Source organism: Peromyscus maniculatus, chromosome 6 (assembly GCF_049852395.1).
Source record: "Peromyscus maniculatus bairdii isolate BWxNUB_F1_BW_parent chromosome 6, HU_Pman_BW_mat_3.1, whole genome shotgun sequence".
Lineage (NCBI taxonomy): Eukaryota > Metazoa > Chordata > Mammalia > Rodentia > Cricetidae > Peromyscus > Peromyscus maniculatus.
Genome location: NC_134857.1, coordinates 63,375,982 through 63,447,752, shown reverse-complemented (window position 1 = coordinate 63,447,752; position 71,771 = coordinate 63,375,982). Strand labels below are relative to the sequence as shown.

General features: G+C 42.2%; 3 protein-coding genes across 3 annotated transcripts; 1 reads left to right on the top strand and 2 right to left on the bottom strand.

Moving 5' to 3' along the window:
- Positions 1-21,339: 21,339 nt before the first annotated feature.
- Plrg1 (pleiotropic regulator 1) lies at positions 21,340-36,263 on the bottom strand. The gene is made up of 15 exons (XM_006985314.4): positions 36,123-36,263; positions 34,644-34,750; positions 33,130-33,272; positions 32,520-32,573; positions 31,947-32,037; positions 31,269-31,356; positions 28,234-28,335; positions 27,265-27,357; positions 25,854-26,003; positions 25,565-25,666; positions 24,745-24,847; positions 23,870-23,978; positions 22,929-23,068; positions 22,253-22,446; positions 21,340-21,532 (listed from the first exon to the last, which is right to left on the bottom strand). Exons 1-15 carry the CDS (start codon positions 36,129-36,131, stop codon positions 21,473-21,475), a joined length of 1,545 nt encoding a protein of 514 aa, XP_006985376.1. The 5' UTR covers positions 36,132-36,263; the 3' UTR covers positions 21,340-21,472.
- Positions 36,264-43,149: 6,886 nt separating this feature from the next.
- On the top strand, positions 43,150-50,753 carry Fgb (fibrinogen beta chain). Its single transcript, XM_006985313.3, has 8 exons — positions 43,150-43,314; positions 46,165-46,356; positions 46,845-47,028; positions 47,914-48,141; positions 48,655-48,768; positions 49,109-49,234; positions 49,493-49,778; positions 50,372-50,753. Exons 1-8 carry the CDS (start codon positions 43,222-43,224, stop codon positions 50,601-50,603), a joined length of 1,455 nt encoding a protein of 484 aa, XP_006985375.1. The 5' UTR covers positions 43,150-43,221; the 3' UTR covers positions 50,604-50,753.
- Positions 50,754-59,438: 8,685 nt separating this feature from the next.
- Positions 59,439-66,254, bottom strand: Fga (fibrinogen alpha chain). The gene is made up of 6 exons (XM_006985312.4): positions 66,098-66,254; positions 64,277-64,402; positions 63,659-63,842; positions 62,639-62,784; positions 60,963-62,112; positions 59,439-60,214 (listed from the first exon to the last, which is right to left on the bottom strand). Exons 1-6 carry the CDS (start codon positions 66,149-66,151, stop codon positions 59,505-59,507), a joined length of 2,370 nt encoding a protein of 789 aa, XP_006985374.1. The 5' UTR covers positions 66,152-66,254; the 3' UTR covers positions 59,439-59,504.
- Between the last annotated feature and the right edge of the window lie 5,517 nt (positions 66,255-71,771).

The window sequence follows — 71,771 nt, the reverse complement described above, 5'->3', positions numbered from 1 at the left end:
ACACTCACATGCACAAGAAACATGTACACACACACAGACAGAGACAGAGAGAGACACACAGAGAGCGCGCCTGTGGTCTGGTCTCAGGCACTCCCAGCAGGGCTGAGCCAGGAGACTTCGTCCTCTTTCCCCATTCTTTACCCCCAGTGATGGTACTTGCCACAGCTTGAGTGTCTTTCCATCCTGTGACCCCCGAGTGCCCAGTACACACAAATCCAGCATAGGGAAGAGACTGCAGGGTGATGACCCTGTTGTTCCAAATCCTGGTGCTCTCGGTATGGCAGCTGGCGTGTGACAGTAGTCCTGGGGAGATGGGGACAAACACCCACTCACTCCAGATAGGAAAGAGGCATCAGTAGGAAAACGTGATTTAGAAACTCCCCTTCATAGATGTACTAGTCGGGGTTCTCCAGAGTTACAGGACTTATAGACTAAATATATATGAATATATGAATATATATATGGGAATTTATTGGCATGACTTACAGGCTGCAGTCCAACAACGGCTACCTGTGAATGGAAAGTTTAAGCATCTAGCAGTTGCTCAGTCCCACAAGGCTGAGTATCTTAGCTGGGCTTCTGAACATGCTGGAATAGGGAAGAAGTGGGTTCCGATGCCACTGAAGGAACAGATGTGCTGACACGGTGAGGGCGAGCAGGTGGAGAAGAAGGAAGCCTTCCTTCTTCCATTGCCCTTATATAGGCTTCCAGCAGAAGGTGTGGCCCAGATTAAAGGTCTGCCTTCCCACCTTAAGATCTGGAATTAAAGGGTGTATCTTCCAGCCTCAAGATCCAGATCACAGGTGTGCCCCTCATTCCTGGATTGTAGTTCATTCCAGATAGAGCCAAGTTGACAACCAGGAATAGCCATCACCATGGTAGAGAGCTCAGCACTCCTCAGTGCTGCTCTGGAGAGCACCACAGAACAGACCTGGGCTGAGAAAATCAGCGAGGGAGCACCCAGAAGGTGACATGTGTGACTGAGGAACGGATTTTTAATTTCATTTAATTTTAATTTGGTCTTATGTGGCAGTACGATATAATTTTTTTAAATGTGCCCTAGCATTCTTCTGCTTTCCAGACATATAACTCCTAAAACCCTTGGGACTTGGGGGGGGATGAAGCGATTTGTATGTTAATGAGCTGACTCCGTGGGTGACTCCTGGATAGCCTAAAGATGGAAGCTTGTTGCCTGGGAAACCAATCACAGAATTTGAGGATTGGCACTTCCAACTCCATACCTCTGCCCTACCTCGGGAAGCAAAGACGTGCCTGAGGTTGACTTTGATGCAATCAGCATTTCATGAAACCTCCATAAAAACTCTAAAGGCCACAATTCAGAGACTTCCAGGCTGATGGAGTTGTGCAGATTTAGGAGGGCACAGGATGAGCCTAGTGAGGTCCTAGAAGACTTACACCCCTTCTCATCCTTTCCTCACACCATGGCTACCAGGGTTTGTCCCCATTGTAATAAGCTGACATTATGGTCAGTAGACCATTTTCCAGAGTTCTGCTTGATGCTCTGGTAAAGGAGCAAACAGGAAAGGAGTGTGGGGCCCTCCTCTGTGCAGCCATGTCCGACAGAAACTGTGGCTAACCTGAGACCTTCTCTCAGTTAGCATCTGAAGCATCTGAGGTGGTCTGAGGGACCGGGCACATAACCCGTGAGATAGGAGACTGTTGCCAGGCAAATAATGGCAGGGTTGAGTTGAGTTGTAATCCCCTCTGTCAATGTCTGCACTGTTCGTGTGTGTGTGTGTGTGTGTGTGTGTGTGGTGGGATCTACACTTTTTGGTGACATCAGAACACATGAGCAGAAAAAAAAAAAAAAGAATGTTGCAAGATTTTGTTGTTGTTTTCCTGAAAACCATTTAGGGCAGCCTGGGTGCAGAGGAATTCCAAGCTTTGCTTGTGTTAATGTTGGGGTTTTAGAAAGGGCGAGTTCCAGGGGAATGAAAACAGAGGTGCCAGGGCATAGGCAGAGGAGACAGTCCCAGCATGTGCCCTGGTTGCTGACCCTGTTTGGAACCTCCGAGGTCCCAGAGGCCGGCCAGCCAGCACTGGGAGAATGGAACTGGGCTAGGACACCTCTCCTCCCTCCCTTCCAGGCCCTGGAGAATTCTGTTCTACCCTTTGTGTAACTGGCCTTCCTCCCTTCCTCCAGCCAGCTTTCTGATCTGGCGAAGTGTTGGTTGCTAGGAGACTGAATTGCCTTTTCAAGTAGAGTACTTTAGACAGAAACAATTCGTGTGATTTTCTTCCTTAGTAAAACGAAAATTGGTGAAATGTTTGCAGCGCGCTGTTTTGTATGTCACGCTTTTGTACTTCTCTGTGTATTTGTTTTCGCAATCATAGATCCTTTCATTTGCTTTTCCCACTGCTTCACACTGCAGAGAAGACAACAAAAACTGACTGCTCTTTCGGTTGTCTTGAAGAAAGAAAAGCATTCCCAGGCTTGTTCCCAGGCATGGTGAGGTGATATTTTGCCTGCTCTGCTCCCAAGGGAGCCAAGAGTGAGAAGCAAAAATGCCATTTCAATGGAATTGGAAAATCACAAAGTGACACCCATTAAAACGTATTAGTTTTGCGTGCTGTGGCTTGTTGCTTTATGCAACTGTTTCTTACATTGATTTTCTCAAGTTTATAAAATCGTGCAGTCTGAACAGATCATTTAATGAGTGAAGAAGCCACACTCAGACAAAGAATAAGTTGCTGACTTCTAAACACAGGTTCTCTTACACCCCAGGAGAGCAGGCAGCATAAACAGGACCCCTTTAAATGTTTAAGCAGGCTCTCCTAAGGAGAAGTGGGAAGGTCAAGTGCAAATAAAGGAAGCTGTGTCGAAATGAGATCTCCCTTGTAGTCATTAAATGCCATGTCTTGCATATAGTAAATGTTCATTAAAAACAAATATTAATAATGATGTTGACAGTAGCTTTGCCAATAAGTTTCTTTTCTTCCAAATCCCATAACTTTGGCTTTAAAGTCAAGTTGCAAGTTGTTGGTTTTTTTTATACTCCTAGAATGTTACATTGTTTCTGAAGGTTGGCAGTGTTGACAGTCCAAAGCTCCAGGACTTACTTCCTTTAAACATTTGAGCAGTAGGAGAGTCTCCAAAAGAGGAGGGGACATTTCCTCCTCTCCCACTTCCCCACTATCTCAGAAATCTGTCTCCTTTGTATTCCATTTCTTATAACATCTTTGTTTCATCTGAGAACTAAGCTAAGTGCTTGGGGTGGGGGAGCAGAGAAGAGGCCCTGGTTCGGGCTTGCATGGGAACGATGAAAGGGATCCGTTCAAAGGCATCCGCGCCACCAGTCTTCTGCTTGAAAGTGGCCACAAGTCCCATTTAGACTCTCTCATCCTCCTCTAATTAGACTTGCTGTTCCTTAAGCTGCTGCATTCAAAAGAGCACGCTGCTTTGTTTTTGCTGTCGTTTAATGCTCTTCTCTTTTAATTAACGGCAAGAATTCAATTCTCCGGCTCCGTGGCAGGGTGCCTGTGATTCTGGAAGCTGTAGCTACAGACGGAGATCTGGAAAGCTCAAGGGAAAATTATTTTGAGATCATCAAGATGGAGAGTACATTAGGAGTAAGCAGTAGTCTTAGGGCCCAAGTTACATTGCTCTATACAATAGCTCAAAAAAAAAAAAAAAAATACTGTGTGCATGCAGGTGCCCAGAAGCCCCAGACTTCTCCTCGAGCTAGAGTTAGAGGCAGTGGTGAGTCACCTGACTTGGATGCCTGGAACAGAAATCGGGTCCTCTCCAAGAGCAGCAGCAGCAAGTACTCGTCACCACTGAGCCGTCCGTCCCTCCAGCCCCTCCACAACCTCCTAAGGAAGTCTCATTTCCACCAGTGAATGCTCACCAAGGAAGTCTCATTTCCACCAGTGAATGCTCAAGCTCATTGAAGAGGAATTGCACTCTAAATGGGATTGGTCTCCACTTAACCATTTGTAGAACTGGCCTCAGTCTGATCCTCTCAGCCAGGGGATGTTTGTGCTCATCTCAGCCTCTGCTCTCCTCTGCCCATCCTGCAGGAATCATAGCCCTCCCCATGCTTGTCCAGGGAGATAGGTTAGGTGGAGCTCTGCCTGATCCTCACTGCTCTGCCCCTTTCTCTCTTTACTCACCTCCTGTAACCCTGGAAGGAACAGCCTAGAGCTAAGCCCTCGATTCCTGGGAACTGTCAATGTTTACAGAGGGAAGTCAGGCTTCCAGGAGAGTTGTTTGTTTGGTTTATTTTCTTCTGCATAAAGGAAGATTGAAAAAGGATGGAGAAAGAGTAGTCAGGCTGGTCCAGGACTCTCACCCAAGTGTCAGAATGTGCTTTACAAAGTCTTCCCTCCTGGGTTCCAGGTTATCAGGCCAGTATGCCTTGATTCACCACACAGTGTCTAGTCAATGAATAATTGCTGTCTAGTGATTTGTGAATCCTGGACTGCCAAGGTGATAAGAATCCAGAGTGTTGTTCGAACAAATGAGTTTTCCTGGAAAAGTCTCTTTAGCCTACAGAATTCTTAAATCAGTCTGGCTCATATCATAGATGAGTCTCTCTCTCTCTCTCTCTCTCTCTCTCTCTCTCTCTCTCTCTCTCTCTCTCTCTCTCTCTCTCTCTCTCTCGGACAACACTGACCAAGCTGGCAGTGAAAGAAGCAAAGGAGGAGAACCACTCAGGGATGCTGCCGGAATCCAGCATCTTCTGCCTCTGACATCCTGGCTCTTTTGTTCTCAACATCAGCACCAAAACCTAATTCATAACCAAACCCTTCCAGGAATCCAAAGGATAAAACCAAGACAACTGAGGTTTAATGAATAATCAGACAAAGTAGTTAAGCATGGATGAAGGAGAAACTAATAATGTTCACACAGCTCCAAGAGTAACTAAACGGCTAAATAACTCGGGTTATATTTAGACAAGAATCTTATAAAGAATACTTCATGTTGTCAGCTGCTATCAGAAATCCCTTATAATAGAAAAAAAAATACTTAGTGTGATGGAATGCCTGCATCTCTTTTGAATGTCTAATATTTTGAAAGGAAAAGGAGTCTTTATAAATTTCAACTCTTGCTAAAGGGTATTGTCCCAGAAGGAAGCTGTCATTACAAAGTCAGCTTCTAAATGCTGGACATACTAATCTGTTCTTCTGGATGCACTCTGATGTTCATTATTAGCATGCCTGCTAGGTCTCTATGACTAGATAATCATGCTACTAAATTAAAATAGTTGTGTGCTTATGTATATGCAGTATTCACATGCATGTCCACATACACGCCCCTGCTGACACTATATGATTATATAGCAAAGAACCCATGAATGCTTTAATTCCCCTGAGGCCAACCCACATAACAATTTCAGTTTGTTTTCACGATAACAGGAAGGGTGAAATTAAGACTGACTCAAGAGTGCTAGTGATCTACACAGGTGCTCTTCCTGGCCATCCCTGGCTTCATGCTTAAGCTCTTTAATTTTAATAGTTTGCTCAGGTCTGAGCCCCACTTACAGAATGTATGTCTCATTCACACCATTTTCTTCTTGGCTTGTCTACACACCTGGAAAGGTTTTTTTAAGTCTTTGTTTGCATTCAGAATTCTTTTGGAGGCCTCGGGAAATAATGGATAATTGATGGAAGAACAGAACAAAACATTCTTTCACAACACTGAGGACAATCAAGATCAATAGAAATGAATGTGTTCCCTAAGCCTCAGCTGTCTTTGGGATCAAGATTTCATGACATCTCTCTGTGTGCGTAGAAATTAAAACTCAAAAGCTAAATATTACCTCTTGGGATTTAAAAATGTACAATTGTTAAACTACCTACCAATGCATATGTCTACTCTCAGGTAAAGTTTGTTATCACTTGATGAGCTAACCTTGGCAGAATAACATCAAATATTGTTTTAATGGACATTAGTGATGTCTCCAGAGTGAAGGTGTCTGAGAAGAACCAAAACTTGGGACAATGAAGAAAAATGCTCGTAAGAAACTAAAATGGAAGGGTCTTTTGCTTGGATTTAGCGCACATTCTTTCTGAGAAACTGATAAATTTCATGATAGTGTGGTTGCTAGGATACTCCTGAAAATCTATTAAAGTAAGCCCTTTCCTTTAAAGGTTTAGACAGGGTCTCCATTATTTCAAAATAGCTTTGAAAATCATGATATGTGTTCAAGTGGGCTTCATCTAAGTGAATAAAACAGGTGAATGAATGGCCCTTATAAGGAAAGAAAAGCTTACCAAAGCCCTAAAAGTTAATCCAATTCTCTCATAATGAAATATCTTAAGGTAGATTTGTGAATGAGATTCAGATTCTCGGCTCCCAAAAGTAAAAGTGTGAATTAAAGCTAAAATAGATTCTGCAGGGCCAGGGAGATGGCTCAGTGGGCAAAGGTCCTTGCCGCCAAAGCTGAAGACCTGAGGTCAATGCCTGAGACATACCTGATGGAAGGAGAAAACCGACTCCCTGAAGGTGTCCGCTGACTGCCACACTGCTGCCATGTTTGCACGTGTGTGGTGGGGCACATGTCCATGCACGAACCGTATGTAAAATGTAATTTTAAAGGGCTTTGTAGGAAGCCAGAAAGGGAATTTAGATGTCCCATGGGAGGTCTCAATTGCTAAAGACAAAGGTTTCATGGGATCATCACCACCCTGCAAGGAAGAAATTCTTAGTGGGATCCTGGCTGTCTGGACTAAACCAACTCTAGCAAGATGGGAAGTCTTCATGGACCATGAGTGTTTTCCACAGCTGGGCTCATAATTTACCACAACCCAAGAAGAAGAGAGGAAGACATTGATTCCCAGGTCTTTCCCCTGCTTGCTGATTGTTCAAACATAAATTGTGCCTGTCTAACATTTAAATTTTGTTTCCTGACAAATAGCCACTTGAGGAAGAAGAGAAAGGCAGGGAGGGACCAGAGGCACAAGAAGAAAGTGGAAAGAAGCCCTTGCCGGCCAGACCCTCCTTTGGGATGAACTGATTGAGCCAAAGGAAGTTAGAGTTCCATACTGCATCTGAGTCTATGATGAGGAAAGGAAATGTGGATGTTGCACAGGTGAGAGCTGGTGGAGTGTTATGGCCCAGAAACCTGAGCCACCTGGATCTGCTACAAAGCTATGTACCCACTGGACCAGGAGTATGTCAAGACATCCTGCTCTATAGCTCTCCCCAGAACTAGAACTAACAGATGCCTGTTTTGTCCAGCAAGACTACCAAGTCCCGTCCTATTTGCCTCAAGAAATCTACATTTATTTTATTTATTTTACTTATTGAGCGAAGGTCTCATGTATCCCAGACAGACTGGTTTCAAATTTGCTGTGTAGTCAAAACTAACCTTGAGCTTTCCATCCTTCTGTCTCTGCAGCTGGGATTATAGGTATTCATCACCACATTCAGATTATTCAGTGCTCAGGATCAAATGCAGGACTTAATGCCTGCTGGGTAAGGACCCTACCAACCCTGCTACATCCCCAGCCTACAGAGCCTGCTTTTGTCCTCCTGGAGCAGAGACTGCTGCTGTGATCGACAGAACAAGATAGCCCCACGGTCACGTGACAGTACCCCAGTGTCGAAGTAGAACAAGGTAGAAGAACAAATCAATTATTAGATAATGATTTATTGGTTTATTTAGCGATTTAAAGCACTGCTCATTCTCCCTATTTGCCAAGTGTGACTTTCGCTTGCTACCTGGAACAGAATGAGCCAGAGGAATGGCTGAAACAATGAGTCTTTGCCCTTAACAAGCCGCTGACTGCCACGCAGACATCTGTAAAATCTGCTTGTGTGCCTGCCCCACCTTGTGGTTTTAGAGTATAAAATGAGAATTGGAACTGGACCCGGGATGGAAGACTTTTAGGAGCTATCCTGGCTTTGGTCCACCAGTGACATCTCTTTTCTTGCACTCTCAGTGGTGAGAGAATGCTTATGCCAACAAAACTCCCACGACGACATCTAGAAAAAATGGTCATAGTAATGTCACTGTTAACATCCCCCACCCATTATAAGGAGATAAGGGACAGTTCTTAAATCTGCCCCTAAGGTTCCGGCCATGCACTTCCTCCTGTCCCCAGCTGCATGGGGGTCCTGTAGGGGTGCTAGGATATGTAGGGGGTGGGAAGTAGACTAGAGGTAGGACTTCAACAGGCTTTGTGAGTCAACCCCGATTCTGTGGTGGAACATTTAGCTACACAGCTGTTTCGGTGTCATGAAGGATCCTTATAAGTAACGCACACAAAGACAGAGTCAGTCATTGCTTTATCTGGGGAGAATACACATTTCTTTTCATCTTCCCGGGAGAAGGGCCTCAATAAATGTCTTCTATCCTAGGGCTCAAGCTTGGGGTCAGGAGATGAAGCAATGGCTGAAGGTATGTGTGTTTGTCTTTGCACCGTCAATCTTACTGCATTGGTCATATTTCTGTTACTATAACAAATACCCGTCAGTTTACAGGAGGAAAAGCTTGTTTGGGGTGCCAGTTACAGAGGTTTCGGTTGGTATCACCACTTTGGGGCCTACAGCAGACGGTAAATCGTGATGGGAATCCAGGGTGAATGGAGCATATTCATTTCATAATAATCGAGAAGGGAAACGAGACAGGTGAGCAGAGAGAGTCCAAGTTTCCTCTTCCCTTTCTTTTCCCACACTCTACTTCATAGAGGACACCTCCTCCAGCACATGGGCCTCTGGGGGACACTTAGGATCTATACTACAGTGTTTATAGTGAAATGCTTAATATGTTAGTGGTAAAAAATGTAGACTCATAGATTGATTGATTGCTTGATCTGGACTTTTGAGACTGGAACTCAGTACACAAACCAGGATGGCCTTGAACTTGTTTGTAGCAGTTCCCCTGTTTTTATCTCCCAACTGCTTGGATACCAGGAATGTACCCACCATGTCTGTCCAATCCGCAAGAGTTAAACTAATCTGTGAAGTTACATTCAGTTATTGTCCTTTTAAATCATGTCTCATTTGAAGGGTATTTTAACAGAGAGTTCTTAAAGGAATATCTTACACTGTTTGTCCCTCAATCCAGGTAAATGATAGGGAAATACTTTCCTTCCTTTCTTCATGCGGATTTGTCAATGATGGCATTTTATTGTAAAAATGGATTACATCTTGGTAATAAATAATTTTAAAACAATTTAAATGTGAAAGTGCTTCTGTGTCTTGATTATTCATAGGTAGGAAGTTGTGGATTTCACAACCAAATGACAATATATGCACCCAAGGTCAAGTTTATAACTCAACATAAATGTACAATTGTGATCAAGTCTTCAGATATTTTTCCATGGGCATGGGCTTTTTACCAGTGTATCTTATATTACATACTAGATCAAATAAATTCTCACCAACAAGAGTGGACTGATTCATAGAAAGGTCTGTCTACATTTGCATATTATAATAAAAGTTTGATTAAATAAGCCAGCAAAACCAATAATATTACAAAGCAATAAAACTTAAAACTAGTTCTTTGTCACATTTGAAAATCAAGGTTATTTTTACAAACTATGATTCTTCTACACAATAGTAGCAGTGATAATGTATGTTAGATCGTAGCCCAAACCTGTTTCCCATAAATGATTCTTCAAAATTTAGCTCCAAATACTGTGGCCAGCCAGCTTATGAGTCCTCAATATGGTTCTCCCCCAAAAGCTGCATCAGAGTGCCTAGAGACATCCCAATTTGACCCTAAAACAAAAAGAGCTGCTTTAACAAAAGCCTGGAGATATGTTATTCTCTTAGCATCTAGAACCACTATGGGCCCTACAGAATGGGGAGCAGGAACAAACTCCATGCGTATTTTTAGGCAATTATAAAAGACAAAAACACTGGTGGAAAAACCCAGGCTAAATATGGATGGCACCATTTCAGGGTCTGGGAGAAAGGCAGCTGAGGGAGAACATCCTGCCTATGGATGCTAAATGTAGTAGAGTAAGCTGTCACTGCCCTGTTGCATGGGGGGTGGAGACACTGGGATCTGAACCCTCCCATCATCAGCTGGTGAAGACCAATGACCCGTAAGTGACAAGTATGTTTATCCCCGGGCACTCCCCCAATTCAAGATCTGGTTACAGCAAACAGCTCTGTGTTCAAACTATTAAGATATTTTTACTACTGACACTCAGGCTCTCTTCACTTTTAAAATTCATTAATTTGAGTAAAGAAGTCAGCAAGGGTAGAAGGCAAATTCATTTGGTATTATTTCCCCCCTTCAGAGCTGAATTCTTCAGTATACAGACACTATAAAAATCATACTCTTGGGGGACGGGAGGCTGGAGAGATGGCTCAGTGGTTAAGAACACATACTGCTCTTCCAGAGGACCCGGTTCAATTCCCAGCCCCCACATGGCCACTCACAACTGTCTATAATTCCAGTTGCAAGGGATCTAACACCCTCACACAGATATATATGCAGACAAAACACCAATGCACATGAAATAAAAATAATTTTAAAAAAAGAAATCATACTCTCAATTTTCTGTCATTATGGGAGCTTCAAGCCATAAGCTATAACCACAAAGGGCAGTAGAGGTTGCTGTGGATCAGATAAGATCAGGCAAAGGTCACTGGGAAACTGGGAGACAAGCTGCTGGGAGTTGCTGTCACCTTCGAATTCAGCTTGATCTTATCACGTGTCTTTGGAGTTTGCTGCTAACTGTTGATTACATTTGAAATTCATCAAAGTATAAAGTAACCTATTAAAATTACTGCCATTACCCCCTATGCTGTAGCATTTAATGATCTCCTCAATAATTTGCCTTCATTATAATTTTTTAGACCCAAATCAGAACCCTGGGAAGTGATTCTCCCAATTTCTCAGTGATTGGAATTTCTAATTTTAATGCTCTGGCAGAGATTATTAAGCACCTACTATGTGTCAAACATGGTTCTGTGTACAGAATGTACTCATGAATGGCATAGCCCAGCTTCTGTGCAGAACATATTTATTGGGGGTTAATTTTGATGGGCTTTAGAACAGCCGCTAAAACACATCTCTAGACACGTTATGAAGGCGTTTCCAGAAAGGTCAAGTGTTTATAGGAAAACTACTCTGAACGTGGGTGGCACCATGCCGTGGGCTGGTGTCACAGACTAAATACAGAGGAGAATGGAATCTGAGCCACCGTATGCATCTCTCTCTCTCTGCTGCTTGACTGTGGATGCATTGTGAAGAGCCGCCTCATGCTCCTCACATGTCTCCATGTCTTTCCTACCCTGATGGATTGGATCCCTCTAACCTTCCTCCCTTAGGTTGATTCCTGTTAGATATCTGATCACAGCAACAAGGAAAAAAAGTAACTAATACATCAGGGAAATCAACAATGGAAAATCAATCTGTAAAATAAAAGTGACAGGTAAGGACAGGAAGTATGTCTCAGAGTGCTTTCCTAGCATGCATGAAGCTCTGGATCAGCCCTAAGGTCTCATAAAACAGGACACCTGTAATGCTAGCACTTGGGAAGTAGAGGCAAGAGGACTGTAAGTTCCAGGTCATCTTTAACTATGTAACAAGTTAGCTGGGCTTTCCTCCCTCCCTCCCTCCCTCCCTCCCTCCCTCCCTCCCTCCCTCCCTCTCTCTCTCTCTCTCTCTCTCTCTCTCTCTCTCTCTCTCTCTCTCACACACACACACACACACACACACACACACACACACACACACACAGTGATCCATGAGAAAAAAGTCAAGCAGAGCTAAGGAATAGTTAGGGTGAAGGGAGCAAGCAGGCAAATGCATCTTGGCCTGTGTACTGCTATTTTGACTTTAGACTCCATTTTACTTGTAGGGTGAAATAAAGTTCAGGTTCCCAAGCCCTAGGGGAGCTGAGAACTTTCCAATGTCTGAGCAACCTCCTCCCTAAGCCATAGAAATAGTCATTATTCATCTTTCGTTCTTTAGAAACATCATGGTTGCTCTTAACCACTGAAAGAACAAATGAATCTAATTGGTTGGACTGAAAGACTTACACTGTATATCGATTGACAATAATGGAACACACAGGAAGTCCCTAATCTCTAAATCCTGATTGATGAAAATTGTAACTGTGACTTGGCAACAAATGTTTGTGAATATTATGCTTACAAACCCCACTTCTGCCCCTGCTTGGGGCTATCAGGAGAAACAGGGCTCCCAGGGCCTTGTCCTGTAGCCCTGCTCGATCAGTGACCCGTGCATGTGGTGAATTATTAAAATCTTTGGAACCCATAAGTGTTGTCTCTCTCCTTCCTCGTGGTGGATAAGGAGCTGGGTGTCACCCTGGGGTCTTAAGTGTTTGGAACGGGAAGATTCTGATTTTAAATCGGGTGAAGAGTGTGGTTTCTGTCATTCCTTCATCTAAGAAAGAGGAATTTGGAGTTCCAATTTTTACTAAATTAAGCCCAAATAGGCAGTTCTTACCAATATTTTTATTTGATGCATTAAAATCATTAGATAATCAAGTTCCAGTATATCTTGCAAAACAGATTTATTCATAAATATTACAGAATTGTAAAGGAACCTAAATGTGCTGCTTGATCACACTTCATGAAATAATCTAAGGTCAACTGTCCTGAGGGACAATTGATAAACAAAATGTGTATATTAAAAGCCTATGGGGCTTAGTGCATATACACTGTGAAAATATCAATCTAATTACTATTTCTACCACCTGGGAAAAAATGTTGTTCTTTTAATGTCTACTTTATGTATATGGGTATTTTTTGGCCTGCATATGTCCACACACCAAGTGCATGTAGTGCCCACAGAGGCCAGAAGAGGGCATCATATCCCCTGGAACTGGAATTACAAAAGGTTGTGAGTTGCCATGTGGGTGCAGGGAATTGAACCCAGCTCCTCTGGGAAAAAGAACCGATGGTCTTAATCGCTGAGCCATCTCTCCAGCTTTATCGTCACTATTTGTACGGTGAGACTTCCTAAGGTCTGTTCTCTTGGGCGACTTCTAGTGCACAGTACATTATTAGCTGCATTCACGGTGTGAGCACTCACCACTCCACAACTTTCTCATCTTACAGCTGCAAGTTCACACCTTGGGCCAGCACCTCCCCAGTTCCCTCTCAGAGGCCTTTCCAAGGACTTCTGGACACTCGTGTACATGCCTATTGCCTGAACTGAAAGAGGTAATTTCATACTTGGCAACAAACTGCACACCCAGAAATTGCTCAGCGTTTGACATTTCTACAAACAGACCCGAGAACATAAAGGAAAGAACAAAGTCGAGGGAGAAGGAGAAAGCTTGGCATTCTGTTAGATGGAACGCATCCATACATTTGAAAACAATTATTGAAGGTCCAACGGATTTTTTGTGAAGACCGGAAGTTGAGATTGCTTCCCAGGGAGTGGAAGGATGTTTTCGTGGTTAAGGGCTCAGACAGCTCTTGCAGAGAACCGTAGTTTGGTCCTGAATACTCTTATCTAGCAGCTCACAGCCAACTGTAGCTCCAGCCCCAGGGGGATCTGACACCTCTGGTCTCCTCTGGAACTTGCACTCACACAAACCCACACACAGATGTACACACATAGCATATCATTAAAAAAAAAAAAAAGTTACTTCCCAGAGTAACTAACCACATGGGCTGAAAATGACATTGTAGAAGGAAAGGGAAAGGCTGAACTCCCACTGTCCCTTCTCTTTCAGTTTGTCCCGGCCACCGGTGACCCAGCACCTCCATGTCAGTCAGCTGAACAGTTTATCCAGAAATGTAATGTGGGTTGGGAGAGCAGCGGCAGCTGTAAAGTACTTGCTTAGCATCCCGAACGTTTGGGAGTAGAAACAATTGAGTCAGTTTGGTACATTTCCCACTGTTCTGCTAAGCGCAAAAATGCATAGGCACATATGTAATACATATGGAATACAAATGTAAGTTTGGTGAGTTTGCATATGAATTAAGTGCTTATATTTGCATTTAAATGAACACTGCATGATGTAAAGATAAACGTCAAGATTCATGCTAATATGTTTTTATTTTTATTTAGAATGTTATGTAGCACACCAAAAAAAAAAAGCATCAGAAAAAAAGGGGGAGGGGGAGGAAGCTTTATATTGTAGTACCTACTGTTAATGGCACCTTCTGTCTGATTTGTAAACAGCAGGCCTTGAATTTTCATTTTGCTCTTGGGCATGTAAATTATGTAGCTGATTTTAGTTTTAAGTATTATGTGCTAATATATGTAAAATCATTTGGAATAATGCCAGGCATAGAGCAAGTGTTTTATGAACACTGGTTTGCTTTTTTTTTTTAACCATTATTATCATTACTAATGTATTTAGAAAGGCAAAAATACATCTGCACATTGCTTCTGAAGACATTAGCTACAACAAAATGCTAAAAAAGTGGTTTATATGAATATTTCCTACTTATGTGTAGTTCATGAATGGTATGTGAATACAATATGCCCTTTATGTAACCCCAAGATCTGCTCATTTCCTAGAAAATATATTATTTATTTGACAACTTTGCTTCTTAATTTCTGGAAAATTGAGGGGAAACAATAGCTGTCATTTACAACTCAGAAATGTTAGAATAGCTCAAGTCTATTGCTAATGGGTATTTGACTTGCTTAACAAATTAGGAGTTGAAAATAGAGTCTTTCCTCTAAATGCATCAAAAACCATCTAGCAAATGTTTATTATGTGGTTTATGTTAATGTATAAAAGTCTATTCACTCAAAATCCACCAAATAATGGGTGGAGAGGCACATGGCACACAAGGGCACAGTGTTAGCAGTAAAAAGGAGTGTTCTGTGAAGCATGCATCAAAGTGGATGAACCTTGAAAATGTCATCCAAGCAGAAGAAGCCAGGGATGAAAGACTATATTCAAGAGCCCAATCCAGACCAACATCTCTATGGGTGACAAACACAGATGAGTGATTGACCAAGGCAGAGAGCAATAGGGGCAAGAGAAGGATTGTGGAATGTTCCTTTACACTGTGAATATATGTCATGGTGATTGGCTTAATAAAGAAGGTGACTGGCCAATAGCTGGACAGGTACAGGTTAGGTGGGACTTACAGACAAAAAGAGAGCTCAAAGAAGAGGAGGAATCTAAGAATTGTGAGGAGACTTGGAGAGAAGAAGATGAACTTGACATACCGGGAAAAGGTACCAAGCCATGTGGCAGAGTGTAAATAAGAAATATGGGTTAATTTAAAATGTAAGAATTAACTAGTAACAAGCCTGAGCTATTGTCCAAGCATTTATAATTAATAATAAGTCTCAGTGTGGTTATTTGGGAGTGGCTGACAAGACACAGAGAAACTCCACCTACAAGGGGTAGTTAATAATTGTGGAATTTCTTTGAAAGGTGCTAGTCATGCTTGACAGGCTGGGGAGATGGCTCAGCAGGTAAAGGTGCTTGCCTAACAAGCCTGGTGATTAAAATTCCTGTCTGATAATCTGTGGAGGTGGAAGGAGAGAACCACAAAGCTGTCCTCTGGCCTTCCCATGTGCACTGTGGCACTAGTGCACACACATACACAACGAAAATAGTGAGTAAATATTTTTCAGATGTCCCACAACTGCTTTGGTAATGATAGCTTAACTTTGAGAGTTTACCAAAATCTGCTGAATTGTGTATTTGAAGTGAGTGAACTGAACTCTAGGTGAATAATAGCTCAACAATGCTGTGTTTTTAAATGTTTTATTTGAGCATTTCATACATGGCTATAATGAATTTTGGTTGTTTTCTCTTCTCATTGCCTCTCGTATCACCCCTCCCCCTCTTACCAAAGCCCACTTCTTCCCAGGTCCTCTTTCCTGCCTTGGTGGATGTGACCCTCTGAGTTTAATTAAGGTCACCTGCATGAGCATGAATGTGAAGTTATTCTCTAGAACATAGATAACTAATTAGTGTATCACTCCTTCCCCCAGTTAGTGTTAAATGTCAGTCATGGTGTAGGATCTCATTAGACCTTTTAGACCTTCCCCCATTCTTAGAGAAATGTTGTTGTGGGACCCAATTTCATATAGGTCATGATTAGTATGTTATTGTCAAACCATGGGATAACCTCAAAATAGATTTTAAAAATTTAAGAAAATCCCCAAGTAAGCTTTCCTGTTTTCTGAACTGTTTTTAAATGTCCTCAAATTGTTGGATATTTTCTTAACAGATTTTCATGTTGTCAGACATTAAGGATGTCCCATGTAATCCCTTGCGTGAAATAGGATTTTTGCCTCTCAATTCATTTACAGAATAGAGCATGTTTCAAAGGGATTACAATATGAAATCAGTGTAAATTCAAGAAAGGTCTGGTACAGTCTGGCTGTATACCGCACATGAAGAGGGGTGGGGCTGTGCAGGTTGACTCTACAGTTATACTGTATGCTATTGCCTTTAGGAAATAATACAAAGATCAAGGCTCTTGGTGTTTGTAACAACGCATGAACAAAGGGAAATAGTGTATTTCTTCAGTGAAAACAAGTGATATCCTAAGAGAGAGAAGGGGAAGATCCTAAGTATACTGGCTAAGAATACAAGGCATTTAAATCTCTAAATGCATTTCTATAAGTTGTGACAAACTCACACTCACATGGCACAGCAAAAGTGGGAGAGAGAGAGAGAGAGAGAGAGAGAGAGAGGGAGGGAGGGAGGGAGGGAGGGAGGGAGGGAGGGAGGGAGGGAGGGAGGGAGAGAGAGGCACAAAACCACAAGGCTTTATTCACAAAATAGAACATTTTCCCTCAAAGTTTTGGAGTGTGACATTAGTATATTGACAAACAGAACACAGAATTGTGACACAGCTTGTTTAGGAGAGAACCCCCCCCCCCCCAGGCTCTGGGTGAGAGGACTAGAAAAGAGATGAATGTTGGCCACCAGGGGTTTGACCAGTCTGAAGACTGCAGCAGTGATAGAATCTCCTGCCGTGGCCTATACACTGTTCCGAGGCCGAGACTCTCTGCTCCACACTGCCACCTATGTGCTATGAACAGGCTGCCTCCAATTCCAGCTTCACCAAGGATGGTTGAGCCCCTTATGTGAAACAAGGCAGAGTTTGCATAGAGCCTGTGGGTGTCTTCCCATGTACTTCGAGTGATCTATCTCTACATGACTTACAGTGCCCAATGCCATGTGAATGCTATATAAGCAGTTGTTATGATGTATTATTTAGAGAACAATGGCAAAAAGAAAGCCTGCACATACTTGATACAGATGCAGTTTCTAATCTCTGATTGCTTGAACATACGATTATGTAACTGGGGGCACAGAAAGGCAACTATATATACTTCTGAGACATCTCATCCATTAATCTGGCCTCAGATATGTATCTGCTGAAGCCTCATTCTCTCCTCCATTGCGGTGACCCTGGATGACTTCCACCTGCCAGACCCTTATTCAGAAAAATGAAGAACCAACCCCCTAGCTCAGCACACAGGGCCCTTCTCCAACAGGGCACCATCTGCCATGCTGACTCCCTCTGCGGCCCACACTCACAGCTCATTTTTTCTATTTAGTGGTAGCCCTGGCTAGTCTCAGAACCTGCTACATCCTCTCACCTTCTGAGAATGTCCTTCCTCCTGCTCTTCCTCTTTCACTAAGCTTAGTAAGTCAGGGAACCCCAAGAAGGTCCTTGACAGCTGGTCAGAATGCCAGAACCTTCTTCTACACTCCCATAGAACAAGGATAGGGCACTGATGTGGGACTCACTTCTTGTTTTACGACACATCACATTGCTGTTACCACCACTAATTTCGTTTGGTGTTTGCCTACCCTAAAAGAAGCACTCAACATATTAATGCCAAAAAAAAAGATGATCTAAATCAATTCAGACTCATTTTAGGCTATAATTCTACATAAAAGAATGCTGGCATTTAGCATGTGTCTGTCCCAAACTTGGCCTTTTATCCTTTTATGCTCTGCTCTGTGATGTGGAGCTGACTGTCAATTCAACAAAAGACAGACCCTTCCCAGGACCGTGGCTTCCAGTTAGGTTCATCTCTGTCTGTCTCTGTCTCTCCTATAAATAAAGTTTCCTCTTTCCTGTTTAGAGGTGAACCTTGGTGGCAGTTCCCATTCCAAGTACAGTTCAGATGAAGCAAATGAAATGCAGAACATGTCTCCATGCTAGTTCTCTAGAGAAACAGACAGTGAAGTCAACACATACCACGAAGAGGATTTACTAGACTGGCTTACACAATGGGGGCTGGGTGGTCCAATAACAGCTGTGTGCCAGCAATTTGTCAGTTCCTCACCCCTATTCTGCCTTCCAGCTTGGGGCAAGCCTTTTCTGAACACTTTTTTTAAGTTTTATGATCATATATAACAGACAGCTATTTATGAAAACTTTTGCCACCTAATACAGGACAGCACAAGGCCCACTTCTAAAAATATTCCTTCAGTTGATACCTGGGCTCAACACACCACTTGAAACTTTTTTGGGTGGCATGTACATTCTTGTACAAATGTCATTTAGAAACTGTGTTGACTAGTTTTATGTCAACTTGACACAAGCTAGAATTATCTGAAAGAAGGGAACTACAATTGAGAAAATGCCTATGTTAAGATCTGGTTGTAGGGTATATTTGTTAATTAGTGATCAGTGGGGTAGAGCCCAGCCTATTGTGTGGGGCCTTCCCTGGGCAGGTGGTCCTGGTTTTCTATAAAAAAGCAACCTGACCAAGCCAGTAAGCAGCTCCCCTTCATGGCCTCTGCATCAGCTCCTGTGTAGCATGAATCTTAAAAAGTCTTATTAATAAAAACAAACCTGTAGCCAGGTATTGGGGTTAAAGCTGTAAGACCAGAGAAGCAGAACAAAACCACAGCCACCTCACCTCGCCAGTTCCTCAGCTGATCCCGTTTCCTCAGACTGGATGCCTCTGAGTTCTCATCCAAAAAGATCTCAGCTGAACTTTTGCTCAAAAGCCCAAAAGCTTAACCAGCTCCAGTTCCTCATTCTCACACCTTAAATACCTTTCGGCTTTCTGCCAGCAGTTCCTGGGATTAAAGGCGTGAGAAACCATGCCTATTTCCAGTGTGGCCTTGAACTCACAGAGATCCAGGCAGATCTCTGCCTCTGGAATGCTAGGATTAAAGGCTTGTGTACCACTATTTTCTGGCCTCTATATCTAGCGGCTGTTCTGTTCTCTGACCCCAGATAAGTTTATTAGGGTGCACAATATTTCGGGGAATACAATACCACCACACTCCTGCCTCCAGATCACTGCCCTGTTTGAGTTCCTGTGGTGACTTCCTTCCATGATATGGAAATGGAAACCAAATAAATTCTTTCCTCTCCAACTTGCTTTTTGGTCATAGTGTTTCATCACAGCATAGAAATCCTAAGACAGAGACTAGATACCACTTATTTTGTTTTCTTCTGCTAAGACATGTTAGTCTCTCCAGGATGTTTTTTTTCTTCCTAGTATTGGTTTATAAAATACATGCATTAAGAAATTTGAAAATAATTTAAATATATAAAGCAGACTAAATATTCTCCTGTAATTCTACCTCACCTCACAAAGCCACTGTCAACAATTTGATGTGACTTCATATTTGGTGACCTTGCCCTAATAATCCAGTGTTTCCTTTCAGAGAATACTAAGACATGTTGGATCATAATCCTAATAAACTAGTTCTGTATGGACAGGACATTTGGGTTAGTTTTAAGGATTAAAAAGTAAAAGTATAATGCACTTGAGTACACATGCCAGGTTATTCCAAGATAGAAAGCAACTTCCTAGAAATGAAATAGGAAAAAGGATCCAAATAGTTCCAATCAGCCCTGGAAAACTATTCTCTGAAGGCTGTAACAATTACACTCCAACCACAGCATGCAAGGCGGGACTTGAGAATCTGAAATTGCTCAAATTCAGTGCACCTTAACTGGAATCATTTCCTAACAGGAAGTAAAGCTTGAAGTCTTGACTGATGGGGAGCTGGGGTTCAAAAGGCAAAAGATCTAAAAGTCATTTACCAAGAGGCAAAGGCATTAGAAACTTGGTCTTTTCTAGAAAATGCTCAAGACTGCAGTCTTTGTTATCCAGTTTTCTCCAGTTTCCTTTCCAGTGTCTTCCTACTGCAGAACACAGGCCAAACTCAACACCTCAGCGTCCAACACACAGGCCATCACCTGCAGCAGGCGATTCTTGGATCCTACACACATCACCCATGTTCCCATATCTAAAGTCCTCCCGATTTTTAGCTTAGAAAGTCCCTTTGCTAAGGACTGGGGGTACAGACTCATAGCAGAACATCTGCTCAGCTCTTTGTGAGGCCCTGGTTTGATCTGCAGAATGGCAAACAAAGCAACCTAATCAACTACAATCCTGCTCCCTCTAAAGTCAGCTCAAATGCCTCTTGCTGAATAGCATCATCAAGCCTTCCAGGAATGAAGACCTGTGTCTCTGAGCTCCCCATAACCACTGTCCTGGTAGCATTTCCACAGCAAACTGCTATGACTACAAGTTTCAGAGAACAGACTTCTGCCTTTTCTAGACCAGAACACAGCGCAGAACTTGATAGAACAGGCAATCCTGCCTTTGGAATAAATCAGATTAAGAGCTCATTTTTTTCTTTTCAGAGTCTATGTAGCCCTGGCTAACCTGGAACTCACTACATAGATCAGGGTATCTCAAACTAACAAAGAACTATCTGCTTCTGCCTCCTGAATGCTGGGATTAAAAGCATGCACTACCATGCCTAGCAAGAACTCAAATCTTTTAATCCCAAATTATCAGTCACTGACTTTTTTCAAAGGACTGTTAAAAAAAAAAAAAAAATGGTGTTCTTGCCGGATGGTGGTGGGGCAGGCCTTTAATCCCAGCACTTGGAAGGTAGAAGCAGGTGGATCTCTGAGTTCGAGGGCAGCCTGGTCTACAGAGCCAGTTCCAGAACAGCCAGGAATATATACAGAGAAAGCCTATCTCAAACAAACACACACACAAATAAACCAAAAAACAAAACAAACAAAAAAAAATGGTGTTCCTCTCACAAATGTCTTATTGTAACTGTAACGTAACAACTGGCTTTGTACACCTTTTGAAAAGAGAATTTTCTAACAAAACTATCATAATCGAGGCTGGAGAAATGGCTCTGTGGTTAAGGGCACTGGCTGCTCTTCCAGAGGACCCAGGTTCATGTGCCAGCACCAAAATGGTGACTCAGAACCATATGTAACTCCAGTTCCTGGGATCTGATGCCTTCTGGCTTTCATGAGTACCAGGCACACACACTGTACATAGATGTACATACACAAAAACAACTATACACATAAAATAAAAACAAACAATAAAGCCTTGTCAAAATAGCACGTATTAAGAGCAGCAAAAGTCAATAAACCTGCATTGGTGATATTTGCATCTTACTTCTAAACCGTAAACTGTTTGTTTTAGAATAAACCACAGGTGATGGGCACAGGGAGCAGTTTATTGTAAAATACAAAGCAGCAATGACTTCCGCAGTGAGCTTCCATACATGTCTGGACATCCTCATCAATGCCAAGCTATGAACAAAAGGACAACTGTGAAGCCAGTGCCCACTAAAATCGCTTTCTCTTGATAATTTCTGGTTTCCAGCTGACTGGGTGAGTTTCTTCTGTCTAAAAAGAGAACAGTAAGCGAAGTGTTATTTTATTAATTTGTTTCCTTTCAAAAAAAGACCTTGTCTTTGCTAAATCACACTTGGCAGGACATGCTTAATGGATCTTTGAGGATGTTAGAAACAGCTGACAAACTTCTGGCATTCTCCAAGCTTAATAAAGGATGAGTGGATCTATCACACATTCAGTTGTGCTATCACTTCAAGTCAGATTTCTTTTAGATATCACAGCAACACCAATGCCGTGATTCCAGATTTCATTTCCATAGCAGTCTATTATTTTGCTACTATTATTAAGGTATCATTTTCCAGTAACTGTATTGAGAAAGAACTAGATTTTAAACATAGTGTAACAATGGAACCATCAGCAACAATGCAACCACACAGAAGCCCCAAGCCAATCACTATACAGGTGACAAATCCCTTAGTACTGTAATGAGTCCTTTGCTTTCTAGCAACCAAGTAAGAGATCCTTGCTAAATTGGCATGACAGTTCTTTTACTTTAAAAGGCATGTAAAAACTGGCGTGGTGGCTCATGTCCACAATCCCAAGTATCTGGGAGGCAGAGGCAGGAAGACTGCTTCAAGCTTAAGTCAACTTGTGCTACAAAGTGAGTTCCAGGCTAGCCAGAGATACAATGTGCAGCCCTGTCTCCAAATACAAAACATACAATTAAACTTAAAAAACTGGAAGAAACATACAAGGAAACTGAGCACCTACCGCGGTCTCATCCTCTCTGTAAACTTTAATGGTTTTATCAGCTTCGGCTGTTAGTAACCGACTTTCTGACTGATCAAAAGCACAAGCAAATATTCCCGATTCACTGTCCAAAGACCCAGGTTGTACAGCTGCATGCACTCGTTGAAAATTGTAGCCAGTTCTCCAGTCCCAAAGGTGCATAGTGCCATTGTCAGCTGTGAAGGAAAGACGTGGTTAGATTTCTATCCATTCAACAGCTCAGACGACCAATGAGCAGTACAAAGACATAGAACACACACACACACACACACACACACACACACACACACACACTCACACACTCACTCACTCACTCACTCACTCACTCACTCAAATTGCCTAATAAGGCGTTATTTACTTTTGTTTATGTTTAGTTCAGAACTATAGACCTTAAAAGACACCATAACATTTGACAATCCAGCCAAACTGGGACAATTCCTAGCATAAATCCTTCCTTACCTTTATCAAAGGTAATTCAAATTCAAAGAGGACTAAACTATGCAACATGCTACATGGATTATCAACACATTATGAATAGGCACATACACCCTAGCCAAGTGAGTACCACTACAACATAGGTGTGATACTGTAGGAACTACACTAACTCACCCACTTCAACAAAAGGGAAACTCAACACCCCATAAAAACCTTGCTTTACCTCCAGATACAAGTACTCCGTCAGCATTCACTGCCAGTGTGTTAATAATTGCATTATGACCAGAGAGATTTTGAATGAAACCTCCATCAGGGAATTTCCATTGCTTTATGTTATCTGGAGATCCAGACGCAAATGTGTAACTGGAACAAAGATTGATTGACAAGAATTAATGGGAAAGTACACTGCATCAAAAAATCTCCCAGCTTGGAAAAATTCCCATCTGCTCACTGGTCCAGACAGCTTCATTACAATGTTAAGTCCATCGAGGTGCAAAATCATCAGTATCTCCATTCCAAGTTCTACCAGCCTTTCAAACTACTGAAATGCATTTTAAATCCCAGAATAATGTTTTCATTTCTTCAGTGTTCTACACCTAATTAACACAACAAATGTACACATTCAATGGCCAAAAAAACTCCCCGACAATTTTGAAGAAAGGGAGAGAAGGAAGGAGAGGGTCCAGAAGAGGGTGGTTAGTGATGGCCTGATCTGGTAACAGCTTGTGACTTTATGCTTGTCTTCTCTGGGAATCATGACTTCATTGTTGATGGCTCTTCTTCCATCTGTCCCCTCCTGTCCATTAACTTCCTCCTTAAGGATTAAACTATTCTGTCTATCTCAGATGTTACACGACAGCACATACGGCACAATCTCTGACAGGTGAAAAGTATGTCCATTGCCCTCTATGTCCTAAACATAGTCAGCCACTATTACCTCCTACTCTGACATGCAGTTTTAATCATGACTTGGTCTTACTTGTCACTATGTAGAGGGACTTTCTCCTTCATTCTATACAGAGCATGAAATAAAATAGCACCAACAGAAAATTAAAGCAAGCCTGTCCATCTGCAGCCCAGGCTGCAAGACTACAATAGCAGTCCTGGTGTTAGAATTTCACTAAGACATGGAGAAGGAAAAGCTAATGAGCAAAACACACTTACTGTCGTGGATGTAAGACCACAGCCCTGACCGATTTCTTATGATTCGTCAATGTCACTCTTGTCTTCCCAGCCACCAGATCCCATAATCGTATTGTGGTATCATGACTTCCTGTAATGAAGACACACATGCACAGGCAGAGAGAGGAGAGAGACAGACAAGGACAGAATCCACAAGTTAAAGTACAGTAATCATAAAGCACTCCTCTATACATATACACACACTAAGTAGAAGTCCTACCACTGTGAATAATATCCTCAAAGTTCTAAAACTAGTATTATTTTTATATTTTCTTCTTTTTAAAATGCCCAACTGAGGCACTAGAGAGATGGTTTAGTGGTAAAGAGCACTTCTTAATCTGGGTTTTTGTTTCCCAGCATCCACACAGTGATCACAACCATCTGTAACTCCAGCTCCAGGGGACCTGACACTATTCTAACCTATGTGGACAAAAGGTACTGAATTGTTTCCCCTTAATATTTCTAGTTAACAAAACAAACCAAGTGACAGAATTAATTTCCAGTCACAGTAAAGTTCACTGTCATTTAAGTAAGACTCATACCAGTTCTGAAGTGATTGGTGGCAGGGTATTTTCTAACTTTAATTCCCTAGAATGATAGTCATGACACTCTAGAACGACACTTGACTGTATCTAACAGCAGTTTTGCAGACAGCTTTTATAGTACCTGACACATTCTACAATATATAAAAAGCCCAAGAAAAAAAATCTTGCAATCCTAATTTCCAGTGTCCATGATTGAAACACAGAGTGACACTAGAACACAACACAAGGCAGGAGGTGGAGGAGCCACAGCGCAGATGCAGAATGGTGATGCAGCCGGTATGATAGGCAGCAGGGTAGAGAAACAGATCATACCAGTAATAATCTGTGGTTCTGCAGCTTGGCATCTCACAGTAGCAACTGCATTTGTGTGTCCAGACAAAGTGTGTACACTGGCTTTAGTTCTCACATCCCAGATCTGTAAAAATATAATCAACGTACTATGAAAAAGAACAGGTATTCATATCTGATAGCTCTAAGTCTGCCAGACCAGGGTGTCTGAACATAAGGAAGAGAATGCATAAATGGAGGACAATGATCCATGTGCTATAGGGAAGGACAGAGGCCAAGGAAGGCAGGAGTTCAAAGATGAGGATACTAATCTATCGGCTTTAGTCCCACACTGGGATTAGGGAATTAAACAGCTAATGGACAGTGACTGTGACAGCCTAGAGCAGCAGTTCTCAAGCTTCCCAATGCTTTGAAACAGTTCCTCAGGTTGCAGTCACCACCAACCACAAAATTATTCTTGGTGCTATTTGCTAACTGTAATTTTGCTACTGTTATGAATCACTGTGTAAGTATGATTCCTAGTTATCATATTCATATGCAGGATGGTCTTAAGTGACCCCTGTGAAAAGGTCGTTCCACCCCCAAAGGGATCACGGCTCGAAGGTTGGGAACCACTGGCGAAGAACATGAGGCTGTCACAATTCAGGGGCAGGGCAAATTAACAGGAAACACAGAACTGAAGGGTGAGACTGAACAAACATACAAGTCATGAATCCCGAGAGACCAGGTTATGATGAATCAAGAATTTATTGTTCTTTATGAGGAAAATAACACGCTAATATCAGGTTTGCATACGAGAAGATACAAGACACCGACAACAAGCCCAGAGCTACATCTCACTCACCCGTGCAGTTGAGTCTCGACTACAAGTCACCAGGACATCGATTGTTGGATGCAAATCCAGACCATACACTGCACTTAGGTGGCCATGATAGTGTCGTATAACCTAAAGATGAGAGCAGAAAAGTTACAATTTCTAAAATTAGGAAGATCAACAGTGGAGTCTGGGGACACAGCTCCAAGGCAGGGAGCTAGCCTAGCTTGCCAAGGCCCTGGATTCCATCCCAGCAGCATAGGTAAACAGACAATCAACAGCAGCTCATGCTGTTTGAAGGCCTTGGCTCCCAGCTTACCTTGTTATATTCAAGATCCCAGCACTTCACTTGTTTGTCTTCTCCACAAGAGAACAGGTAAGGGCTCCTCGTGCTCACGATCACACCACGCACCGTACTGATGTGGCCAGTCAGCGACAGCTTTAATTTGCCACTAGCCAAGTCCCAAATCTGAAATCAAATAATTGTTTTTCTTTACACTGGCTACTCACTCCCCCAAAAATCTCAGAACACTGACATAACACTAAATGTATGCACATATGAGAACTAAGACTCTTTACATTGATTCTTCTCTAAATAGGAGCAGAACAAAAGGCACATTCAAACTGGGTGTTTGCAGAAGGTGACAAGGTTAATACTCCCAATACATAAAAAGATTTGCTGATGATGAAAATATCAACAACACAGCATTAACCGTACCTCAGGGAACAGTTTAACCCAGAAAAGTACTGAAGATAAAAGTGTTCAGCCTCACTGCATTTCTAGGTGTCTGTCCATTTCAAGTGTTCATGTTAAGTGCACTCTTCTGAAAAGCTATGCGGTCAGCACAAGACCAACAATCAGCTCACTATCTTTAAAAGATATCACTAAAAGAAATTTGCACTTTCCATACCAGCTCAAAGACATGAGACCGAACATTTGTAGTATGACAATCTATCAAAACAAAAATACAATACACAAAAAGCAGCCTGTGTAAAAGGAATGCAGGCTTATCCCAGTGAAAATTATCACACTAGAATTGTAATGTTGAACAATAAGAAACAGGTTATAGAATGACCTGCACATTCTACCTATTTAAAATACTGAATTTTTCATAAGAAATGCTCTAAAGAAAAACAAAACTCAAAAATAAAAAAATGAGGACTTTTGCCAGGCATGGTGGTGCCCGTCTTTAATCCCAGCAAGCGGGAAGCAGAGGCAGGAGGGTCTCTGTGAGTTAGAGGCCAGCCTGGTCTACAGAGCGAGATCCAGGACAGCCAAAGCTACACAGAGAAACCCAGTCTCCAAACATCAGCAAAAGAAGAAACTGACTCTTACAGGACATACACATGTACACACAGAGAAAGGGTTGGCCGTAGACACACGGGCACATCAACACAGACACACGACACACTAAAAGGAACCCGCCCGAGGGTCTAAGAGTGGGGGCATGGTGGACGACTCTAGGCTGTCTTGCACTACTTTCCACTACATCTCTAGAGAACTACGCTTTCATTCTGTAATCACAGGGTGAAAACTTCCTTCAGTAACAGTTACACAGAACTAACGGGAGGCCATTAACACGCTTACAAAACCAATGGGAATGCAAACAGGCATCGTTACTAGTTTTGACAGTAAATTCTACTGCATGCAGCCATCGTAAAGAGAACCTACAACATCAATTCTTCTGTAGGAGTAACTTAAGAAACAAACCCAACCTCTTCCTTATTACCTTTATAGTTCTGTCAGCAGATCCAGTAACAAACCACTGATTTCCAGGTTCCACAGCGATACACCGAACCCAGCCAAGATGCCCACTGATCACCTATGTAACAAGGAGTGAAGTGAGCACTCATCCATACATGATTTAAAATGCACCCAATTTTAACCACAACCTGGATTTGAACTGCATCATCTTCAAATTAGTTCTAAAAAATTGACAATTATAGATTTTAGAGTGAGAAAACTTAACTTCTTTTCAATCAGTGAATGAATGCTGAAATTGGGTACATCTATACAATTGAATACTACTAACCAATAAAAAGGAATCAATTTATCTCAAAATCATCCAATGAAGGACACCACTCGCAAGAAACATCTACCATGCACTTTGAATTTCATGGCACAGTTAACAACAACAAAAGATGCACGTATAATAACAGCAAAGGGATCAGCAGTGGCCAGGAGTAGAAGAGTGCGCAACTGCAACAGCACAGGGTGCTCTGTGAGGGGGATCCTGATGATGGCAGTGGTCACTCAAATCTCTATCTATTACATTCACTAGACCCACACATCAAGTACAGATGGTACAGTGTCTGAAAAACAATTATGCTGGCTATCTCATTCCCTACCTCATATTTTATTTTTGAACTGATGTATTTTGAGTCATCTTATAATTTATTACAGCTGGAGGGATCACTGGCCAAAGAAACATCTTTCTAAGGAATCTTCTCCTTCACTGTCACAGTCAACACTTCTCTTTCTTAATCATCTGCTCTCCACATTTAGTATCTCCCACCAATACCTTATACTGTATTTTATAGAAGACAGCATGCAGTTGCACTTGGGACCCGCTCCTGACATCTCAGCAAAGGGCCCAAGCCCACGCACCTCAGGTCATTCCCTAACTTCCCAAGCTCACTCCTGGCTGATGGGAAGTCCTTACTGTGCCCGAGGCAGAAAGAAATGCAGATCCACTTACCCTGTAGAGTTTCCACGGTGGGTGCCACTGGGGTTTGGGCATCGTAGGGGCTTTTTTAGCCATTAATGCAGAGTTCTTGGTATTGCCGGCCTCCATAATCATCTACATATGGGACAGATCACACAACTATTACGGCTATCATACTGAAAGTTTCAGGCCACTTATTCAAAAGAGGGTATTTGAAAGTTGCTTTGTTTTGTTTTGTTTTTTCATTAACTAAAGAGGAAGATACCTAAAATACCTTTTCTTTACTTAAAAAAAAAATTATAAAGCTTCCTCAGAACTCTGTATGTTCCATACATTTAAAAAGAAAGCAAAAAACAACTGAGGCAGACAGAGAGCATTCTGCTCTCTGAGCAGACATCACTGTGGAGTTCAAAACCCAACTGAACCAACCCCTAATTGACCAACTTTAGGCAAAAACTTGGTAACTCTCCTTTTTCTCTCCACCTTATAATAATTATTTTAAAATATGTACTAGCTGATAAAGGCTGAGCACTCTTAACCCAGAAGTTTAAACTTTCAAATGCTCCAATATCCAAGCCTAATTTAGATTTCAGATTGAGTGCATAATAGCTAATATATATGCAAATATATTGCCCACCAGAACTAGCTGTTAAGACCCTATTGCTAAAGACACCACACACCTGGGTTGCAAGACACAGAGAAACCAAGCTGGAACTGAAATGGGAACTCTCCCTATTACCCAGCTTTCACAGACCTGGAAGGTGCGGCGCAGGCTCTCAACGGAGAAAAAGCATCAATGGTCCTGCCCACCTTTGACCTCTGTGAACTTCAATACCAACTAGTTAGGCAAGATGTGCCCATTCGTATACTAGTGCCATTACTGTTATAGCAGTAATCAATTGCTCTTTGCTTGGATTTGAGGCCTGCTGGACAGAAGGGAACCCATACATGGTACTATAAACCTAGTCAAAAACATACGGCTAGGAAATCTCAATATCCATCTGTATACTCATAGACAAATGCTACTCCTAGCCCTAATGAGAGCAATTTCTCTTTGCAGGTAACAATCATAAATGCAGAGATTCATGGCTGTGAAGGTTCTGAGAACAAGTGACAGGGGAGTGCTCAGCTCTAACCGAGACATTTACACCACCTCCTCTAAGGCTCAGTGAACACTGCAGAAGAGGAAGTGGGAAGGGTCCAAGAGCCAGAAGATAGGGGGATGGGCTGAGCGATGCCACCTCCTGAGCCTAACACAGCTGCTGCAATCCTGAACTTGGAGCAGCTGAGGAACCTGCACGGGGCCTACACAAGACCAGTCCCATCAACAATCAGGTGTGCAGAGGGAGAGGCACATGGGCCTACCCCGCCCTGCTGAACTACTGACGACTGAGATTTTTGGGAGAGAAGGGGTCATTATCTTCAGGTGTGTCCCCATTGCTAAGTCCATCAAGCTCAAATAGACAGTTCCAAACCCAAGGTCTACACACAGCCTGGCTAAACCCAGTGGGTCACTAAACAAAACATAAAGGCATGGAAGTGGGAAAGTGAAGGGGTGTAAGGTGAGAGTAATCAGAATGCATCTTTTTTAGATGTATAAAACGTCAAAGAACACATGGAATTAATTTTAAAACGTGTATGTCAATATTCCAAGCAAAAAGTCTAAATCTAAATCTAATCTGAAACAGTCGAAGTCCAAGCACTTAATAAAGAATGCACAACCTAAAGAATCTACCATTAGTATCACTCCATTAATCCAAAACCATATTGAAAGCTATGAAATTCTACCCTTAGGAGGTGTAAACTGGGCCAAAGGATGTAGCTTAATTGGGAGACTGCCTGCCTAGCATGCATGAAGATCTGGGTTTATCTCCAGCTTGCAATTCAGGAACTCAGGAGGTGGAAGTAGCAGGATCAGGAGTTCAAGGTTAGCTCAGCTACACAGAATACCTGAGACCCTATCCTGAAGAAACTTAAGCTATACCTGCCTAAGGAGGCAGAAGGCCTGAGCAGACCTGCTCTGAAATGTGGTCTGCCAAATGAGCTCTATCACTGTGCAAGGAAAGCCTGTACTCATTTCAAGGGGCTGCACAGCACATAGATGTCACCAAACCGATAGCAGTCAACTGTAATCATACACCAACCCACATCACCAGCATATGTCCATAGTAACATAAACCCATACAAGGTTCAGGTCACATTCTTTGTATTGTGTGTGTATATGTTGGGTGTTAGCGTAATACATCCCCAGTAACTACAGTAAGGAAAAGTAAGTTAAAAAAAAATAAAAATAAACTGATTCACTCACTGGCAGCAATAAAAGCAATATAAGAACCCAAGAACTGACATTGTTCAAGATGAAACATACCTTAATACTATAAAAAGATTTTCTTAAAATTTAACTATCTTGTGTGCATGTGCACACATGTGGCACATGTATATACAGGTGTGTGCTTGTGGAGGCCAGCAAATGTCAGGTGTTCACTCTATCATCATCACTCTCGACCACATGAACCTGCAGCTAACTTTTAGGTTAGCTAAAAGTTAACTGCTTTTAACTTTTAGGCTTCACTTTTAGGCTAAGCTGGCTGGCCGCTGAGCTCAAGAGACTCCCCCCCGCCCCCAAATGCTGGTGTTACAGGTGACACAGGCACACACAGTTTTTCCATGGCATTGTGCTTGCACACAGCCGGAGCTCTTACCTGACTGAACCATGTCCCCAGCCCTACCCTTGTTCTTCTGAGAGTGAGTAGTAAATACCAAGATCACAGTGTCTTCACTAAAACCCTACATGTATACTGTTAAGTAGACAGAGAAGTAATAGGAGCTTGGATTCTTAAAAAAAAAAAAAAAAAAAAAAAAAAAAAAAAAAAAAAAGAAATTTATCAAAACTACGTTTTTAGGGCTATGAAATGTTAAGGACTATCTACCTCAGGCTGCTATTTTTATTAGCGAATCTCAGGACCGTACTGATTTCAGTATCCAGGTAAGACTTTTAAGATCAAGGAAAGGAAAGACTCATGTTCCAAAAGCTAGAAACCTGCAGTTATCTGACCCAGGAGACTTACAGAATTCATGGCTGAGGGCTGGGACCGGTCAGAGGCCCCGGGGTGTCGGTACTCACTGCCAGCAGGCGCAGGACGATTTGCGTCAACTCTGCAGAAGAGAAAGATCATGAACCAATTACTCAGCACCTCTCCAGGTATGCAGTCTGTATAAAGAAACTTTCTCTTAGGAATCTGTGGGCCAGCGGGGAGAGAGCTCGTGGGTAGAGTGCTTGCTACTGTAAGTATGAGGCCTGAGTTCAGTTCCCAGGACCTTCCTTTACATAAAAGAGCATGGTGGCTGTGCTTGTGATCCCAGCACTGGGGACAAGATGGGCACATCCCCAGGGCTAGCTGCCTGCCAGCCTAGCCTACTTGCTGGGTTCCAGGCCAGTAGAAAGACCCTAAACAAATAAAGGTAGGAGCAGTGAGATGGTACGGCATGGGCCAGGACATCTGCTTACTCTCCTGAGTTCAACCCTGAACCTGGAGTAAAAAGAGAACCAATTCCCAAAAGGGGTCCTTCCATTTCCACATAAGCACTGTGGCGCGCGCGCGCGCGCGCGCGCACGCACGCACGCACACTCTTTTTTCATTCTTTTTCATGGCAGATGGGCAGCATCTGGCTTCTACATGTACACATATAAACAACCCCAACTGCAAATGGCGAAAATCTTTGTCACTAAAGCACAACAGTCGTACCTGGCCTGATTGGGCAACGCCACAGCTAAAGACTGTGCAGCTGACTCACTTGGCATTCTTTGGATCTTAGTATCAGCAGTCAGGGCAACACCTATTGAAATAAAAAGTTCCTTTCAGTACTATCAGGACCTTAATTACTTGCACTTAAAACAAAACTGGAGGAGAACACACTGTAAGTTCTAAGCAATGACAGTATAATAATCTTGAGTAAGTTCAGCTTGTCTTTGCTTTTAACTTTTGCATAATAAATACTGGTTAATATATAGCTCAAATTTAAATAAAAGCAGCTTGGTATTAAAAGCAACCCAAGACTATTGAATAAAGTTAATTTTCTATTGATTCAGACAGTATGTTCATGAGCAAACAGCAGTTATTTAAACCTGTCTCCACACACACACACACACACACACACACACACACACACACGCACACACACACACACACACACACACGTGTGTGTGTGCTTGCTTGAGCCATACCTACTCATATGCTTAAATTTAGGTACCTACACATTTGTCTAAATCAACAGATAATACATTTGGGTAGACCTAGTACCGCCTTATTGTCACCTACCAGGTCCTGGTGGATATGGATGTGTACCTGTCACCAAATATTCAACATCTTGTCCTAAAAAAATAAATAAATAAATTCAGTGAATTTACCTTTATTTAAGTATCTTTTAAAATGCATTATTAATACCAACTCGACTTTTCCTTTCCAACTAATACTGAATCCTCAGAAATCAAGGGAACTGATCATTTTGCCTGTAAGCTGTTACTAAATCAAGAGAGATCATGCATTTCTACCTAGCCGTGCTGGGAAAACAGGCTTTCCCATTCACTGACAACGACTTGGATTGTTCTTCAAAGCAAATAGCTTCACATGGAATACAAGATTCTTTGTTCCTTATAATTTCATCTTTCTGAATTATAGACCCGACAGATGGTCTCTCCACAGGCTAGTAATAAACTTCATTTTTTCCCTGTAGACTCATTGTAACCTTGAATATCTCTTAAGAATTCTGTTTACTAGTAAAAAAAAAAATCTTAGTTACTCCTCTGATGAGCAAGTCAAGACATCCACTGTAACAGCAACAAATAAGAAGTCTTCCCCAGTGAGGAACCAAGAAAACATTTTTTTTTTCCTATTTAAAAAATTCACATGTAAACCTGATGGTCTTCACCTTGATTGGCAGGATACTGTTTATGAGGATAAGAATCTGCTGCGTTCTGAGGTCCCTTCTCCTTAAGGTTCTCTTTTGAAGTAGGCATATGCAATACAGGACCATACTCATTTCGAAGCTTGATTGCCATTTTCCGCTTGTGACTATTTAAAAATCATAAACATGAAATGTATCCTTAAATACTGAAAACATATTCACCAATTAAAATATTCAGACAGCCAGAAAACAAGTACATAAACAAATACTTTACTCACACTCACAGATACAGGAGGATATTTTTCAAGTTAAATCATATTTTAACAAGTACAAAATTTCAAAATGCATTTCCACACCATATATATTTACTTTTTCTCACAATCTATCATAGAGTATTCATTAAACCCAAGTAGGACCTTAGTTTGCCCAATAAACATAAAAGCTTTTTTGGTGAGGCCTCAAGGGTCTAACTGAACTATTGGCATACACAAACTAATATATCTTTCAAAAATCTTTAAATATCTGATAGACACTTTTACTAGTTATTTAAAATGTCAGACCCAATGAAAGCACTAAATTAGCTCAGCATTTTAAAGAGAAATGTACTTATATTACCTTTAAAAAAAAAAGCCACCTTATAAATTAAATATAAATGCAAATGAGGGGAAGTAGCTTATAAAAGAAAAAGCAAAGGACAAAGAAGGGTACTGCATACAACATAGTCCCAGAATGAGGCTGGTGAGAACCCAAATATGCCCCTCAAAAGTCTTCATTATACTAAGGAGCAAGTATGGGAGTAGAGGTACTGGCCAAGTACAATTTCAGTTCAGTGAAGCTCTGAGAACAGGAAGCCAAAAGCACATACAAAGTGATTCATCAAAAATCAGATACCCTAACCTGAATGCTCCTAACTACTGGATATCTTAGTTTCTTTCCTACTGTGACAAAACACCATAAACAAGGTAATTTACAAAAGAAAGTAATTTGGGGCTCATGGTTCAAGAGGGTTAGAGTCTTTGACCATCATACTGGGGACCCTGAGACAGCAGGCAGGCAGGCATGGTGCTGGAGCAGCAGCTGAGAGCTTATACTGATTCACAAGCATGGGATGGGGGGCAAGGAGAGAGAATGGGAACAGGCTAACTGGAAATGGTGTGGGCTTTTGAAATCTCACAGCCTGCCCCAGTGACACAACCTCTCTAACTAAGCCACACCTCCTAAACCTTCTGAAACAGTTCCACCAACTAGAGACCAACCACTTAAACAAATGAGCTTATGGAGGCCATTCTCCTTAAAACCATCACACTGGGTATTTCTAAATTATGACTAGCTAACAGGATTTTTACTGTAAAAGACAAAACAATAGAAAAATGAGCAAACTCTACTTATATTATGATGAAAAGTCACTTGCTATTGCCCAAGCATCCTGTGAGTGTCTGCACCACTTTTAAGACCTTTAAAAGTCATCTTCTCTCTGCACTCTTCTATCAATAGTAAAATGTTAAGTACTTTAGAGACTGAAAAGGAATAAAACTTGCCTCTCTTCATCTAAAGGCACAGGTTTCCCATTATCAGCTACAAACATGTCATGGGTCCTCTTCAATGACCTGAACACCAGTGTGTGTACGGAATGCTTCTGTACCTCCTGTAAAGAAACAACCAAAATCACACATCTAACCACAAGTGACCCATACATCCTAATCAACACTAGAATGGTTATGCACTTTACATGTTAAATACACAGAACGATGTATACTCCACACTATCTGTAACAAAGTACAGCAGTCAACAACGAAGATGAGAAAGCTCTTGCCTGGCTGGAGCTCTGGGTAAAAGTAACTGAACGAAGCCTAGGATTGTAATTTGTTTAATGAACATTTACTGAGCTTGCACTGTATCTGGCATGAAGAGTGCTCAAGAAATAACAGGCAAAAATAAGCAAAATAATTCCACATTTTGGGAGGCTCTATGAAAATAAGCAAAGGGATGAGTCAGAACTGCTAAATGTAATTACGAAAGGTTTAGCTGAGGAAGACAGCCTTAAACACAGAACAGAGGTATGAACGAGGCAAGCTGTGGGAAATGCCACTGCAAAGGTGTTCAGATAATACCCGAACTGCCGCACAGCTGTGAATGCTGAGGGATTGTGGGCTGTAGTATAAAATGAGGCCTCAAGGCTGGGCAGTGGTGGCTCACTTTTAATCCTTGCACTGGAGAGGCGGAGGCAGGGGAACTTGAGGCCAGCCTGGTCTACAGAAGGAGTTCCAGGACAGCCAGGGCTACACAGAGAAACCCTGTCTCCTACTCCTCCCTCCCCCCGCGCTCCCCCAAATGAGGCTTCAAGGGTCTGTGAGGTTCAGACCTCTGCCACCACTTACATTTTTAATTCTAGTAACACTGGGCCAAAAAGGAGTTTTAAGCAGGACCAATTCATATTTTATTTATGTTTGTGGTGGTGCAGACTGAACACAGAGCCTTGTGCATGCTAGGCAAGCATTCAACCACTGAACTACACTCCTCCAATGTGTTCGTTAAACATAAGCACTTAGACCAGCTGCAAGCTAATTCACCAGTCCCAGCCAAAGAGACTGGGCTAGATTAGGAGGACTGCAGTGGATCTGGCATGCAGTGGGTGAAATTAAGAAACGCTTGGGATACGCAAAAACAATCAGAAAGAAATGAAGAAGGGCAAGCTTTACTCGGGTAGAACCCAAATAACAGTCGAACTGACAAGTAAGCTTGGACCAGTATCCCAACCACAGTGGGACCATCAGAAGCCCCGCCTCCGAGGACAGCGCCGGCTCCCAGTGACACACAGGGACTGCAAGGTTCTCTCGGGCTTCCCGCCGACCGAACCTCAGATTCCAGATGTCATCGGCCTTCCTTTTGCCCCGAAATCCCGGGACCACCAGGCTTAGCCACACAGCTCCTTTCCCCCGGTCCCCAGCACTTTCATCCTGCACGTTCGTGGGCAAAGCAAAGCTCCAGAGACAAACGACTCCCGAGTGCTACTTTACCTCCACCATGTCGCCGCAGCCTAGCCCGCTCCTCTAGCAGCGGAGAAACTCGAATGATCGACGCAGAAATCGCCGCCACTATTCTATAACTCCTTCCGGAGAGTGGGGCCTGACGGCGGATGTGACGCCGCCCGCGCACGCGTATTAGCCACCCGCCGCGCGGGGAGGGGGAAGGGGGAGCGAGGGGCGTGGCCTAGCGGTCGAGGGCGGGAGCTAGGCGGAGTTGAGCGGAGCCTCGAGGCGGAGATCGGGATCTCCGCGGCCTCGGGGAGGAGCTGGGCGGGGCTTAGGTGGGGTGGGCGGAGTCTCCAGGTGGAGGGGCGGGTCTCGACAGAGCTGGGCGGAGTCCCCTGGTTGAGGGCGGAGGCTCCTGCGGCATCCTAGCGAGCGCGCCAGCCTTAAAGCCTTGCTTAGGGGCGATACCTGTTCCCGGAATCTTAATGCTCCTGAACGCAGAGATCCTAAGCAGTTTTTAAAAACGATAACGATCCCTGTGTCTCGAAAAACCAAAAGCAAAAAGCGAACTTAACTTTTTTATTGTATTTGGCCTGATGCTAAAGTATTGAAGTTTTAGGTTTTCCCAGGTATAATCTGTGGTTTATGATCTGTCGTTTTCAAATGTTTCCCAAATTGATGTAGTTGGTATTTGCAATCTTAAATAAGACATTCTCACTGATCCTACATCTTCCTGAACCGTGATTAAGTTCCATGATCCGTCCTCAGAGAATACTGCGAGTACTTTGAGAAGAGTGAAAACGTAGCACTAATAGAGCGATGAGAATCAGTGCTCTCAAATTATTTTTTAATTCGTAAAAACATAAAGGTCACATTTTTACCTGAAAACAGTCATTTCTAGGGTTGTTTTTGGTTTTGTTTTTTTTGGTCCCTAACTTAACAGCCAAGCCAACTCTCTTGCCTGAGAGTAGTCATTTTTAAATTTAAATGTGAGTTTAGCCTAAGGACCTTGTTTTTTGTAAAAGTGGCCAATGGTGGTACACTTTGCAAGGAAATACCATAACTATAGAACATATTCTGATGATTTTAATAATATTATAACTTACCCAGAGATAGTAATAACCATAGAAAACATTTTTGGGGGTGTTTGTTTGTTTTTCAAGACAGGGTTTCTCAGCGTAGTTTTGGTGCCTGTTCTGGATCTCACTCTGCAGACCAGGCTGGCCTCGAACTCACAGACATCCGCCTGGCTCTCTCTCCCCAGTGCTGGGATTAAAAGCGTGCACTACTGCTGCCCGGCATAGAAAAGAACATTTTAAATCACAATAACACTAAGCAAATGTAAGAAAGACCTTAATATATCTATGGTAATGTAATGATTGCTAGACAGCTCTTACTAAACCTGTCGATACTTATCATCCTAAACACAACTTACACACAGGCTCATAACAGCAATATACTGAGGTAAAGCACACTAGATTTTGCTCTTCTTACAATTCATGGATTATGTCATCCATGTGAAAATTACCTATTTAGATTAATAGAGAGTTTAGGTGACCTTATTATCCAGTCTGGGATTCATAAATCACACATATCATAGGCAGATTCCATGTGTTATGTAGGAACCTGAGTGTTTCTGCTTGATGTGGCCTCCCTTCTCCTATTTTCTTGGGTTTTTGAATGGATCCAGCATCTGCAGCTGGCGGTGGCACAGGCCTTTAATCCCAGCACTCTCGAGGCAGAAGCATAGTGAGTTCCAGGATAGCCAGGGCTACACAGAGAAACCCTGTCTCAAGAAACCGTGAAAAGACCCTAGCGGTAGAGGCACATGCCTTTAATCCCAGCACATGGGAGGCTGAGGCAGGCGGATCTCTGAGTTTGAGGTCAGCCTGAGTCCCAGGGCAGCCAGGACTACACAGAGTAAACAAAACAGAAAAGCAAAACACAGGACCACTTGTGAAAGAACAAAAGAAAGAAACAAAGAAAGGAAGGAACGAAGGAACGAAGAAACAAAGGAAGGAAAAGAGAATCCCTGAACTGCCTAACATCTTGAACTGCCTTATGTGGACAGTAGATGTCACTATGGCTCTTCACAAGGGCACAGAGGATTTTTTTTTCCCCTTTAAGAAAACATGACAAATGATTTATGAATATAAGTATGAATGCTCCATTTGTATGTGTGAAAACAGTCATGCAGACTTTAAGGGAAGCCTTTCTTCGTTAACTGAGCTGTTTTCACTCAACAATAAAAATATTTTTATTTTCCTTCAAATAGTGCCGCCAGGAATGTGAAATCAAGTCAATGGACCTGATTTTCTACTTACTTCCTTTGAAGGTTTCAAATTGCTGAAGCGATTGTCAGGGCCAGCATGGGGGTAAGGCTAGCATGCCCACTCTTAACTTAGGCACCTGTGGTATCATCGTACTGGCAGGACCACTGTAGTCTGACTCTTGAACTCCAAAGATGATCACTAAACTTTTGTGTTTTCAATCCCTAGACGACAGAAGCAGAGGAGCGTCTTGTTCTTGCCGTTGCTTTTGTGATCTGTAGCAAGTCAGAAAAGAAAGTGCCCTCTTGTCCCAGCTCCTCGGGTTCCTTGTGAGCTACACACTCAAGGGTAGCTGACATTACTAGATCCACAAAGGGAGCTGTCCACATAGACAGTGGCCTCCTACTCTTCATCCCTGCCACATGCTCTCTCCTACTGAGGATGACAGGTCAACTGCAGGTATCCCAGCCACACTGTTCTGATGTTTGTGCCAGAAGTTCATTTTGGCCTCCAACGTTCCAGGGCTAATTTCCACTGGACAATTATTTGTGGTTGATATACTGTGCACCCTAATAAAGCTTTCCAGGGGATCAGAGAACAGAACAGCCACTATATTAGACATAAAGTCCAGACAGTGGTGGCACACACACCTTTAATCCTATCGCTTGGGAGGCAGAGATTCGTCTGGATCTCTGTGAGTTCAAGACCACACTGGGAACAGAGCCAGGTGTGGTGGCACACACCTTTAATCCTAGCACTTGAGATCTCATGTCTTTGCTTGGGAAGGACACATTCCTTTAATCCCAGGAAGTGATGGCAGGAAGCAGAAAGGTATATAAGGTGTGAGGACCAGGAACTAGAGGCTTTTAAGTGGTTCAGCTGAGATCCCTCCCGGGTGAGGACTCAGAGGCTTTTGGTCTGAGGAAACAGGATCAGGTGAGGAGTCTACAAGATGAGATTGGCTGTGGCTTGTTCTATTTCTCTGGTCTTTCAGCATTAACCCCAATATCTGGCTCCATTTATTTTTTAATTAATAAGACCTTTTAAGATTCATGTTACAGTTCTTAAGTTGTAGCCAAGGAGAACATGCTAAAAGACTAATAATTGTAACATTTCCAATAATATGCCTATGTAGACAAGCAGGGCCACTGATATGTCTTACCTATCTATTCATTCATGCATACATGCATAAACTCACTCAGCTGATAGATATGAAATACCTCAGGTGTAAGGTGTGTGATACAAGCAGTCATTGCTACTCAGCATCCCCCTCCCCCACTGCCTGCCCATAGCAAGTTCAAAAACCCTTTTCATTTTAAAGTTCATTTTCCCTTTGATGGTTGGTACTGTGCAAAAGCCTCCTATGATTCTGTAGGGTTCAGCACAGGTTTCTGTAGCTGATTTCTATTTCTTGTCTTTCCCCATAAACTCAGGACCCTTGTGTCTATTGCTCACTGAGCTACCCACCTGCAAAGGAGGAACTCAAGGATTGCTACTTAGCCCAGATGGCCTTGTGTTGTGTAGGCTGGGCCATGCATGGACTGAAAAAGTCACAAGAAGAGTGTCTTGATAACTGGGGTTCACAAGTCTTTGTCTTTGGTGCCAGGAAGCAGCTGGACAGGATGGGTCATGTTTTCTCTGTCACTGATCGACTGCCCTTGACCTACATAACAAGACCAACTAATATGAAAACACAGTATTATTGGCTTAGCAAACAGAACTCCCTTTCTTCTCCACCAATGGCAGCAGAGTGCAAAAATACTTAAGTATTTCAGTACGTTTCTTCTCATTAAAATGGAATCATCTGCTTGGGACTATTAGACAACTTGGGGTGCTTTTTACGGTCTATAACTCTAGAGGGAAAAAAAGTTAAAAGGTATCACCTAAATCTGCCACATGGCCATGAACATCCATGCCCATGCTATATACCAGGCTGAAAAAGGTGAATGAAAGTAAGAGGTAAGAATGAGTAAGCCAATCGGAGGCACTGTAACCATAGATGAGCTGGCCCCAAACAGCAAGCCAATCAGAGACACTGTAATAACCATAGATGAGCTGGTCCCAAACAGCAAGCCAATCAGAGACACTGTAATAACCATAGATGAGCTGGTCCCAAACAGCAGGCCAATCGGAGACACTGTAATAACCATAGATGAGCTGGTCCCAAACAGCAAGCCAATCAGAGACACTGTAATAACCATAGATGAGCTGGCCCCAAACAGCAAGCCAATCAGAGACACCCTAATGGATGAGCTGGCCCCAAACAGCAAGAACAACAAACATAAGGTACAAGCAAACTCTATAGTCTGCACATGCCTTCCATTGGGCAGTGCGGTTCAGTGGACACAAAACAGGGCCTGTTGAGTCAGACAAACTTGGTCAAGCCTGGAACCAGTTCTTGCCACCTCTTTGCCTGTAGGTAGCTGACTTGACCTCTGAGCTTCAAATTCATCATTTGCTTTTAAGAATAAAATGAGCCGGGCAGTGGTGGCACACGCCTTTAATCCCAGCACTGAGAGGCAGAGCCAGGTGGATCTCTGTGAGTTCGAGGACAACCTGGTCTACAGAGTGAGAAACAGGACAGGCACCAAAACTACACAGAGAAACCCTGTCTCAAAAAAACCAAAAAAAAAAAAAAAAAAAAAAAGACAAATAAACACCGGCTAGGCATGTATCCGTAAAGTCCAGTTCATGTGTTTATTCTGTGATTAATGGTTTGAATGCCCTCTGTTTCTGCCTTGCTCCTCCGTGTATCCCCAGCCCTAGCACACTACCTGTCCTTTTGAAGGCTCGCAGGCACTGTGTGGAGAATGACTGTTAAATCTCAGAGTGCCAGTCAAAGCAGCATGAAGAGGCCGAGGTGGTTGAAGGAACTTTCACTTTCATGTTGAACAAGATCTGCCTCACATATATGTAGAGATACTGAAAAACACAGACTTATGCAATGATTAGCACTATCTAACCTGTCGGAGATTGGAAATATAGTCATACCATACATCTCAAAACATGATTAATCTTCTTCAAGATAGTTCTTTTCAAATCAGCAAAAATATAAATGCCACAGCGATGAAATCCTGTCCAGATCCTTAAGATGTGTTTCTTATCAATTATATTTTGAAGGTACGTTCTCATGTACATTTGATTAGTGCACATATATAAACTTGATTTTTCTGCCAGATTGTTTATTTTTCTAAGAAGAAAATGAAATCAAAAGACTCAAAGTATGCTTACCCTGATAAAGGAAGCAAGCATCAGGAAAGAAATAAGTGTTTTCCTGTATCTACACTCAGACTTTGTTTTTACAGTCTAACTTGAAAGAATCTGATATACTGTACTATCAAAAGAAATTCCGTGTCTCTGTTTCAAACACATTGTTTCAAACACTCTCACGATCCAAACTCAGATCATTTGCTATCTTTCTTATCAAAATATTTTGCAAAATTTATGAGAATGTTTCACTTTTCATACAAAACCAGAAATGCTTTTGAGCAATGCACTTGCCGGAACATGGCTTGTTGACTTTGGATGTCGTCTGAGTTAGGTGGGTGGAGTAGTTCTGGATTCTTACTACTGCAAACAAATGAGCAGGTAGCACAAAAGTGGTGGCTTATGAGAAATGACAAAAGAAAACAGTCCGCATTTACTGTATGGACATACTAACTAAAAGAGACATGTGAAGACGTCACATATGTTAAAATGATATCCTCTCATGTATATAAGACAAAATAAGATATATAGTATAATGATAAAGAAATGTTAACTGTGTGTTCCATTACTATAATTATAATCTTAATATAAGAATCTATAACCCACTGGTATCATAACAGTGTTTAGAAGTGATTGAAATTTTTTTTTTTTTGGTTTTTTGAGGCAGGGTTTCTCTGGGTAGCTTTGCACCTTTCCTGGAGCTCGCTTTGGAGACCAGGCTGGCCTCGAACTCACAGAGATCCACCTGCCTCTGCCTCCCGAGTGCTGGGATTAAAGGCGTGCGCCACCCACCTGGCTTTTTATGGTTAAATTTTTCAATCACGCCGGGCGGTGGTAGTGCACACCTTTAATCCCAGCACTCGGGAGGCAGAGGCAGGCGGATCTCTGTGAGTTTGAGGCCAGCCTGGGCTACCAAGTGAGTTCCAGGAAAGGCGCAAAGCTACACAGAGAAACCCTGTCTTGAAAGACAATAAAAAAAAAATTAAGCATAAAAATGCAAAATATAAAAGCCAATCAGGGCAGAAATAAAAGGGAAGCTAGGACTTTTTATTTTTCTCTGATGTTTGTCTATTACAGCATAGAGAAATGGTTATTTTATAATTCTAATTAACATCTAGAAAAAAGAATAGACGTGTGATGATATACTAACTCTTGAATTCGATGGCCTCTTTCAAAGTTGATTATACAACTGCCGCAAGACGTGAGCATGCATGCATCTCTTTACTGAGGTTTTCCTGAGCCCCTTCCTGAGTAGGCTAAACAGTTTCGTCTGAATTAAACATTTTTTTTCCCTTGCACATCCTTTATGAACTCCTGTACCATTCCCACAATTTACGGGACCTCTGGCATGAGACTCTGTTCAGAATGTCCTTAGTTCCTATCGCTCCCTCTGATCCAGTGACTTGAAGAGCCTCCATGTGTCCACATTAGACCGGCAGAGAAGGTGAGTTATCTGACAGGTAAACAAGGCTTGCTGGGAAGATGTTGCTCAAATGATAAAGCAGTTCAGCCAACAAGTGACCCCAAATGTCAAATATTAACTAATGGGAGGTAACCATTTCTGAAGTCATGCCTGGGAGAGGACCCATTATATATAAGATGGGCAGTCTCTCAGCTGAGTCTACAGGCAAAGGGCGACTGCTTGGAATTGCCAAAAATCCAAAACCATGAAGTATCTATGGCTGCTGCTGCTCTGTCTTTTCTCGGTTCAAACTCAAGCGGCTGATGATGACTACGATGAACCTGAACTACCACCCCCGGTGATTTTTTTTTTTTTACAGATATTATATTGCTACTAATCTCATTAATATAAAATAATGGAATCATAATTTTGAGTGAATAGTTATTTAAATTAAGGTAGCCTGGGTTGTACTTACACAACTGAGTTGTTAATTTCAGGGACCTCTCTGACTTTCAGCATATTTCGTAGGCTTGTGTCTATGAAAGTAAAGTCATATATCATTTTCTGGTTTAAGCACCTTTATTTTTCCAAGGTGAAGGTGGCTTCATTTATGTAAGATGTGTTTTTCTGTCTTGTTCTAATTCGATGAACTTTCACTTAGTGCTTGCACTACATTATTATAATTATAAATGACAATTTTTTAAATTAATGGGTGCTATGATAGTAAAAGATTAGTCTTTTGAAAGAAAAAAATGGTAGGTTGTTTGCTCTTTAGTGAGTAAGATAATAGATAACTCCCAAGATTATTGAATATTGGTAAGAATTATAATTTTAAAATCAGAAAATGAAATTTTAGAGTATTTTTCAGATTAGAAATTATAACAGAAGTAATATTTGTTGCCATTATTAATATATACCATAACTTGCTTACTTGTAAAAGTGTTCTTCCTCATGTTATTTATTTATTTATTTATTTATTTATTTATTTATTTATTTATTTTTTTGAAACAGACTTTGACTTTGTATCTTAGGTGGGGCTCAAGCTTGTGGCAGTCTTCCTGCTTCAGATTGTTTGTTGTTTGTTTGTTTGTTTGTTTGTTTGTTTGTTTGTTTGAGACAGGGTCTCACTATGTAGCTCTGGCTGTCCTGAAACTCTCTATGTAAGACCAGGCTCGCCTCTAATGAACTCATAGTGATCTGCCTGCCTCTTACTCCCTAGCATTGAGATTAAAGACATGTGCTACGCAGCTTGACTCAGCTTCTTAACTGCATTACAGATTTGAGCCACCATGCCCAGCCCAAGTAGTTTCACCAACTCATTATTAGTATTACTTTGATGTCATAAATATTAGAAGTGTATTTAAGAAAATAGTTAAATTTTATTACTAAATGTATTGTGATGAAATTTACTCTCAGAATACACATTAATATTGCAATGAGCTGATTCACTGTGGATGATTTGGAGTAAAGGGCACGTAAGCATTCAGATTATTTGATCATACAAATAAAAAGAAATTTGTCTGGGTTAAGTAAGAAAAATGTAAAGGATGTATTTGTGTACATTTTCAGAAATTACTTCAAAAGTGCTTTCAGATTCTTACTAATTAATCCTTTAGGTTAAGCTCCAATGTGGGTTTCCTGGTTTCAATTATTTCTGTAAGCGCTCTTTCCTAACCTGTGTCCCCATTGGTTCTTTCAGTATTTGTCATTTATTTTCTCTAGTGAAGCCAGACAATCAATGTCACCTGTGTACAACATTCTAAATCAAGCAAACAAGCCAGTAGTTTTCTTTTTCATAATTGTATTTGCAGTGAACAAAAACACATTCATTAAATTTGTGTTAGAGCAGACAAGCTCTGATTAGGACCAGGTCTTTAATATGAAATATGTATATCATCCTGAGTGCTCATGCATTAAAAATACATAGCATTGTATACACAGAGAGAGAGAGACAGACAGACAGACAGAGACAGAGAGACAGACAGAGACAGAGAGACTGAGAGATTTAGTCAGTAATTAAGCCAGTAAATCTGCAGCCAGTCTATCAGGGTTACAATCCTTGCATCACCCCACTAAATGTAAAATAATATAATTATTTAATGAACAAAGAGCAGCAAATTTTCAGGTGCAGCTGCTCATGTGGTGGCTTAGATACACATAACTGGCTATTGCTCCAGCTTTTGTGGTTTTTTCATCTGCAAATACAGCCTTCAGAGTCAGACTACTGGCGATTGAAAGCGATAAGCATATTTCATCCAAGTCAAAACCTTCCTATCTGATTGCATCTCTTCCACTCAAGGATCTTCTTAAAGAGTCTTAAGTTAGCAAATCATCTTTAATGCAGTCTATAAAGTCTGAAAATTACTTTAAGTATGGTAATAACATCATGTTTGATAAAGAAATTATGTAGGGAGTTTCAAGAGAACAGCTTAACAAATAATGTTGGAAACTGAGCCTAGCAGAGGAATTAACAGTGAAGTCAGAAGTATCTTTGAAGTATGGATACAATGAAAACAATAATGAAAACTTAGGAGGAGCCAAGTATAATTCTGAGGGTGTCACAGGTAAACAGATTTTTATCTTCCTAATAATCTTATAAATCAGATGCAAGCAGTGGTTGTCCTCATTTTATAAATGAGAAAACTGAGTCATGAGTAAAGTAACTTGCCCAAGGTGCAGGGTCAACACTTGAACCCAAGCAGTACCTTATCCCACACTGTCTTAATTCTCTGTAACATGTTAGAGTCATTATTGTCTTATTACTAGTAAGTTTTCTTTAAATAGATCATCTTGTCCCAAATATGATCATATCAGACTCAACCTGATCATCACTTTATAGACATTGAAAGTTGGGGAATTGATTAATAATTAATAACAACTGTAGAAATTTACTAACCCAAGTGGATTGAGACTATTCATTCTTTTTGATCATCTAGACTCCTGACAGTTCTGTGTGTTCCAAAGTTTAGATTTCACAATCTAGGGTGGGCTTGTCTTAGCCCCAGCCAACCCCCCCCCTTATAAAACTGCCTTAGATTATGCAGTAGCTTTGTGTGTTGTTGGATCCCCCGTCCACCTGAAGAGACACAACGAATCTGAGCCAGCCAGCAGGAGACCTGTAGCAAATCACCAGGCTTAGGCTACCTCGGAAGAGTCACCTCTCACAGCTTCTCTAACTTGGCATCATCTCCCTGCCCGGTTCCTGTAGGGTGGCTTGGATGCCCGTGGTCATCGACCTATTGACAGGAGAAAGGAAGTGGCTCCTAGCCTGAGGCCTGCCCCCCCTCCTATCAGCGGAGGTGGTTATCGAGCCCGTCCAGCCAAAGTGGCTGCCAGCCAGAAGAAAGTGGAAAGAAAAGCCCCTGATGCAGGAGGCTGTCTTCATGCTGACCCAGACCTGGTAGGGGCATTTGTTGGTTTTTGTTTGTTTGTTTGTTTTCAGGGTGGGTCTCCTGTGCCAAGAAATCTTAATATTTCATGGGCCAACATCTCTATCATTGCTATTTTGCTTATTTAAGAATTAAAATTCAAAGGATGAACTTGATTGAGTTTTTTTTTAATTCACCTTTCCTTCACTGGACTCTTGGGTCTGGACACAAGATAACAGACTAGGGTGTTTTGGACATTGTCTCTTCTTTTGTATTTTGCCTACTTTCTCTTTTGGGCTGGGTAAAATTTTCATAGCCTGATTACATTTTTTCCCCCGTGGTAAGGACTGTTTCTTTTCTTTATAAGAGTGTGCTGACAATTCTAAGGTTTCTGGTCTTCCAATAAAGAAAATGAAATATCAAGTTTTTTAACGGACTCATGAGATCACTAAGGTTTCATTAACACACATTTTAAACAAATACCTACGACTCTAATGCCAGCTATTTTCCTCATTTACAGGGAGTGTTGTGCCCTACAGGGTGTCAGTTGCAACAGACTTTGATAAGCCAGGAAAGGCCAATCAAGACGAGTGTTGCTGAGTTAAACAACAACATACAGTCCGTTTCTGAGACCTCCTCCACCACCTTCCAGTACCTGACTCTGCTCAAAGAGATGTGGAAAAAGAAGCAGGCACAAGTTAAAGGTAGCCATGCTGGGGGATTCTACCCAACTCATTTAGAACATTGAAACCATTAACTGTGGAGATACAGTCCTGTGCAGTTAAACATCCGAGGTCAATCAGTGTGTGTGCTGATTTCTGTCTGTCCCTGCTTACCCTGGGTCCACCCTCAGGTACTTTCAGCTGCAGTTTGCCAGACAAGCACTCCTCAAGTTATTAGTCTTTGTGCTGCTTTCACTACAATGACTTCCTTTGAGAAATGTCATAATGGTTTCTTATTTTCAGTCGGTTAGACATTTGTCTTGTGACTCTGGAGATGATATGCATAGAATAAAAACTTAAGTGTGAAGTTTAACACTTGAGGTGTTGAATATGAGAACGGTCAGTGTGACGTAAACTAACCTTCGAGTAGTGACATCTGGCATGTCAGCCTTGAGGGCTATGGACCTGGTGGGTAGGAATCAGCTGGGGTGTCAGCATGGCACAGGGTTTTCAGAGGAGCTCACCCAAGCGTAAACATTTAGGAATCAAAAGAATCCTGAAATATCCTTGCGGATCCCAAGGCTCTGCAGTGTGTAAGTGCCAAGTGCTTCTTCTCTATAATGTTACATATTGAGGAGGAGCCTTCACACACTGCTCACCAAAGAAGACATAACTTGTATTTGTTACCATATATGATCTTTAGCTTGTGCCCAGGGCAAATCAGTGGAGTAGCAGTGGGGTCGTATGCCAATTTGTACTTGTCATAAAATAAGTAATGCCTCTTAAGTTCAGCAGTCCTGATTGTTTGATGATGCCTCAAAGTCTATTTCTTTATTCTCTTGAAAAAATCAAAATCATTTTTACATAGTTAGATATACTTTTACAGGCAAAAATGCTGACCATTCCGACCTCATTTTGTTTTTCCAGATAATGAAAATGTCATAAACGAGTATTCCTCCATTCTGGAAGACCACAGGCTATATATTGACGAGACCGTGAATGATAATATTCCCCTTAATCTTCGTGTGCTCCGCTCAATCCTGGAGAACCTGAGAAGCAAAATACAAAAGTTAGAATCTGACATCTCGGCTCAGATGGAATACTGTCGCACCCCATGCACTGTCAGCTGCAATATTCCTGTGGTTTCTGGCAAAGGTAATGAGTCAGTAAATAAATCCCATCGAATTCCAGAAGATCTAACACTCTCTAATCATAGGGACTAAAAAGTGAACACACTAGGTTTCCCCTAACAAAATATAATGATAGTCTAGCACATTGTGGTTGTATCCTGGGCTTTTGTATTCTGCCTTGGCAGATGACTCTGCCCTGTTCTACTGAGTAGCTTCCACTATAATGAAAGTGGAGATTCCAGGGCTCTCTAATTTGTGCATGCATGTGACATACACAGATGACAGGACCATTGAAAGATGGCGAGTTTCCTAACCCTGTGTGCTCTATTTGTAGGGATGGGAGATAAAGAGAGCTCTATAATTCACTTGACTTGGTTTTGATTGCCAGTGAGAAGAAGGTCCAGCCCATAGAACGCTATCCTCAAATGTTTGTGACAAAGTGGTCCTTTGTACGCAGTGTAGTCAGTGTTATTCAGGAATGAGTGGCTGAAGACTGTGTTGCTGTCCCTGAACGTAACCCAGCCTTGCATTCTTGCAGAATGTGAGGAGATCATTAGGAAAGGAGGTGAGACATCTGAAATGTATCTCATCCAGCCTGACACCGCCATCAAGCCATACAGAGTCTACTGTGACATGGAAACAGAAAATGGAGGTGAGCACTAGTCAGTGGCTGACTTCTCATTCTGTAAGTATCCTGGATGCTGAGAAACAAGGCTCTGCTCCAATGCACCTGGCCACTTGATTTGAAATTAATCTGGTATTTGAAAAGATTTAAAAGATCCTTGATGCATGCATTACGATGACATGCGGCACTTGACATTTCCAAATATTTGAAGAGTTCGCCTCTCATGCTTATTTCCTTATTATATCTACTTGGAGAACCAAACATAAGCAAGTATAAAATAAACAAATGGGCAGTGGGTTCAGATTTTCTTTCCAGAGTGATGCCATTAATGGTTACCTTAGGCTAATTTTATTTCTGTCAACTAAAGGATGGACACTCATACAGAACCGTCAGGATGGCAGTGTCGACTTTGGCAGGCAATGGGACCCATACAAAAAAGGATTTGGAAATATTGCAACCAACGAAGATGGGAAGAAGTACTGTGGCTTGCCAGGTAAAGATTTCAAGTGCAAAATAAAATTCTTCTAGTTTAATGAGGTTTTTTTTTCCTATTAAGAACATCAAGGAGAGGGGTCTATTTTTAGATTTTTAGGATGCTAATAGGAATTTAACTACACACATAAACATATACACACACAATAAATAAAGATTAAAAAATTAAATATAGGAGCTAAAGATATGGAGGAAGAGCAGTTCTTGGTTTCCCAGAGGCTTCATTTTTTTTCTGATATTTTGTATTTGTTTTCTCTAGGTGAATATTGGCTTGGGAACGATAAGATTAGCCAGCTTACCGGGATAGGACCCACGGAACTTCTGATCGAAATGGAGGACTGGAAAGGAGACAAAGTGAAGGCACAGTACGGAGGGTTCACAGTGCAGAATGAGGCTAACAAGTACCAAGTCTCCGTGGACAAGTACAAAGGGACAGCTGGTAATGCCCTCATGGATGGAGCCTCTCAGCTGGTGGGGGAAAACAGGACCATGACTATCCATAATGGCATGTTCTTCAGCACGTACGACAGGGACAATGATGGCTGGTAAGCACCGCAGTTTTGGCTCCTTTTCCTTCAAGTCCCCACTAATATCATTACCCAGCATCATGAATGTACCTAACATAAACAACTGCCCATACTTGGACACTTGAAATTTATCAAGAAGCCCCTCTCCTGAATTCTGAATGTATCGACTGAAAGCATCCCAACTCTGAGGCAGACATCATCAATTTCATCTTTTAGATGGAATTTGGAGATATAAATTTGCCCAAAGCCAGACAACTACTCAAAGATAAACCAGCAACTAGAGTAAACTCTTTGAGTTTTTGTGTATCTATAGAAACATCTGTGTTTTTATTCACTAATGCATCTATTGAAACTATCAGTTCTTATCTCAGGGTCTCTCATACTACAGCATCAGATAAACTATTTCAAAATTAGACCAGAGAGGCCCAGCTGTTTCCCTTTCTTGCTGTGGGGCAGAGAAGGCCTTTGATGTATTTGAGCTTTACCTACAGAACTTAAGGGAAAGAGTACTATATACAACTGAGCACAGTACTTTCAGGTAGGTTCTTGCCAAAGAACTGAATTGACAGTGATATGTGTATGTATGCTAACTCAAACACATTTCCTTTCAGGTTAACTACAGATCCAAAAAAGCAGTGCTCAAGAGAAGATGGTGGTGGATGGTGGTATAACAGATGTCATGCAGCCAATCCAAATGGCAGATACTACTGGGGTGGTCTTTACAGCTGGGACATGTCCAAGCATGGCACAGATGATGGTGTGGTGTGGATGAACTGGAAGGGATCATGGTACTCAATGAGGAAGATGTCTATGAAGATCAGGCCCTTCTTCCCACAGCAATAGTCCCCCAAATGCAGACTTTTATTCTTCTATGTGACATTTTTTTATGTTATGTTGGTATTTTCTTTGATACATTATATCCACTAAAACTCAAAACAGTGGTTGATTGTGTCTTTTGGGGAAAGGTGTAGGATAAAGACATTGAAAACAGCACATGGATTTCTTTTGTGTTCTTTTTATCTTAAAGTTTTGTTTTTATTGTTTGTAGTTACGTGAATGGGTGTGAATATGCACACCACAAGTGCAAGGGCCTGCAGAAGCCAGAGGGGTCAGATTCTCCCAGAGCTGGGGTTACAGTGGCTGCGAGCCTCTGCATGTCAGATCTGGAGTCAGATCTTCTCTTCTGAGCATCTCTCCAGCCCTCCTTTAGATCCTTCATTTACCTTTCCTGCAGAGAACTAAGGAAAAGGATGGTAATAGAGTCAGTTGACTCCAGCTGACTGTGACGCTTTTCAGGCTAAGCACAGTCCAACCCCATTGGAGAAAAGCATTACACAAAAGAATGCCAGTGTTTATAAGTCTGGTTTCAAAAATCCTGTTTATTCACATAAGGTATCTTGCAAAAAAAATCTTTCTAACAGGTTTATTATATAAACCAGTCCCTGTTGTCCTAAATTAATGTTTTCTTATTTTGTGGCCCATGCTGTCAGGATTTGAATTTGTAGGGCAGGAAAGTATTTACACAATCTCAGATGTCTACTGAGCTGGCATTGAACATTTGAAGAGTCAAATGCCATACCGTTCCATGGGAAAACAACTGTTCTGCCTCTCAAGAGGACCTCAGGCCAGAGTCCAAGCAAGCAGTTAGATGAAGTCCTTATAGTGTGTCTTAGGGAAATGGGGGAGGAAGAAGCCCAGGTGGTCCACCATCCTTGGACTGTTATTTTTGTAGCTGGTTACACTGGAACTGCTGTGGAGGTAGACTTTTCTAACCTTTATACCTCTCCCCATGAGCACCCATCACCACAGTTCTTCAGTGAGTCTCAGCTCAGTGCTTCCCTGCGCTGTTGTTGCTGCCTATTTGGACGGACTTGGGTCTTGAATCCCATCTTCTCAGTTGCCACTTACTTAAGCAAAGATTAATCCACTGCTCAGAAATCTCTCTTGGGGCCCTGTCCCTTTGCTTTATTTTTACCTGGCCTTGTTGCCATGGAGTCTATCCACTATAGTCTATACCACACCTGCCACTCTGGTATCTTCTACATTTCCCAAAAGACAGACAATTCTGCCCAACTTACCTGCCTGCTTAAAGTTAGCTCTTTACTATCAATGTCTGAATTCCATGAACCCAAATCCCACACTTGGAGACAAAACTGACTGTTAATATCTCCCATTACTGCATCCTGCCCCTTTCATTACATACCTACATTTTACTTGCATACACAAAACAAAACAAAACAAAACCCTGCCTACATAAATTTGTACACAGTCACAATAAAACCAGATCTCTACACTGCATACATGCTCACATGCATGCACATGTATGCCCCTCACCCACATGGCATTATCACATCCATAACCTCCTAAACTTTCCTACTGTCTTTTTGTTTTGTTTCATTGTCTTAAAGTACCGACACTTGACATGAGATCATTTTTAAGTGCACAACACTGCACTTCTGTCTGCATGGAAGCTCTAGAACTTATTCATTACTGTGACTTCTTACATCAAAATTTCCCCCTTCTCCCCTCCTGCCCCATGCCTACTATCATCGTGTTGTTAGTGAGAATATACAATAAAGAGGCCGCCGTACAAAACAAGATTTCCTCAAAAGATAAAAAATAGAATTGATTTGGTGACTCAACAATTCCACTCCTGAAAAAAAGAAAATGTCCAAACACCGAAGTTAAGATGGTCTTGGGAACTATCTGCACTCCTGTGTCCATCTCACTGGCCAAGCCCAGCAGTGTGTTACTTCCAACATCATCTGAAAAGTTGCTGTTGATTTTGAAAACCCCCAGTTCACTCTCTGAACTTTCTGAAAGCCTTGGGAAATGGCTCACATTTCAGCAGAGAATGCCAGCCTTTGGGCTATTGGCTTTGCTTCCCTGAGAAGCTTCTCTTCAACTTCTGATTCCAGCATGAACAGATTGTGATTTTATAAACAGTGAATGAATAAACTCCAAGAGTTACCAAGGCCTTGGATATCTCTCTCTCTCTCCATATATATATATATATGTGTGTGTGTGTGTGTGTGTGTGTGTGTGTGTGTGTGTGTGTGTGTGTAGGCTGTTTTTCTAACAAAGGCTTAAACACATACACACACACACAGTCAAAATGTAGAATACTTGGAAGTAGAATTTTGAAAATACAAAAGTTCAGTGAGTTAAGGGAGGTGGAAAAGCATGATCCTTAGACCTTTGCTCTATCCCTTAAGCAAACACAGAGGGCAGAATGAGTCCCTGGAGCCTAAAGTAAAGCCAGAGTGGAACCACGGAAACAGAGACCTGATCTGATGGTCTGTTTTCAGTGGGCAAATAGCAAAAGTGGGTGCCTCTTGCAAAATCTGTCACATGCAAATCTATCTAGAAGTAGTGTTGAGATTAAAGGCCTGTGCCATCAGGCCCAGCTCAATCTGTAGGCTTCTTAAAAACAGAGATCCAAACATTAACCTTTATTTGCTATAAGAATCCTCTGCTTTTCAATAAACACCCTCAACAGTTTCTGACCACAGGCTGGATTTTGGAATTACCGATATGTTTATATTTGTGAGAGACTCTTCATCCTTCTGACCTAGTGCTATTCTGATGCAGATGGTGACCACAGAGCACTGTTGAGCACATAGTTATCCTTGAAGTTGCCATGACTTCATAGGTGACCAACTGCCTATGTTTAAGAGGACACTTGGGCTTAACACATTTCCAAAGGCCAAAATCAGGTAAAAATCACTTTACCTGTCAGGCTCATGTGATTCTCTCAGTTGGACTTTAAATTCCTTTGAAGTGTACCCATTGGTTATTTATAGAACAAAAACCATCACACTTTGTCTGTTCTCAGGCAAATGTGATCAAAGGGTAGCATGTTACTGTTTGTTGTCTGGATTATATTTATTTCTTGTCTTAACATTTTGTTTTGGAAGGCTCAGACATAAGAGCAATTTCAGGAAGAGTTTAATGAGTACCCCTGCGTCCTTCACCCATGCCCAGTGACTGTTTGCTGCGTGTGCTGGATCTCTCCAAAGGAGACGCTTAGCACAGTTTTGCAACCACTTGTGTAGGTGTGCAACCTTGGGGTCAGGGACCTCCACGGCTGAGTCAGAGGTGAGCTTAGCAAATATTTTTCAGAGGACTCTGTTGCAATCACCGTCACCCACCTTCAGCAATGAGCTGATGGACAGCTCGACCTCTGCTCAGCCATTATACTGGAAATCTGGCAGTTCTTTTAAATTGACTTGCCTTTACCACATGAAGTGAAAGACAGTGGCCAGTTTTCATTTAAGAATTAGATCAACTCTCCTTTCCAGGTACAAATTTCTCATCATAACACTCCCCTCTGTGATACTTAAGCCCTCCTTGCTCTCACCTTCAATTAATTATGGGTATTTCCCTATACTTGAGATTTATAAAACACTCAGCTAAAAAAAAAAAAAAATCCATCAAGTTGGGTGTGTGTGGTATCCCTTGCCTTTAGTCCCGGCAACTCTGGAAGCAGACAAAGGTGCATCTGTGAGTTCAAGGCCAGCCTGGCCTACATAGTGAGTTTCAGGACATCCAGAGCTACTTAAAAAGACTTTCTCTCAAAAAACAAACACACAAATCTCCAACCATCGGTGAGTTAGCAAATGCATAAATAAGTGAATAAATCAAGTATGTCTCAGAAATTGCCTTTGTGTAAAGTCTGTCACCTACAGAGAGCTTGTATTATTACCATAGCTATTAAATAAACTTTTATAATTCCAAACTGTTTCAGTAAATGCTAAGTGTCCTAGTGTCTTTCTGTTGTTATGATAAAACAATAAAACATCCTGACAAAAAGCAGCTTATGGAGTCCCCACAGTTCCTGGTTATAGTCCATCCCCACTGGGAGGCCAAGGTGGGCAGGAACTCAAAAACAGTCACATCACAGCCACAGTCAAGAGCAGAGAAAAGTGAAGGCATGCATGCTTCTAGTACTTAGCTCACTCTCTCCTTTTTGAGACAGCCCAGGACCCAAATCTGGGGAATGGTGCCACCCACTGTGGGTTCGGTCTTCTCACATCAAGTAATGTAATAAAGAGAACTCCCTCATAGACTTGCTTACCGTCCGACCTGATCTAGATAGCGGGGGTGTTCAGGGAATGGGGTTACCTGGCTTTGGTGGGAGTGTGGCTTTTGCTTTTGATTTCATCACTTGTCACTTCAGAAAGACTTGAAGACAGTGATCTGTTTATCCTGCTATTTATTCTTTAAGCCACTTAGAGCAAATGAGGCCATCAAAACTTGATTTTGTATTTTGTTTTCTATTGCTTTGTGTGTGTATGTCTCCCCACCCCCACCCCGTGTGTGTGTGTGTGTGTGTGTGTGTGTGTGTGTGTGTGTGTGCGTGTGCGCGCGCCACATATGGCTGGCTGGCTATTTGTCTGCCTCCTTCTTTGGAGATAATAAGGAAGAAGTAGATTTATTTTCAAATTGACAGGTAGTTTCTAAGCAGATGAAGTTCAGTTAATGTGAAACATAGCCACAAAGAGTTGAGATTTTCCTTTTTGAAAATGATGGATTGAAATTGTTTTTATGCTACAAATGTGCACTGAAATCTCACATTACATATGGCAGACCATTGTTTGGTCTTCCATACAAACACAATGTGGAGTGTGTCTCCCTGCCTTCCCACTGCTGCATGCAGCCTCTCTACACAGCCTCCTTGATGCCCAGCATCCCACCCTAGGACACTCTTTCCCTAGCTGTGTCCTTCACTTACCACATGATGGAAAGGATGCTACATGCTGCTCCTGGACTGTTGCTTTTGCTTCTTACTTGGCCTGAAGTACTGGGATTGCCCATGTACCTGAAAGCAAGAGGCCGAGACTTCAAGGAACTAAAAAAGTCATGCCCAGAGGGACGGCCCTGTGCCGTTGAGGGCAGTCTTTTTACAAGTCATAGAGAAGCAGCTGGAGGAGAATCCATAGATTTCCTCCTCCGCCTTGGATACCATGAGCTGAAGGGAGCAATATTTAAGAGTCCAATGATGCTAGTAGATTGAAAAGTTAATGACATTTTGCTTTTGTGTTTTACCTGCCTTTTAATCTAGATTTATTGTCTCAGTACCCCATTTTTGTAGGTTTTTTTTTCTTTTAAATGACAGCTTATTTTTTCTCAGATAAAGGATTATTTAAGGAATATTTTTTCTGGGTTTTAAGACTTTTTGTACTCTGTGTGTGTGTGTGTGTGTGTGTGTGTGAGAGAGAGAGAGAGAGAGAGAGAGAGAGAGAGAGAGAGAGAGAGAGAGAGAGAGAGAGAGAGAGAGCACATGAGCATGTCCTGGCCTCCTTGCTAAGCCAGGGTCTCTCTCTTTTCTGCCATGCTGCATGCTCTAGGCTAGCTGGACCAGGAGGCTTTGAGTGAGTCCCCTGTCACAAGCTGTCATCTCAGAGCAGAAGTGCCAGGATTACAGACATGGGCTCCGGGATCAAACTCAGGTCACGAGGTTTATGTGGCAAGCACCTTACCTGTCTCTTGCTCAGGTTTCTAAGACAGTGTATAAAAAACAGTTTTCAAAAAACACTATGTGTATTTAGTGTATGTCTGTGCGCATGTATGAAAGCCAGAGGCAACCTGAGCGAGTCGATTCTTCCCTACCGCGTTTGTTCCAAGACTGAACTCAGATCATCAGACTTAGCAGCAAGTACCTTTACCTACTGAGCCATCTCATGGGCCTGATCAAGGAACATTAAAATCACATTAACTTTGGTTTTATAACAAGAAAGCTCAGTGGCAGACAGTCATTCTACCGTTTCACTGTATGCTAAGGAACTGATAAGGAGTTTTAGTACATGATTAAAAATACAGGATGCTCACATTGGCATATTGTCAACATGATTGAATTTATACTTGCCAATTTTGGGAATGAGTATCAAGCTGTATATTCCATTCGCTTTAGCGGGCTTCTTAGCTACCCACAACAACAATAGCAAATGCTGTGTTCCTTGTGGAAGGCCTGTCAGCATTCCTGCAGGCACTTTGGCCTTTTAGGCTTCTAGAACATTGAGTCTTACCTTCCTTTAACACTAGGCTTTTCCGAGACTGTATTTCATGAAGATGGGGGAGGAGGCTTCATTAGCTTCCTCTGTGTGTTTAGTATCAGTCTGTACTGCAGCCTCTGGTGGTAATATATATCTTTGAGGTAATTGTGTGTTCTTCACGCTCACGTATGTTTTAGTGGGCTTGTGTCTGAGGTCTCTTCAGAGACAAATGCTTAGACTTAAACATACATTCTTTGTTCTCAGTATGCTCGGCAGGAAGCTATGCATGTCCATATCAAGTGACAAAGGATCTGGAACACTTTTGCTTCTTGAGCCTTTCATTTATTAAGGATTTTTTTTCCCTCTGGTGTCATGGAACTTGCTGTGCAAACCAGGCTGACCTTGAACCTGCATGGATTCTCCTGATTGCTGTACTTATAGGTATCCACTCACTTCCACCTCACTGAGGATTTAAAATGCTCTAATCTTCCCTTCAAATCATGCATGCAAACATAGTTATGGTGAGTCAGACTGATACAGGACTCTAGTCAGGCTTGGTATGACGTTAGGATGCATCATGGCTGTTGGCCTGTAGTGACCAGCCAGCGGCACCTTGTTTGAACAAATTTGACATGTGTTCAGTGTGCATATGGAGAAGTGGCAGTAGCATTCTAAGTCTCATTTTATGGGGCTCAGGAAGTGGGGGTGCATTACCTTTGAAGGTGCCGATTCATGCTCCCTAAATCCTCTACATTGACTCCGTTGTGTTACTCCTGTAGCTCTGCTTGATTACCTCCATAGCATAGCTTCACTCTGCTAGTTATCCCCATCGCATAGTTAGCGCTGCTACGTTACCCCCGTGGCAAAGTTTACCTCTGGTCGGTTACCTCTATAACATAGGCTTTAGCGCTGTGCTGGCTTGAATTAAATTGAAATGCATCAGTTTTCTTCCCTCTTCCTCTCCCGGATGGGAATGGGCAGCTCTGTCTTCCTGTGCTTCACTTGCTGCACCGTGTAGTCCTTCTCACTCAGATTGGAATGAGGCAAGGGGCACAGAGGATGACCTCTAACCTCTGTGGTAAGTGATATCTTGCTTCCTCAAACACGGTGGTGTTTCATGTGTCCGTTCCCTATCAGCTCCTCGGGAGAAGATTAATGGAGTTTCCCCTCCTCAAGAAGTGATGAGTGATAATCCTTCAGCTCTAAACAACAGTAGCTGAGTGTTTAGAAGGGACTCAACAGTGATCCCCCCCCCTATACCCAGTTTGATCCTCAAGTTCAATACTTATTCTTGGTAAAGGTTAAAGTGTCATTTTCTTACAGTTAATAAACCAAGAGTGGAGTTTGGATTTTGTGGGAGCCCGTTCTCGGGTTCCTCGTGGCTTTACCCAGCAGGTCCGAATAGAGGATGATCAGAACCACGGGCCTGAGTGCAGGTGTCTGAGATGGTCTGCACTTGGCTGTGCTGGGGGAGGAGGTCTTTTGTTCCACCCCTTGGCGTCTCTATAAAAACCCTGGGCCAGAGACAGTCGGGGCCCATTGGAATAGGTTCCAGGCCCTCTCGGGGCTATCCTTTATTTTCTATCTGCTTATCTCCGAGATTTTCTCCGCAATAAATCCTTCTATCTAATATTTCCTACTGATTGCACTCAAGAAAACTCTGGGGAACTGTGGGGGTGGTGGGTAAAGGCCCCACAGGATTTATCATCATATCAGAAAAAAAGTTGATAGTTGTTCAAAGTTGAATATAATAAACTAAATTGAAGTGATTTTTATAAATGGTTCTTTTTACAAATCCATAAACATTCAAATAGGGAGTGGGTCTCAGGGCAGTGGCTGGGAAAGGGCTGGTGGTCTTCTTCCCACAAACTCCAGTTTAGAAGTTATACAAGTGCTAGGAAAGCAAGAGTAGCATTTAACACCAAGAGCAACCAGCAAGGCTTTATGAAGGGCCAGGCAGCCACTGCTGCTGTGGAGAGGAGTTGGCCATAGTTTAAATGCTCTTTCTCTGCCTGTATCATTAGTAACCACAGTGTGAAAACGAAGGAAAACAAAAAAACCAAACAACAACAAAAACCCCTGGGCCTGGGCCCTGGCTCAGTCCGGAGAGACCTTGCAGTGTGAAAGGGGAGGATCTATGTCAACTCCCCAACAACCACACAAAAAGCCAGGTAACGCCAGCTGCCAGCCATCAGATCTGTGGGGCTCACTGGTAGCCAGTCTAGAGAAACCTGCAAACTCCAGGTTCAGTGAGAGACCCTGCCTCAAAACGTAAGGTGGAGAGCTGAGGCAGACAAGCATAGGAGACTAGTTAGGCTGGGCCCACAAGGTCAGCTTAAAATCCACCAAATCTAATGTGGGAACTAACTTCTGTACTTGCAATAGGCCTATGATTGAGGGGTCTGAGAAGCAGCGTGTTTAAATCAGCACTCTTCGTTGTGGCCAAGAAGAGCTCCAGTCTGACTCCCTCGTCCTGATGCAATGGACATTCCCTTACAAAAGCTTTGAAACTCATAGAGGTATTTAAAGGTGAAAAAAAATGTATACTTTTATTTTTCAAAGGAGTAATACATCTCAGTTGCATTTAGCTACAGTACAAAGAACAATAAAATAGCACCTGAAAATTTGTAAGAAGTTGACAAGATCCTTGACTCCATCTTCCTTATTTTCTTTTTCTTTGTTAACCAACCAACCAACCAACCAAACAAACAAACAAACAAAACGGAGCCCCCATTCCCTACTTCTTCAACTACTGCTCCACCAGCGGTCTGATTTTCATCCGAACAGTTCTGAGGGAATAATCTGCTCCTCTGAAGGGAATCCAGACCACCCCATTCTCTATCTCATAGGGGCTGTTGTTCCTGGGGTCATAGGTGCCCCCAGGGTAGTAAATGCCGTTGAGGTTGGCAGCCTGACAGCTGTTGTACCACCAGCCGCCCCCGTAGACCTCCGCACAGCTCTCTTCCCATTGGTCCGCATCCCTGTCAAAGGTACTGAACTGCATGTTGTTGTGTGAGGTGTATTCTGCCCCCTCCTCCACAGAACCTTCCATCAGAGCATCTCCAGCCGTGCCATGGTAGGAGGAGACCTGCAGAGCGTAGCCCTGAGCCTCAGAGCCTACCCGGAAGTGGTACTCTGCATAAGCCTGTTTCCCAGCCCAGTCCTCTAATTCAATCCTGAGGACAGAGGCCCTCAGAGTGAGTAAGTGGAGGTAGTCATTGCCTAGCCAGAATTCCCCTTCCCCCTTGTCGTTCAGGCTGCCGAAACCTCTCTTGTAGTCTTGCCAGGTCCGGTTAAAATTCAGTGATCCATCCATTCTCTGCTGGATCAAAAGCCATCCTCCCAAACTGGTCTCTTGATCGCAATAAACAGAAAAAATCTTACTGGATCCAGGAAGCTTGATACTGAAAATGCCACTTTGGGCACCTGAAGGATGTGTTTGGAGGACATCATCACAGTCTAAAAAAAAAATTAAGCTGGTTGGAAGAAGTTACTCTCATTTAACTTTGCAAAGAAAAACATTGCCCAGATTAAAGGAGACAGACACTGCCTGCCTGCCTGCCTGCTTAAACTTCTCCTTCCCTCCCTCCCACCCTCCTTCCCTTCCTCCCTCCCTCCCTCCCTTCCATCCCTCCTCCCGTGGGAAAATGATGCAGCCGCATTGAGATGTAATTTTAAGCAGGTAAAGGAACTTAAGTCTTCAAAGTGCAAACTTTCTGCAAAGGGATTTGAAATCTTACTTGCATATATGAATAGCAAATGGTCATCAAAGGTAGCTCAGCCTCCATCCATCAATACTAAGAGAACAAATGTTTAACCTGATCTAAATGTCAACTGAGACTAAATTTAAGGTTAGTGAGTTGGATGTCACAATAGCACACATTTTGAATGAATTCGATTAAACAGACTCAGAATTGAGTTTCAGAAGAATTTGTCCATTTTTAAAAATATATTTATTGAGAAACGACTGCACTGTTAGGCATTTGGGAATTACAGAGATAGACATATGTCAAAGTCCCTGCCCCCGTGGAACGTCCAGTTTAGCATGAAAAACTGACCTCCCCACCAAAAAAAAAGTATGATTTCAACAAGGCACAATAGAAGGTTAGGAAGGAAGTGCAGCGTGCCTGGGCACGTCGCAGGAATGGTTAACTTAATCTGGGGGGGGGGGTTCAGGGGGAGCTTCCCGAAATCTAAGTGTGGATACCTCTGGATGCACGCAATTTGGCACGGCCCCTCTTGGTGGTCCGAGTTTCTCCTTCATGGTGGGTTTCACTTCCTGCCTCATCTGCCATTTTGAAGGTCTTAGAGGTGACTTGTTTTCTGACAGTTGAGGTTTTACCACTGGAAGGAAGGTCAGGTACATGGAAGCGTGAGTCTGCTATGTCTGAAGAATCAGGGCCTGTAATGTGGGTCTTACTGACATATTCTTTGTAGTCAGATGAGAGTGAATCCAAGTGATGGTCAAAAAAAGCAGCTTGGTCGGGGAATCTTTGGGCAAAGCTATCAAACCTGCCCCCAAAACTCTGGGTCATGTCTAACTCAGCAGCATCACCACAGTCAGAGCCATCATCCGAGGTGACCACTTCCTTGACCACTTCTCGGCGACCATCAGAACCCGTAACTGTCTTGGTAATGGTTTTAGAGCATGAACGATGTACGGTACTTGTGCCAGTAGAGGTGACTTTCTCATTTCCAATCAGGAGCTCTTTATCTCCTTTAGAGGTGGTCACTTTGCCTGTGTGATATTCTTTCCTTATTGCTGGGCTGCTACTTCCTGTGAACTCTGAAAACTCACCCCAGTCAGGGTTGCTAGGCCTGAGGTTCCCAGATCCTGAGGGAGTTGGCCTAAACCCTCCAGGTCTAGAGCTTCCGGGACCCCCATGTCCACCAGACCCCGTGGTCCCGGGGTTCCTATTCCCATCACTTCCAGGCCCAGAGCTCCCAGAATGCCAATACCCAGATCCACCAGATCCAGGGTTCCTGGGGTTTTCTGCTTCTGTCCCTGTTTCATATGTTGCAGAGCCTCCTGGAGAATCCCCGCGCGATTCTCCTCGTGGATTCCCACCCTTCCTGGGCCTCTCCAGCTCCATTCTCATCTGGCGCATTTCTGTTAATGCCTTCCACTCTGGAGGGGCCTCCTGAAGCTGGCTCTTGTAATTTCCGGGAACCAAGTCGGGAACTGGAACCATTTTTATTGCTGGCAAGTACTGCCTGTCTTCTGCAGGAAGCAAGTCTTTAGCAATGACCTGTTCAAGCTGCTTCTGCTGACCTTCATAGTCCTGTAGATCTATCTCACGGGCCACAGCCCTGCTGCAGGACCCTTTGCAAGAGCGGATCTTGATATCAATGTCCACCTAAAGAGGGGAAGACAGAGAAACGAATGATGTCTATTGACGTTATTGGTTCCTGGAAACTGGGTTACTCTTTGGACATGGGTTTCACTTCCTTTGGCTATCGGAAAACTCAGTCCCACCCTTTTTCTTTGACTTAACATGGCATCCTCACTGGAAGCTGTGTAGGGCCAGGGAAATTGTGCAGTGGGAGCTATTTGGATCCATTTCCGAATTTGGATGGAGAAAGAAATGTGCAAATGCTTGTGAATGGAAGCCCTCCCTAAAGAGCCTCTATGGTGCTGGAGCCAAGATGTCCACACGTGGTGGGCAGGCCCGACAGAGTGTGTTCTTTTGAAACACACTATCTGTTTACCCTTCAAGAATTTCCTTCACATCTCTGGACTTCTATCTTCATCTCTATGGTGGAGACACTTTTTTGGGTCTCTTTTGGGTCGATAATGGTCTTGGTGGACACTCAGAAGACCAGTGTCTTCCTTTTCCTTCTTAGTCAAACATGAAGCAGTTGGGGTCAGGGCCTCTCACTTACCTCCAGTCGTTTCATGTCTATCAGCTGAGCCCTGACATTGTTCTGCAGAACTTGAATTTGCTGCGCTTTTTCTATGACTTTGCGCTTCAGGATCTCAATTCTGCGTCTCAGATCTTCTGACACTTGGCCATATGTGTTATCAAAGTCTGAAATAGAGAAAGTTTCAGGCTTAATTAGATTGTTCCACACAAAAGTCATCCATGGATATTAGTTACACTGTCCTACTCATGACTAGAAATCTAGAAATCCAGAAGAAAATAATTTGGAGTTTTAAAACTGGGGTTTGGTAAATAGTGAGCTTGATAACATCCAATTATTTGATTGTAACTTTACTCAAGGGACTTGAATCTATTATTTCTGTTGAGGGTATTTTCATTCTACTTGGAACTTTGAAATAGTTTCTAAACATTTTGGACAATACCAGGGCCCAGCCACCCACCAACTAGGGCTGCACCATTGACATTAAACTGTTCAGTGTTTCGTAAAGACAGAAGGAGGCAAACAGGCAAAGAAGGCCTCAAGAACTAGAACTTCCACCGACTTGCTCTCCATGCCCAGAGTGACTACAGTGCTTCCTAGCCCTGGTGAGTCCTAGGGAGAAGACTGAGCATGGTCCTGTATTTCAAATTACACACACACACACACACACATGTATGTATGTATGTATGTATGTACGTATGTATGTATGTAATTGGCTCAACAGAATCTGGACCTGATGCCTGATGTCTAACTTGTGTCTTTGAGAAGTCCTTTGACCTCTGAGACTCCTTGCCTGCAGAGCACAAGCAGAATGGCTTCTTGAATGGTCTGCCTCTCCTTATTTTCAGTATATGGACTGTTAAAAAATCTAAGCTAACTTCTCTAACTTTGTGGAAATGACATTCACCTCCTTAAATTTCAGTGGTTTCCACACCGAGTACTTTGGAATAAAATCACAGCAGCAGCAAGAAAACATTATCATTGGGGATTTTCATTGTTGTCTTTGCTAGAAACTCTGAGTACTAAATATGTCCTACTCACTGTTGGCATTGGCGAAGTCCCCTCTCAAATACTCCATAATATTCCTGGTCAGCGAATTAGAATCCTTGTTGTTCTTTTGAAAATCAAATAGTGAGTTTTTGAGCTTGTTTATTCTGCTGGTAAAATCTTGATTGACCTCGTCAATCAGCCCTTTCATCCTGCAGCCAGACGGGCACTTGTGGTTCTGAAAATGAAGGAGTTTGGGTTATATGAAAGTTCTATCTCTTAGCTCCCAGTAAGCTTTGTTAACACAGTCCCTGCAGCTTCCCTCCCCAGCTCCTCCAAGTATCCACTGACTTAAAAGTACCTCTGAGGACTAGTTCAGAGGCCAGAGGGAAATTCCAGAATGAAGGTCCACTTAGCCTTTCATAAGGCTCTGGGAATTTTGAAGTCCTACTATTCAGGCATCCCATTGTTTATCCCACCAGTGACCCGTGATAACTAGTCAATGCCTTAGGACTAGTTTTCTTCCCATTTTCTCTCTCTAATTTGGCATATACGGTGCTAGGTTCCCGTTAGATTATCTCTGATAGGGAAAGGTTTCCAGGACCCACCCAGTGAGCCTGTAGATCTTTGTGTCACAAGGAGGGACGCCCTCTTCACATGCCCTCTGCTTACCCAGTCATCATCAGAGCAGAAGGGCCAGTCTGCCTCTTTGCAGTGACTCTGCTGCTTCTCCATCACTCTTGGGCCACGTGCCTGTGCTCCTCCCGCTAAAAATTCGCCATCGCCGGTGTCTGAGGTCTTCAAGGGTTCATCCAAACATCCAAAAAGAAGCAGAGGCAACAATGTTAGCCATTATGATGCTGGTTATAAAGACATCATGATGCTCACAAGCCCCAAGGAAGAAAAGGTGGAAGTCAACACCTCCACAGCCAGCCTGTCAGTTTCTGACCATCAAATGAAAATCCTACTTATTTTATGGATTCATTATGAGAAGCAAAGGAGATAAAGGGTATGAATTTTTTTTTTTGTGTGTGTGTGTGTTTTAAACTGTGTTTGATGTTCAATAAGCACTTGCTAAATGTCAGGGGTTTTAAATGAAAAATGATCTGGATTAACAAGATTAGTTAAATTTCATCCTTTTTTTCCTTTTGTGACCATAGATGAAAAAATAGCTGAAAAATTGTAGTTCTTTCCCCTGTAAGTACTCTTTCTGTATGTGAAGACCTATGCCCTCTTGTGCTTGCTCTTCTTCTTCTTCGGGTTTCTATGGTAACCTTTGGAGATGGTCCATGATTTAGACAAGCGTTTATCAAGGACACAAATGTAGGAAGTTAAAACTTGGCAGTGTTTTGTACTACAATCATGCAATTGTAGATTTTCATTCAAAATGAAAATAATAAACAGTTAAAGCAGTAGTCAGCAACTAGCAGTTTTTGAACACCTTATTATTAGAAATATGGAGTTAAAAGTTCTCGGCTCTAAACCAAATGAACTATAAAACATTTTGTCCATGAAGACTTTGTAGTTTAGTGGGTGGAGATGGCTTTTAGGTTTTCATTATTTCCACTCCGTATTACCAACTCACAAGGGTTTTACTGTCACTGTTCTAGTTTGGGGAAGTTCATCCTTATAATTAGTTAACGCAGGCTCATTCTCACTTGTGAACATTCAAATAACCCTAATCATCATAATTAAAGAAACAAGTGGGATCCTTTTGTGTAAGAAATATAATGGTAAATTCAATTGCATTTCAGAATAAAACAATGCAACAATAAAGCAGGCAGAAATTGAATATAATAATAGATAAGGAAAATAACAGACCTATGAATTATCCAGAAATATCACCTTTGCTGGTGATTTTAGTTTTATTCCCACAAAAAAATGTTTTCTTCTTTACTCACTTCTTTACTCACTGATAATCAAGATTTATGAATGGTGAGCCAAGAAGGCAAGTGAAATAATATGCACCCTGGGTAACTAATTAGTATATCACTGAGTTCCTTGGACAGAGTTGACTTGTTTCATAAATTAGAATGCTTCAGAAGCCTTATTGATGTAGGTTTCTTTCTTTCATATGTCTTTGGAGATTATTACAGTATTTAGACGCAATCTAAAAAGAGCACAAATCATTCCAAAGAGCACACTGTCTCACACCTTGAAAGTACATAACAAACAATAAAACAAACTTCCAAACACTGCTGGTTTGGAAGACTGAATCTGAAAGATGAATCAGCCTGAATGACAGATGTCAGGATCCCATGAGAATGTGTTCACTATGCCCCTATGGCCTTCCTCTTGACATCACATTACCCTGTGTACTTGTCAAGCCCATCTAGGAATTTGCCTCCATGGCCTGGTGTTCATAAAGCTAAGAAAATATTAGAACAAAGACCTGGTACAGCAGTCTATCTAATATAATAGACCTGGCAGACTCCAAACTCAAAGCTCCTTGTAGGAGAAACACTAGAGAATGAGGGAAGAGAAACCACATACCCAGACTATGCTGGCCACACTCAGGATGAGGCAAGCGACTTTCAGGGAAAGCATCTTCTCTTCATCTGAGGATGGCTCAGGAGGAGCACTGCAGCTGAAAGAGAGGAGGACTGACTCTGCTCACAGCTCCCATCCTACTTAAATCTGCAGGATGCTGAGTTAATCATCACCTTTGTCCTACCCAAAGGGCCAAAGCTCACACTGCATCCTTTGCTCTGACCACAATGTTGGTATCCCAGAAATTCTTGCTCAATTCTCCGTAGCTTGTTTGCTTCTGATAAGTTGTTGCAAAGTTGGGGGAAGAGTCCACATTCCAGGAAGTGGGGGACTTTGAGGATACAAAGATGAAGGTTTCCACACCTGAAGGGGGGGGGAGGGAGGGTTGCTAGGGCATCCTGGCTATCACTTCTGTGAAGTAGAGATTTAACCAATGATGTTTGACTTTGGGTAGGATTCAGAGTCCATCCAACTTTCAAAATGACTTGAAAGCTTACAGAAAGCTTATGTTAAACAGAAGATTTTCTTCCACTCATGTGTCAAAGTAGCAGCCACTGGTGTCCAACACCTACATCCACAATCCTAGCTCCAGTTTCCTGGCTCTATGCTCTTATGAAGTTTACTTTTCATCCTTGTGAATCAGTGTCCTCAGTTAAAGAATGTGGGCAATGACAACCTACCATGGATGTTAATATAAACAGATGGGTGAATTAGTTCAAGGCTTTCAGAGTAGTGGTTGACACCACTGTCTTATAGTAAGTGGTAGCCATTACTAGAGAACAGAAAGGCTGTGGAAAGTGTTTTCTTCCCTTATTGTGGTGTTGGGCATAGACTCTGTTTGTTCTTCATCTCCAAGTTCAGATCTCCTGGGCTCAGTGAAACTGCTGTATGGCCTACCCACCCACTTCTATCCCACCCTCACCCTCCACTCCCCACCAAAGAGCAATAGCTGCATCTTGAACAGAATATTTCTGCATTATTCACAATTCCACACTAGGGAAACAGTAATACCCCCTCAATGGATGAATGGATAAAGAAAAGGGCAAATGCAAGAGATTATTGTTCAGCCTGTGAAAAGAAGAAAATCTTGCCTTTGGGGAAATATCCATTAGCCTGGAGGACATCATGCTAAGTGAAAGAAACTAAACAGAAAGATACAATTTCACTTCCATGTGAAACCCAAAATGGGGACAGAGACACAGAACACCGTATTGGTTGCTGGGAGATGAAAACTGAGGGAAATAGGAAAAGAAGAAAAGAAAAAGATAATCAAATGAGGTGATCATATGCTAATTAGCTCAAAGAGGGTTATTTCACATCAAACATATACAACTTATACATATTAGTCGTGATTCATTAAAGTTAAAAGACACCTTTGACTTAAATTTGTTATATTTAGTAATTAAAAACTGAGAGTGACTAGTTAAATTTGAATCTCAGACAGACAACCAGTATATCTTAGTGTATGTATGTCTTCTGCGATATTTGGAATATACCTATACTAGAATGTTGTTGTACATGTGAAATTCAAACTTTATGGGGTATCCCGTAAGCTGGCAACCAGCTCTACTTTGTCTGATCCTGCTTTCTCTGTGAAGCCACTGCTGGTAACAGCAGTCACTGAGGTTTAGTGAGTGCTTACTGAACACCCACACGTTTGCCATGTTCCACATGTTCCACAGGGCCCTGATTTAATACTCAAATGTGGTCCCTCGTCTGTCTATTTTTTTTTTTTAGAACAGTCTTCACTAGTGGTCTGTATCATTGCAGGGATATTACCTGCCTCTTCTACTAGATCATAAAAATGAAAAATTGTACTATTTTGCTTGTCTTTATAGTCTCTTGAAAAGGTACAGATCCTCATTGAGCAAGCGAGCAAGCATAGACGCTTTCTTCTGTTGCAAACAGAGCAGCTCAGACGTGTGGCGCTTGCTACAGACAGATCAAAGCTCTCATCAAGGCAATGTCCATCTACTCAGAGGCGAGTTCCTCAGCTTTGGAAAGTCAGCTTCAGAGCTCAGAGAAAGCCCTAGAGCCTATTGAGACTTCAGACAACAGCGGTAAACATTCACCCACAGACACTGTACTGTCAGCCTGCCAGGCATGGATAGGAAACTCCCCACAAATGTTCCCCCCCCCCCCGGACCTGCAGGAAGTTCTTTTTAGGTAAATGGACAGACCATAATCTTCTTGAAAGCAAACCAAGAGAGACAATGTTATCGAAAGCCACCATTGTGGAGCCCGTGGAAGCATTTCCAAGGATGTCCACCTGAGAACAGTGCCCTTGCTGTTCCATGGTCCTCTAGAATGTCTGTATACCTCACTTCCTAACTCTATCATTCTCCCCTTCTCCCTCACGCCCTCCCCTTCCCCCTCCTCACCCCCTCCTTTTCCTCTTCCTTTTCTGAGCACATCACCTGAGGAGCAGCCACCCTGAAGTGCTCTTGCACAGCCCAGCTTTGCTTTTCTCCATGGTACTTATCACACTAGAAAAATGGAGAGTGATACCAGACAATTACAACACAATCCTTAGAAATGGCACCTTTAATTGTTCTAAAAGGTCCGAGAGTCTGTCATCCAAAGCTCCCCATTTTCTCTCTAGTGCGAGGTTCTTCCAGTAAGCACTTGTGTGGGCATCCTTGACCTGGTTCTTTATTATTCGGGGGTGGTTTTCTACCTCGTGACACTTCCTGTGCCATGCACCTCACGCAGGTTCACAGGGTACAAACAATACAACAGTCATCATTTTCAAAGAGTATGTGACAAGAAGGAGAGTTTTCTAACTGCAGAAAAAAAAAATCAGTAAAATTTAAAGAAATTTTCTGTGGCATAATTCTAATGGCTTTCCCCTAGGAATTCATAATGTTTTTCTTAGCCCCGTAATGTTTTTCTTAGCCCCATATTGTTAGATATCTTCTTACAGCTGACATCATTCTACCAGTTACAAATAACAAAAACAAAAATTTACAAGTTTGATGGGAATTCATATGCTGCATCATAAAAATCTATATGAACATGTGCATTTACTTTTCCCTAATAACAATAAGTACTGGCACTTAAGCAGGAGATACTTGATTAAAACAATAATTAAACACACAACTTGGAAGGACAAAACACTTCCTGTTGTCGGACTGACCATAAACAGGAGATTTTGGCTCTTGTGACCAAGTTTACATGACCTCTGCTTGGGTTTTACAATAGTGGTTGGGCTCTAGCAAGGATTTACTTAGGAGACGTTGTCAGCTGTGCTTAGCTTTATGCCTTTGTTTGATGTGCCCTTCCTGGATTTCTCGGCTATTACAAAAGTTTGATTTTTGCCTAGCTATTTACCGAGAAAGGCCAATGAGTTACGACGATCCCTGTGGGAGTGATTGATGAGGAATTTGTTTTAGAACCTGTCAGTGCTCCCATAGGATCTGAAGCCCTCTTAAGGCCTGGACGGGTACTGCAGGCATAGGGTGCACAGAAAGACATGAAGGGAAAATTCACACACTTGAAATATAAATAAAGACCAAAGTAAAGTACAGCCATCCTATGAACATTCAGTTGACACATTAATTCAGACAACATGACTTCATTTTAAACATTCAGTCTCAGTCTGTTATAGCAAGCAAACTCTTCTGGTTTTGCTGCGTAAAGATTAACACAGAAAGCCTACCAGTTGTGAACATATTACAGTGAAATGTGAAGAAACAGTATCTACAAGGCTCTTAGCAGTTTCCCAAGAAAGGAATTACACGCAAAAGGAGGAAATGATAGTTGCCGAGGTCCATCATATTTGTTTGTAATGTGATGCTGGGGACAGCCTAGCGTATTCTAAACACACATCCTACCATGAAGGTGTGGCCTCAGTTGGGGACCCAGTTTTAAAGGGTTGTTTGATCTGGTCTCACCAATTTGTAAAAGTGCTGTATCTGGATAAAAATTCAGCAGCAACAACAAAAATACTGAGAAATACCACAGAGAGACCTACATGGAAGACATTTTCCAACATTCCTGGCCAGGACACAAAACTAGATTCCTTTAAATTGAAAAAAAAAAATGTAAAACCTGCAGAACAAAAATAAGAAAGAAAATGTGGTACCCTGGGGCATCTGCACGTATGGTGGCACACACAGGTAATTCCAGCACTCATGAGGTGGCAGTCAGAGGATTAGATTATCCTTGGCATACATAGTAAGTGTGAAGCCAGCCTAGGCTGCATGAGACCCTGCCTCAAAAAAATTGTTTTAAATTTGTATTTCCAAACTTAGTATCAGATTCAAAGCCATGTGGTAATGCTAATCTTTTCAGTGAGAAGCAGATCAGTTTCCTCCATTTATTGGGACAATTTCCTATCTTCTCTCATGTGACCCTAACCCCAGCTTTGCAATGTAAAGAAAACAAATGAGGAGGAAAAACATCTCCAGTCCAAAGTCTATTCAATGTTAGTGTTTTCTTTTCCTTTTGTAACATTTTAACTGTGTGTCCTGGTTAACTCTAGAGTGGAATCTGCCCTACTATGTTTACTTAAGGGGAGTCAGCACTCAGACTTAGGATGAGTTTCCTCCACTTGCCAGTAAGAGAAAAATCAAGCGATGACCTGGCCGGTAGGAGCCAGTGCCAAAGACCTGGTGTCTAGATTTGAAGGACACAGTTGTGACCCAGCTAGTAGATTTGAGTGAATGCCACAATCCTGAAACGCACCGTACCTTCTGCCTCCAGTGTTTCCCAGGTGGAGCCAGAGTTCCGCCTTGTGCCAGCAGCCTTCCCAGAAGGCTGTCCCCTTGGCTCAAATGGGTGGACCTGTGACACCTCACAATACTCCAACCATGGCTGTGGTGCCATGGACCAAAGCTCATGCTTACAAAGCCAGTAAGTATTCATTTACATTTGGCCTGAGTTTTTTTGTTGTTGTTTATTTGTTTCCTTCTTAAAGGAAATAACAATCAACAGGCCTCTGCTACATAACTCATACTGGAGAGTGATTATGAGTTGTGTTCCTTTTTTTTTTTTTTTGGTTTTTGAGACAGGGTTTCTCTGTGTAGCTTTGCGCCTTTCCTGGAGCTCACTTGGTAGCCCAGGCTGGCCTCGAACTCACAGAGATCCGCCTGGCTCTGCCTCCCGAGTGCTGGGATTAAAGGCGTGCGCCACCAACGCCCAGCGAGTTGTGTTCCTTTTGTGCAGTGGACTAATTCAGCAACAATCTCCTTCCCCAAAATAATTGGCAAAACTCCAATCAAGAGCATCAAGGCCATGTCCTTGGATCATAGTGTGGCATTTACATAGTATTCTAAAAATATTTGAAAAATTACAAGTTTGGAAATAAATAATATTTACTTTATAACTCCTGGACTCAAAAGGAAGCTGAGGGAAACTATAAAGCTTTCAACTTGGAGAAGGATCTTAAGAGAACAATAAAGTTACTGGGCAAGGGGTGCAGCTGCAGGCTTGAACTCTCTTGGGCTGTGCAAGACCCTGGGTTGGATGTTCACAGCACCAAAAAGAAAAAGAAAAGGAAGGAAAGAGAAGGGGGCAGAGGGAGGAAAGGGAAAAGTAGACCAACGAAGATGTTAGAGATTCTCAAACTGCTTGTGATAAGAAACATTTCTTATAGAAATTCTATTCAATTATAGATGTATTAGTTTACAAAATGCAGTGGAAACAAATTACCAGATAAGTAAAAAAAAAAAAAAAT

Bases quoted from the DNA above. Each gene is read 5' to 3' on its own strand.
- Fga (XM_006985312.4), bottom strand. From the start codon at position 66,151: ATGCTTTCCCTGAAAGTCGCTTGCCTCATCCTGAGTGTGGCCAGCATA. The intron at 64,403-66,097 runs GTATGTGGTTTC...GAACCCTTGAAG, and splicing joins GTGTGGCCAGCATAGTCTGG to ACCTCAGACACCGGCGATGG. The intron at 62,785-63,658 runs GTGAGTAGGACA...TCTCTATTTCAG, and splicing joins GGACTTCGCCAATGCCAACA to ACTTTGATAACACATATGGC.
- Fgb (XM_006985313.3), top strand. From the start codon at position 43,222: ATGAAGTATCTATGGCTGCTGCTGCTCTGTCTTTTCTCGGTTCAAACT. The intron at 48,142-48,654 runs GTAATGAGTCAG...GCATTCTTGCAG, and splicing joins TCCTGTGGTTTCTGGCAAAG to AATGTGAGGAGATCATTAGG. The intron at 49,779-50,371 runs GTAAGCACCGCA...ATTTCCTTTCAG, and splicing joins GACAGGGACAATGATGGCTG to GTTAACTACAGATCCAAAAA.
- Plrg1 (XM_006985314.4), bottom strand. The intron at 33,273-34,643 runs GCAAGTTTTATT...ATTTTTAAATAG, and splicing joins GTGCCTTTAGATGAAGAGAG to TCACAAGCGGAAAATGGCAA. The intron at 28,336-31,268 runs GTAAGTCTCCTG...TCCCATATGTAG, and splicing joins AGCCCTCAGCCATGAATTCT to ATGATTATGGAGGCCGGCAA.